Consider the following 72,089-nt stretch of genomic DNA (forward strand, 5'->3'; position numbering starts at 1 on the left):
ATGGCGAAAACTTCAAATATAAGGGGTCATCCATAAATGACGTCCCGCTTTTTTAACGATTTTTATCTCTCCCCTCCCCTCCGTCACACGTCATCACAAAAAGCCAGACCCCCCCTAAAATGACGTCACACCTCAGCCTACAAATCCCCTCGAAATTACTGTTGGGTTTTTCTAAAACATCGATATTTTGATCAATTCTTATTACAACTATTAAAACCGTTTTCTAAAACACGAAAATAACGGCTATAACTCGTTTTCTAACTTTGCTTTTTTATAATGCAAAAAAGTGACGTCACACCACCTGAACCCCCCTCCTCCCCCTCATCACACACCATCACAAAATTACGGACCCCCCCCCCTTCCCACTACGAGTGTGACGTCATTTATGGACGACCCCTAAGGGATCGTCCATAAATGAAGTCACACTCCCCGAAGAAAGTTTACCGACCCCCCCCCCCCCGAACTAAATGGAATTTATATAGAAAATATATACTTTTAACAGTGTCCGCCCACCCGGAAATTTTAGTCCGCCCCCTCCCCCGAAAATTTCAAGTGCCTCCCCCCCCCCCCCACCGGAGAAAAAAGTCTGGAAGAAACACTGCTCGTAGGAGATAGTTTTAAGAAGTTTTACGTAGTTTTCTTAAAGTAGGCTTTATGCCTACATTAGTTAGACGGCTTTGGCTGACTTTCAGGTTAAACATCCTCGTGTTAAATTGATTTTCCAGGATCGATAATATCTCTATTGATCCTTTTATAAAATCAGACACCTACTCCTTTTTGTAGTAACCTCAACGTTATATGAAAAATGTGCCTCTATGGTCTATAACTGATAAGAAGAGACTTAGTTTTCTTTGTTCCCATAGCGAGATCAAGCTTTAGTTTGCCTTGCATTTCCAGATCAATTTTTATAGCGCATTCATATCATTTCTAGAGAAGGGGTCGCCGTGGTCGAGTCGGTGAAGCTCATGGTTGCTAAACCGAAAAGTCTCGGGCAGATGAGGCTCTTTAGCTGGGGACAGCCACTCTTCTAGGAGAGACAACTCCAAAATTAAACAACTGCTGCCTTGTAGTTTGTTCTTGGTTGGACAAAGGCTATGGAAGCAAAATCCAAAAAGAAAAAACAGGCTGAAATCGGAGTCAATGGCCTCAATGGCGCATAACCACTTGACACGTACCGCTTAATTGTGTTGGAGGCGTCGTCGAGTCGGCAAAAAGCTCATGGTTGATAAATTCGAAAAAAGTCTCGAGTTCAAACCCACTGGCAGATAAATCTCGATCCCCTTCAACACTAATAATTAAGAACGAAGAAGAGGAAGAAGAATTTCTAGAGAAATCAATTTTCTTTTAAAAAATATAAACAAAACTTTCAACAAATTTGAAAAGCAGCGTGTATTTAAATAGAGGAAATAGAAAATGAATAAATATAACAAAAAATATACATTCATATCTCAAATTTGTTTACTGACTAAAATGACTACAGTAGTTGAGCCAAGATGATAATATAATGTAGGAGTTTTTGGGTTAGCCTGTCGCCCCTCCTGGGACATAGGACGCTGACAAGAGCTTTCCAGGCGTCTCTGTCCTGGGATAGTCTCTCCAACTGTCCCCAGGTGTATCCAATCTTTTGGTCTTTTCTTTCAAGTCACGTCTTCAGATATTGGTCCTTCTTTTCCTTTTGCCCTGTTGATTCCAGGTGAGGGCCTATCTTGTTATGCTGAATACTGGCTTCCTGAGTGTGTAGCCAATCCATCTCCATTTGCTCTGGAGGATCTCTTCTTAAGCTGTTAGTTGATTAGACCGTTGCCTTAGTACCTCATTTTAGATGGTTTTAGGCCAGCATATTGGAATGATCTATCTGAGGCATGAGTTTATAAATGGTTGTATTTTCTTCTTATTTGTAGCAGTTATTCTCCATGTTTCAGCTCCATAAAGTAAAACAGGTTTTACAAGTGCATAGGAGACTAACATTAACATCCATAACAAAGTTGTTAAAAATATATAGGCGAACTAATTTACATTGAAGATAAGGCATCTACATAGAGCTATTTGATGATGTGGGCTAAAGCATGATTTAAACATGTAAAAGATAGTCTATGTAGGAACTTATTTAAATGCTTCCAAAAAAATACAAAGATAGACCTGCCAATAATATTTGTTTAAAAGCTGCCTACTATTAGAAAATACAAAAAGTTGAGAAACAATGATAATTACAATGTACAATAAAATCTAGGTGTCAGCAGAGCATTTCTATTGTAGGGCAAACTGTGCTTCAATTTTTTTCTCTACTCTTTTAACTCAAAACTGTAATCAGTTAATTATGATAATTATAAAATAAAAAATGTGGTTTCATTTTGATAACCCTAACACAAACTTGGCACATTCATATGCAAGCCGCATCAAGTATTTATTGTATACATAAACAGCTGTGTTAAGAAAACTAGCAGAGTTTTTTTACATTCTAATTAATTAATTTAGAAGGTAATACAATTTATTTGAATGTATGAATTAAAGTTCTGTTAGGGATGACAACTGGATTAAAACAAACATATTCACAATAAAAAAATAATCCATACAAATAACAGTATATTAAAAAAATGATTTATATTTTCATTCTGTTTTGATTAATGAATTTATTCTTTGTTCAATTTTCAATATCATTATCACTATACTATACATGCTTAGTTTCAGAAGTAATTATTATTAATTGTCATTTTTTTATAGTAAGTGTAACCAAGTTTCATTGAAAAGTCTAGAAAATTAAAATTATAAAATAACATATTTATATATATTTTAAAAAAAAATTACAGACTCATTAGTTTTTATGAAAAGAATAAAAATTGTTCACAATTGTATTTTGACTGCATAGTTTAGATCACTGAATAACACTTTTACAATTCTTATGAGTTGGCATAAACATTGATATCATCCTTGTTGTCTTCAAAAGCTGCATTAACCAATCCATTATTTCTGGTCTCAAAGTTTGAATAAACAGAATCAGTCTCAACATACATTTTAAGTGAGTAGTATAGGGATTTATACTGCTCCTGTAAAAAAAAGTTATATATTCTTATTAAAAAATTGACATTATGAAAGTTCATTTCAATGATAAGCATATTTTATAACAATCACTTTTTTCCACAATTAAATTTAATGTGTTATTACAGTTTTGAAATAGTTGTCAAATTATTATTACAATACAAATAACTTACTAATGTTGGAATAACTTGTGGTCTGATAGATTTTATTGTGCCAACAACGATTGGAACTGTTAACAAATTATCGTGGTCCATTCTGTCTATCAGTAGAGACAAAACACAGGCCAGCCCACTGTGGTCAGCACCATTCCTACAGTAAAAAAAAAATCTACCATTTTTAGATGTAATCAAATAGAGATTGTTAAATCAACCTTATTCTAATACTTTATTTTACCATTGTAACCTATCCTCGGTGTGAAAACAATTTAACCTTCCAAAACGTATTATGTGGAACTAAATTAACCATCTAGCACTTGTTATTAATATTATATGTAAACAGCTTTACCACCCAAAACTTTACAATAAAAACTTGTCATTATATGTTAACAACTTTACAATAAAAAATGTGCCATTATGTGTAAACAAATTTACCAACTAAAACTTGCTGCATGTGTAATCAATTTTACTATCTAAAACTTGTTACATGTATAATCAACTTAACTATCTAAAACTTGCCTGCATATAATCAAATTTACTATCTAAAACTTGCCTGCATGTGTAAACAACTTTGCCATCTTGAGTCTTCTTTGACCTAGCATGTAAGACAAAAGGTAAAATGTTCTGTGGTTTATAATCAGTGGCTGTGTATTTTAGATGAGTTACAGTTTCTGGAGTACTCTGTCAATATAAACAATAAAAAAGGTTGGATAAGAATAAAAATCTAATTTTTCTAAAAAAAAATGTAGGTATTTTGTTAGCCTATGTTTGATTTTATGTCGCTTTGAAGACAATTTAATAGTATAGACATTTTGAGTATAGTACATAACTGTAAATAAAAGTAGATTGTTGGAAACACTATTTGATTTTCAGAGTAACTAAAATTACATTAAAAAAATTTGAAATTTGTAAATTTATAGATGTAGAATACAGATTATAACTTTAGAATAGGAAATATATGTTTACTGACAATAATTTCTAACACCCAGACTTGTAACTAGCCAAAAACATTAAATAAAAACATTGAAAATAATCAATTATCTTTGTTTATTGTTTATGTAGGCTATACATTTGACAACTAACAAAAGAAATATATTATCAGTTAATGTCTTAATCACTAGTTTTTAAATTGTTTAGCATTATTTTATGCATACAATAACTCACATATAAAGTATCAACATACATTTGAAGCTACAGGCTAACCTAACTAGTATACTAGACTACCAAACACTCACATATAAAGTATCAACATACATTTGAAGTTACAGGCTAACCTAACTAGTATACTAGACTAGACTACCCAACACTCACATATAAAGTATCAACATACATTTGAAGTTACAGGCTAACCTAACTAGTATACTAGACTACCCAACACTCACACTTGAAGGTATTGACGGCCTTGTCTTCCTCTTTTTGTGCAGTGTTACAGACAAAGTTTGCTCCTCCCAACACTGGCCCTCTGTCACCGAACATGTTTCTACCTCAGTGTTTCCACAGTTGACTGGTACACCTTTTGTGGTTGGTAGGTATTCACCTATTGTCTAACAAATATTGAACCTTATGTGTTAACTTTTGTGGTTGGTAAGTATTAACCTATTGTCTAACAAATATTGAAACCTTATGTGTTACCTTTTGTGGTTGGTAGGTATTCACCTATTGTCTAAAAAATATTGTAACCATATGATGTGTTACCTTTTGTGGTTGGTAGGTATTCACCTATTGTCTAACAGATATTGAAATCTTATGTGTTATCTTTTGTGGTTGGCAGGTATTCACCTATTGTCTAACAGGTATTGTAACCATATGATGTGTTACCTTTTGTGGTTGGTAGGTATTCACCTATTGTCTAACAGGTATTGTAACCATATGATGTGTTACATTTTGTGGTTGGTAGGTATTCACCTATTGTCTAACAAATATTGAACCTTATGTGTTACCTTTTGTTGTTGGTAGGTATTCATTTATTGTCTAACAAATATTCAACCTTATTATGTGTTACCTTTTGTGGTTGGTAGGTATTTACCTATTGTCTAACAAATATTCAACCTTATGTGTTACCTTTTGTGGTTGGTAGGTATTCACCTATTGTCTAACAGATATTGAACCTTATGTGTTACTTTTGTGGTTGGTAGGTATTCACCTATTGTCAAATATTGAACCTTATGTTACCTTTTGTGGTTGGTAGGTATTCACCTATTGTCTAACAAATATTCAACCTTATTATGTGTTACCTTTTGTGGTTGGTAGGTATTTACCTATTGTCTAACAAATATTCAACCTTATGTGTTACCTTATGTGGTTGGTAAGTATTCACCTATTGTCAAATATTGAACCTTATGTTACCTTTTGTAGTTGGTAGGTATTCACCAATGGCCTAAAAATTTTAAACTTTATTTTTGTACATCAGCTTTTGTGATTGCTAGATATAATCCTATTGTCGAACAATATGAGACATATTCAGTGTTGATAGTGGAGGTTACCATAAAAAACAAATTACATATTAAATTTTTCTTCAAAATAGTAAACAACTTACAGAATCCTTATCTTTAGGGTCCACTTCAAAAGCTACAATTAGTGAAACTTTAAAGTGAGTCACCAGTCTCCAGAAATCAACCACTGTTGTAGGTAAAGGAATTTGAGTGAGAAACTGTTGCTTCTGTTTGGTAAAGCTCTATAAACAAACAAAAAGATCAATGGAATTTTTTAAACCTTTGAAAGAAACTATCACATTATTTAAAAGACAATATTTAATGCTATAAAAATACTTCAGAATACATGTTTATACATTTTACTTAAATTAACTGTATTTTAACGTACAGGTATAGCAACAGCATTTATGTAGTCTCCCATATCTTTAGAATCACAGTATAAAAATGGACGGTGTTGCTCTTCTGCAATTGAAAGTTTTTGTTTGAAACACAGGAATTTCACAATAATCATTAACTAATCAATATTTCTACTAATATAACATAGTTAAAAAAATGGAGAGCCTCGATGTTCTTAAATTGAAGTATTTTTTTTAAACAACAAAAATGTAACATACCATTTACTAATTATTATTATTTACTATTGAAACAATTCTAATAATAAGGACAGATCTATGCTAGAATTACTGCTAGAATTACTTGGTAAAATATTGCTGAATCTGTTTTTGACTTTGTTCCCGATTGTTCGACTGTTTTGGTAGAGACTGCCAGCAGATCCCTCATCATCTCTTCCTTCATCCTTGTCAGAGCAAACTTCACAAACAGCCTGAAAAATTAAGTTATACAAGCTAATCAGAACACACCTCCAAATTAATCTGGAAAGTTGATTTTTTCTTCACCATCTGAATTGATTTTCAAATTTAAAATAAGAAAATAATATTTTCAATAATTAAGGATACATTCATGTAAAAAAAATAGATTTTTAAATTGGAATAATATTTTTTTTCTGAAAAATTACCTTAAACTCTTTTTCAAAATTATATTTGTCAGTGTTTTTCATCTCAAGTTCTAAAATCTTTTCACTGATGTCATGTCGCTGGATAGTGGTGCCAACACACAATATCCCAACTTGTGCAGCGTGGTGCAGAAAGATGTACTGCTCCTGTACAGAATATTTTCAAAAAGTTTTTACAATTTAATTATTTTGTATATAGGCCGTATATGTATATATATATATATATATATATATATATATATATATATATATATATATATATATATACACATATTTGCTATATGCTTTCTTGATTTCTACTAAAACTACAAGCACAGTAAGTGTAGTGACAGTTTGCCGTACCGCAGTCTGGATCATGTAGACCCTGTCTTCTCTTAAAGATTTTAATGTGGTGTAGAAATCCACAGTTTGTGTGGCCTCTGCTTGTTTGATTACATTGTGTAAACCAATGAATGTTCCAGTTCTTCCTACACCAGCACTAAATGTAAACATGAGTAACAATTAGAGGAATGCCAAATAGTTATTATGTGCTAGAATTATATGTGCATACTTATTCTACATTTGTTTGATATGGGATGTGTTTTTTTTTAAATCAGAAAAAAAGAAATCACAAAGAATTAATACAGGTCCTTCCTCACAATCGCATTAATAATTTTGCATAATATTTAGTTTCCATGAGTTATTTAATTATAAAAAAGCAAAGAATATTTAATAAGGTTCAAGATATTACAATACAAGTCTGAGAATTAATTGCTACCTGCAGTGCACAACTATAGCTTTACTGGCAGGAGTAGAGAAAACACGTTGATGGAAGTCCACCAAACTCCACGGAGTTGATGGCACAGTTTTGTCAGGCCATGAAGTGAAGTGAAAATGTGTTAATGGGTGTGAGGCTTCGCCAACCTGTAAATAAAAGCACAGTATGTACATCTGCAACACAAGTAGTGTGCTTTTAATTATTTTCTTATAAAGTTTAATCTTGACAAATTCAGATTTAATCTTTAAAACTGTTAAATGTAGATGCTAATAGTTATTATAAACAACATCGTATTTTCATCACAACATTAAAACAGTATATTTTAATGATATATACATATATCTATATCTATATCTATATATATATATATTTATATATATATATCTATCTATCTATGTATCTCTCTCTCTATTTATATATATATGTATATATATATATATATATATATATATATATATATATATAAAACAAATCTTTGAAAGAATAGTTTTTGCGTGTATGTTAACAACACCATGTAGGTGCCAACCACACATTGCACACACAGCTGAGCTTACCATCCAAAGTTCAAGTTTCCTAACTGTGTAGTCAGCAAACACCTGTTTGTTGATCAGCCTCACCTCAATCTCACCAAACTTTGCTGCATTCTCATCTGGCCAGTATTGTTCACATTTTTGCTGAAAGGAAAAACAATCTTTACAAATGACACAAATATAAGGAAATATTTCCCTGCATTGGATTTCTAGTGCTAAAACTTGCTAATAAAGACCTGTTAGTTTTTACCTAGTGAACAGATTGCTTTGGAAATATAAGTTACAGCTTACAGTATTTTTGACAGTAAAATTATGTTTGGCTTTGTCCTTCATTTTGATGTTTGTTATCATTTTATGTCTTATTTAATAAAATCTATTCCTTTATATGGTGAGGTTACAAAAATACGAACTCTATTTCATCTACTTAACTTTTGTACACTATTCAGCACAAAACCCACTGACTAACTCAATTTAATTTCATTTAGCCAATAAGCCTATACCACTCCATACTTTGCCTTCTTCTATCAGGTTGGTGAGCATAACAACTTTTTCAGACTTTTGTTCCCATATCATTCTCAAGAAATCTTCAAGGATGATTTTGTTTGGACCTGAAAATAAGGTTGAAATATTGTTTCATTAAAACTTTATCAACTAAGCTGACTTTAATTAGCAAATGCTTACTGTGCTAAAACTTTAAGTTTAAAAATAATTATACCTTAAAATAATCACATTAAAATAAACTTTTGCTAAATCTGAAAAGAGCCACAATGAATACTCAAAATTCAGGTTATGGCTTAAATTGAGATTTATTTTCTAAAATAGCAATCATTATAAAATTGAGATATATGTAATTTAAACAAGCTGTTACATAGCAGTTAATTAATCTAGAGAACTACTCTAATCAAAGATTGGATCATGTTAAAAGTTTTAACTTTAAGCGGAGGGACAATTGACCCACATGGGATGTACATGTTTATCTCACCTTGTGATGCAATAAATATCTCATTATTTTTGTAACTCTGTAAAAAATAATGTTCACAAGTAAGAATTAAACCATCAAACCTATGGATGTCTTTAAATATCACTAGAGCTGTGAACTTAATTTTCAAATGTAGACACATGTTTTGTGTTTTTTTTAAAAAATGAAATGTTCTATATAAAACTGTTAACTCTCATACACAGTAACTTAATACACATAATAACTTTAGCCTAATTACATTGTCCACCACACTGTAAAATCAAGTTGTAATATATTTACCTTAACAAATGAGGCATTTATGTAGTCTCCTTGTTTTTTCTCAGGGCAAGACATGAGATGGACTCTGGAATGGTCATCTGTTGAAAGGTCATTTGTGAAACACAAATTATACTAAATGTTAGGGAAAATGGAACCTATCAACAGTAACACTTACATCAATCAGTTAACAAAACTATTGCTTATTGAAGATTACACCATTTGAAATATACACTAGAAAATATTTATGATGACCTAACAAATTAAATAGGATTTCAAATATAAACAACTTCAACTAATAACAATAGACACATCACATAAAATTACAATAAAACTTACATGCACTTATATTTTTGTATCGATTTTTAGCTTTGTTTTCTGTATTCAAACCCACAGACATGGATGCATTGCAATTGATTGGGATTTTCTGTTAGGATAATAAGTGTCATACAAATTAGAAGCCAAAAAAAAAACATAACAATTCTCAATATTTTCTATACAAATTTCAACCTTAACAACAGAGAGATCTCATCATTAGGTGCTGTTCAAAGATCATTATTTATTATTTTGCACATTTTATTAGAAAGCAATACACTGACAGTTTTGGCACCAGTGTTCCTTCCAGACTTTTTATCTGAGGAGGGGGGGGGGGGCGGACACTGGTAAAAGTATATATTTTCAATATAAATTCCATTTTGTTCAGGGGGTGGTAAACTTTCTTTGGGGGGATGCCTGGAAGAAACTCTGGCACACAGAAACTGGTTATTACCTTAAAACTGTTCCTCAAAAATATTCCTTCTTGTGGCACAACATGAAGTTGTTCAAATCATCAACTGCTATTGTTGTATTTTCTTCTCTTCCTGGTGTATTACTATAAATTGCCATTTGATCTATGTCAATTTGATTATCTGTACTTATATCTTTTCCTTTAGTAACTGAAAATTTAATATATTTCCTAATTACACTGTACAAACACAGAAAGACTGTTCAAAACTACTGTAATACAGTACACCATTTTAGTAACAATTTATAACAAAATTATCACTGAGGTAGAAAGCAATCACAGTAAATAAAGTAAGGTAAGAACGTGGACCACTGGTTAAAACACAAAATGGCCTATCAGAGGCGTAGCGAGATGGGGGGGGGGGGGGGGTGGGGGGGGGGCGGGGGTGCGGACCGCACCGGGTGACACCATTTAGGGGGGTGACACCAAGGCAAAAAATAGCAAAATATATAGAGAAAAAACTTGAGGGGGGGGCGGTGCAAATCGAAAACTTGAGGGGGGGGGGATGCAAATCGAAAACTTGAGGGGGGGGGGGGGTGGTGCAAATCGAAAGTTTTGACCGGGGGGGGGGGGGGGTGCAAATCGAAAATTTGTCCCCGGGAAGGGTCGCTACGCCTCTGGGGGGTGACACCATTAAGTGCCGCACCGGGTGACACCCGACCTCGCTACGCCACTGATGCCTATAGATTTAAAAGTTCAGTTCATTAGTCATTTAGTAAACCCAGTCCTAATGTTTTAACTGCAGATGGAGGGGGGGGGGGGGGGGAGGATACATTTGACACAGACTATTCATAGTTCACACGTAGAGATAACTTTTCAATTGCCAAAAAATAATGTCAGCACCGAGCAGCAGTACTGAACAGGCTGGTGCTTATTTTCTATAATAAAACATTCCTTCATAAAACAAACTTAACTATTTCTTTAAGAACCATGTAGTAGGCCTACCTATATTACACAGAGAAATATTATTTTTAATTACATTAAGAATTAAGAATTTCGTTTATAACACACACCGTGAAAATCCAAGCCATTTTTATCTGGGTCTGCTATTTGGGCTTCGATCGTGCTAATCCTCTCTCTGTCCTGACTTGATGATTTGGTTTTTTGTTTCTTGTTTCTGAAATAAAGGGACGTAACTAGATAAATTGTCCTTAGTAATGGACAACCCCGTGGTGTGATATCTGAGAGTTGTCATGGCTAAAATTTTAAATAATAATTTAATAAAAAGAACGATATTTTAATCGATACCAAAGGGTATTAGTTCACATTGATAAAATAATATTATCAAGTAAATGCAAGATAGTTAAAAACAGGGTTTTACACCATTCAACACATGGAATTTTAAAAACAGTGCATGCAAAAAAGCATTTTACTTTGCAAAATTGTTTTCCTTAGCAACTTTTTATTTTCATCACTATCTAAAGTGATATTGCTTAACATTGTAATAACATAACTTTTCCGATTGCTTAAAATCTGCATCATTTTAATTCTCTGTTCTCCCTAATTTATTTCAGCTCTACTTAAAAACCCAAATTCCACCCCGTCCCGTCCCCCCCCCCCCCCCCCCCTCAGCCCACCACGCCGAGGAAAAAAAATCACTGGAAACATCATTTAATTACACATTTGTATTTTCAGGTTTTTATTTTATTTTATTTATTTTCTTTTTTTTATATTAAGACGTTTTGTATTAGATCTATGTATAAGTAAACCATCTTAATTGAATGAAAGTAGGCTACAAGTAAGAAAAAAAAAATTACTTAACAACGAATTGAATAGCTGTAAAGCTTTCTAGTGTTAATTTATTACATTTTGATGTAAGTGTTTTAGAACAGATTTTTTTTTCAAATTTAGACACATTATAATTTTAGCTGTTTTAGTTCTCTAGGCGACTTACATATTTTGTGTATTTAATTAATTACTACTAAACTAAACCAGTGTCAGATAATTAAGTCATACGAAGCCAGTGTCAGATAACTAAGTCCTACTAAACCAATGTTAGTTAATTATTAATTAAGTCGTACCGCCAAATAAAAATTCCAACTACAGCTCCTATGAGAATCAGAAGTACAACAACAATCGGTACCGCAATAGCAGCATCACTAGACGTATCACTCGGTGAATAAGCTAAACAATAAAATATCAACAATAAAAAAATAAATGATAATATTAATCAAAATTTATTACTGTAAAAAAGTATGATTTAAATGATAATATCAGCAATATAAATTATTGTACACTAAAAGTATGAACATTATTTAATAAAAATGTATTGGAAGCTTAGCTATACCAAATAATGAATTAAAATATAATAAAATTAATTGAAACTTTTTTAAACGGCGGAAAAAATGCAGACACTGAGTCCCACCATACCCACTTTGACATTTTAAAACAGCGATAAAATCAGCCTTACCTGCCAGACACTGAGCCCCACCATACCCATTTTGACACCCGTGGAGGCAGTTGCCAGTCACGTGATGGCAGGTGGTCAGAATTGGCCAGATTGGCTTAAACAGGTGGCACTGCAGTTTTGGGAGCAGTTTTCTCCAAATGTGTTCGTTAAACATTCTGTGGAAATAGTTGTAGGCCTCTAGTTAATATTACATGACACCAGACGCGTCGCGAGGCGGGGTGTGTGTTTGTGTGTGTGTGGGGGGGGGGGGGGAGTGATGTGGACGCACGGGGTGACACCATGGCGAAAACTTTCAAAATTTATAGAAAAAATATGCTTTTTGTGTGTTGAATTTAGGGTTAATCCAAATTGGTTAATAACTGATTATATATAAAATTCTTTTTACTATGAACTGTACACACTTTAAAATTTAAAAACTATCACCCGGTGTGTAATGTATTTCGGGGGCCACTGCATGACACTCATTATTTGCTGAGCGTGCATTCTATATAACTTGTATTCAAAACAAATTTTAAAAAACGAGAAAAATGGCCCGTTGAGGAAGGGTACAACGGGCGCTAGGCTGATAGTGCTGTCTCTTTTCTCTAAACTAAAACCAACCCACCCCCCCCCCACACACCACCCCCACCCCACCCCACCCCACCCCCACACACCACCCCCACCCCCACCCCCCACCACACACCACCCCCAACCCAACCCCTCAACCCCACACACCACCCCCACCCCCCACCACACACCACCCCCACCCCCACCCCTCACCCCCACACACCACCCCCTCCACACACCGCCCCCCCCACCCCCCACCCCCCCCCCCAAAAAAACATGTCTACCGTCCCATTCAACGAAATATAATTATATACTTTTTCCAGTGTCCGCCCCCTCCCAGAAAATTCTACCCCCGCCCCCGAAAATTTCAAGTACCCCCACCCCTCTCCGGGGAGGAAAAAAGTCTGAAAGAAACACTGAAACCAACCCACCCCCCCCACACCCACCCCTCCACCCCCCCCCCCCCCCCCCCCCCCAAAAAAAAAACATGTCTACCGTCCCATTGCAAGAAAACCACTTTTTAGATTAGACACATTAATTAGGCGGTAATTTTATTATAGAGTATCGATGAGGAAATTTCTTTTGAGTTGTGGAGGGGGGGGGGGGCTCAGACGTTCTTACGCGGGGGGTGGGGCTTCCCTACCCGAAGAATTGTATGCAAGAAACTCTTCACGCAAACCATTTAGATTAGACAACATTTCCTTTTTCTCAATGTTTACGCGATAATCAATGACGTCATTTTACTGTGTGCACTCTCTGGTTTGAGATTATGTTCTACTCTACGCTAAATGTGTCGACGTCATATTTCGTTTCGTTTTTCGAATTACTGTGCATGTTTTTATTTTGCTTGTGTTTTCTCTAGAGCGTTCTTGTCAGACAAAGCGTTCTTGTCAGACAGAGCGTTCTTGTCAGATAGACAGACAGCGAAACTATTAGTATTAACTAGAAAAATGGCCCGTTGAGGAAGGATACAACGGGCGCTAGGCTGATGGTGCTGTCTCTTTTCTCTAAACTAAAACCAACCCCCCCCCCACCATCCCCCACCCCCTCCCACCCCCACCCCCCACACACCCCACCCCCACCCCCCACACACCACCCCCCCGCCCCCACCCCCCAAAAAACATGTCTACCGTCCCATTCAACGAAATATAATTATATACTTTTTCCAGTGTCCGCCCCCTCCCCGAAAATTCTACCCCCGCCCCTCTCCGGTGAGGAAAAAGTCTAAACTAAAACCACCCCACCCCCCCCCCCCCCACACACACCACCCCCCCACCCCCCCCAAACACACCCCCCCACCCCCCACCCCCCCCCCCCCCCCTAAAAAAACATGTCTACCGTCCCATTCAACGAAATATAATTATATACTTTTTCCAGTGTCCGCCCCCTCCCCGAAAATTCTACCCCCGCCACCGAAAATTTCAAGTACCCCCACCCCTCTCCGGGGAGGAAAAAGTCTAAACTAAAACCACCCCCCCCCCCACACACACCCCCCCCCCACACACACACCACCCCCCCACCCCCCACCCCCCCCTAAAAAAACATGTCTACCGTCCCATTCAACGAAATGTAATTATATACTTTTTCCAGTGTCCGCCCCCTCCCCGAAAATTCTACCCCCGCCACCGAAAATTTCAAGTACCCCCCACCCCTCTCCGGGGAGGAAAAAGTCTAAACTAAAACCACCCCACCCCCCCCACACACACACCACCCCCCCCCCCCCCCCCACACACCCCCCCCCTTAAAACATGTCTACCGTCCCATTCAACGAAATATAATTATATACTTTTTCCAGTGTCCGCCCCCTCCCCGAAAATTCTACCCCCGCCCCCGAAAATTTCAAGTACCCCCACCCCTCTCCGGGGAGGAAAAAGTCTGAAAGAAACACTGGTGTCGCGCTTAGCCACTACCCGAAGAATTGCATTAAAGACATTGCAAGAAAACCACTTTTTAGATTAGACACATTAATTAGGCGGTAATTTTATTATAGAGTATCGATGAGGAAACCCCCCCACCCCACCCCACCCCCCCACACACACCACCCCCACCCCCTACCCCCCACCCCCCACTCCCAAAAAAATCATGTCTACCGTCCCATTCAACGAAATATAATTATATACTTTTTCCAGTGTCCGCCCCCCTTCCCGAAAATTCTACCCCAGCCCCCGAAAATTTCAATTACCCCCATCCCTCTCCGGGGAGGAAAAAGTCTGAAAGAAACACTGGTGTCGCGCTTAGCCACTACCCGAAGAATTGCATTAAAGAAATTGCAAGAAAACCACTTTTTAGATTAGACACATTAATTAGGCGGTAATTTTATTATAGAGTATCGATGAAGAAATTTCTTTTGAGTTGGGGAGGGGGGGGGGGGGCTCAGACGTTCTTACGCGTGGGGTGGGGCTTCGCCCCTACCCGAAGAATTGTATGCAAGAAACTCTTCACGCAAACCATTTAGATTAGACAACATTTCCTTTTTTTTCAATGTTTACGCGATAATCAATGACGTCAGTGCACTAAATGTGGCGACGTCATACTTCGTCTTTCGTTTCACTGTGAGAGTTTTTATTTTCCTTATGTTTTCTCTAGAGCGTTCTTGTCAGAATTTTTGCTTATGTTTTCTCTAGAGCGTTCCTTTTTTGCTTATGTTTTCTCTAGAGCGTTCCAGAGCGTTCTTGTCAGATAGATAGATACACAGACAGCGAAACTATTATTATAGATGACTCGATAACACACGGTATGTTTAAAACAAAAGTTCTAATTGTATGCTGAAGTATTTAACGTAAAATCTAAAATTATATTCTTACCGTCTCGACACAGTTCTCCTCTGTATCCATCATCACAGCCAAGTAAACAAGTTCCATTCTCTGGCCTACAGTCATTATTTGCTCCTTTACAAGTTGACTCACATTTGCTGGCGCATTTTGGGCCATATAATCCTGGTTCACAGTCTAAGAATTCCGCGTTAATAAATGTTGTAGAATCAAGCTCATATCAGAATATTTGTGATCATGTTATATTATGTTTAGTTCCTAGTGATATTTGTTTTAATGAATAGATGTCTATTAGATTGGATGCCCTACACGTGTTTTGAGACCATTGTCTCGGAGTACGTTGTGAATGTAATTTTCTTTAGATCCATTGACAACATGAGTGGCTGACTGCATGAAGCTCAGTCTATACTTTGGTTGATATGTCGTCTCCGTGCTATGATAGCTATAGCTTAGGCCTACTCATGTGCAGAGTTTCTTTCAAGCCCTTCTTCAGAGGTGTCCCTTCCTCCCACCCCTTTCCCCGAAACACATCTATCTCCTACCCCTGAACGAAATGAAGTCATATTGCAAAAATATAGACCTGCCATTATTTTTACGATTGAGCTAAAAGAACAGACATGGTAATTTTAGAATATTAACTTTTCATCTGACATAGAACGCAACAATATGCCTTTTCCAGAACACGCTCAAACCACAGTAACATTGTGACAACACGACATCATGGACAATTTAACATTGTGACAACACAACATCATGGACAATTTAACTTTGTGACAACACCACATCAAGGACAATTTAACATTGTGACAACACGACAATTTAACATTGTGACAACACGACATCATGGACAATTTAACATTGTGACAACACAACATCATGGACAATTTAACTTTGTGACAACACCACATCAAGGACAATTTAACATTGTGACACCGCGACATCATGGACAATTTAACATTGTGACAACACCACATCAAGGACAATTTAACATTGTGACACCGCGACATCATGGACAATTTAACATTGTGACAACACCACATCAAGGACAATTTAACATTGTGACAACACGACAATTTAACATTGTGACAACACCACATCAAGGACAATTTAACATTGTGACAACACGACATTATGGACAATTTAACATTGTGACAACAGGACAGAATTTTGTTTTAAAACAGATGACTAGAAACTGATAAACACGATAGTATTCAACACAAATATTGCTAAAACGTGTTTTTTTCACACATGTGAAATTAAAAGAAAACGTACCTTTTTCACAGAAGTCTCCAGTTTTGCCAGGAATACACTCCTTACATCTACCATCAACATTGTCACAAGACTGATTCAAGCAGTTCATGCTACAGCTGGCCTTACAATCTACACCGTAGAATGTTTCTCTACATGCTGGCGACATAGATTTCAATACGTTTTTAAACTGTTAAAACATAGGCTACAGGTTGACAATAAATGACAATTTTAAAAAAAAATTGGCTACATAGGCCTACTTGGTTTGTGCCTATTGGCGGTACTAAGTAGGACATAAATTCTGAGGTAGTAGGTACATGGTACGAAGGTAAAAACATGATAATTGATCAATTGTGAAACAGCATAGACAGTCAGGTTACACACAGGTTTAATGAAAGTGTGAAAATATTACACAAAAATATAATCGTGTTCAAATCAGCAAAAATACCGTGTGTAAATAAAACGAGGAAACCTCTCACATAATTATAAAGTTTATTGTAAACTTAGTGAAAGATATCAGCAATCTCGATGACTCTACCGTTTGTACAAGTTGCTCCTTCATATCCTGGTTTACATTGACAAGTTCCATCTGTTGCCTTACAAGTCGTGTTGCAATGACTGGAGCAGGTACTGGAACAGTTCATTCCGTAAAAGCCAGCCTTACATTCTGTTTTAAATAACCAAAGTTGCATTAGCACAAAAGTATTTTTACTGTTAAGTTAAGATAAAAATAATTTACATAAAAAATGAATATAAAAGTAAAGACTATTGACTATTTTAGGATTACCCTCTTGGCAGTTTGGAGGCATGTACCCAGCTTCACACCCATTGGTGCAGACACCAGTCACGTGATCACACTGTGTACCATAACATCTCAGATCACAGTAGTTGGCGCAATCTTTACCATACTTGCCAGATGGGCAGGCTGAAACATGTAAAGTGATACAGGTCAAGTGAGATTGTTTTAAATTTAGATTTTAATAAATAATATTGAATTCATAAAACTAAACGATGCACCTACATGCAAACCCATACACACTCACACAAACATGAACACACGCTGACAATAGATATATTTATCTCTCTCTTCTCTCGCTCTCTCCTTATAATAATGTATGCATGTATATATTTATATTGATTTTTAAATATGTAGTTGATTTAAATAATAAAACATATGGTTACAATAATTTAAACTTCATTTATTTATATTGAAAAGATGTCATATATATATATATATATATATATATATATATATATATATATATATATATATATATATATATATATATATATAACCTATATATATATATATATATACATATACATATACAACAAAAAATATATATCTATATATATGTATGTATATATAAATATATATATATATATATATATATATATATATATATATATATATATATATATATATATTTATATATACATACATATATATATATATATATATATATATATATATATATATATATATATATATATATATATATATATACATACATATATATATATATATATATATATATATATATATATATATATATATATATATATATATATATATATAATGTTTGCATTTATTTATCGAAAACAATAATTTTAAGTAAACAAAAAAGTGTGTCATTAAATTTAACATCATTTCACACATTACAAATATAATCTTTGGATATATAATGTTAAAACATAAAAATTAAGCGACAGATATAGCAATCTATGAATTTGAGTAAATAAATAATGTTAGTTTATTTTAGCATACAATGTAACTGAATCAAATATTAAGTTCACGAAATATAGTACAAAGAAACCAGCGTTAAAATTACATGTTTGGTAAGCTAGATCTGTTCGTGTTAAATAAGATATAATATAAGAAGAAGAAGATATAGTATAAAAAGTATAAGAAGCAAACACTGTGATAATGTTAACACTATTTTGCATACCTAATTATTATTGTTAGCAAATAAACAAATTATATTTTTATTATATTTTAGTTTCTAAAAATTTAAATTACATGGCATTATATTAACGATGAATATATTATAGTGTTAAATAATGAACAATGAAGCTGTGTAAAAACAACAGACATAATTGTGACAAATCTTTGTCACACAGACTATCCAGTGACAGCACCAATTTCCTGACCTTGGTCACACTTTAGGCCCGTCCAGCCCGGCTTGCAGCCCATACAAAACCCGAACGTGCACACGTCGTCATGGCAATGTTCTGGACATTTGCTTGTACACTGCGAACCCCATAAACCCGCGGGACATCCTGAAATACAAATTCACTAAGTCAGTGGAGCTTAAACAGGTAGACTACCAATTTTATTCAATGAATTAAAGTAAAATAAATTTCTAAGAAGTGCTTATTCAATTACTGCATAAATTCTATCGTTTATAAATACAAAGCTTAGTGTTTTAGTTAATACTTGCTTGATACAGAATGTTAGTAAGATAAGAGTAAAGCTGTTTTTTATTTATAATTTTTAAAATTTAAATGACCAGCCGATACCTCTTTACATTATCTTATTCTTTTGATTGGTGTCATGGGACTTAATTCTTGATTGGTGTGATTTCAGATGTATTTTTTTTTTACAGAACTAATGTTTGTAGTACGACATGTAGTATAACTATTAATGGTTATTGTGTCAGAAGATTTTTACCCATGAAAACTGACTTGAACGTTAGATGACTATACGTCATACTATTGATGTGTGTGGTGGTAGAGGAAATACAGCTAGGCAGAATACAAAATATGTCGTATGGTTGTGCTGTTTAACTTTGTGTGAGCACTTGATAATTATATTGACAATTATAGTTATCCGGAAAACTACGAAATTGAATACACACATTTCGGCTGTTATATAAAAGCTTAGAAAACGAAAGTAATATGGCATTCGTTTTATGAAACAAATAAATAAATATATGCAACATTTTACAATATATAATTTTACGTGTAGGCCTATATAATTGAAGTATGTTGCCGACCACTGTTTAACATAAATATTCATTTCTATTTCAAACGTATGTATTACTCCGATAGACTTGTAACTCATATCAAAACATGTTATTTGAAAATTCAGAAAACAAATACAAGAAATTACCTGGTGCTGGGGTGGTCGACATTCTCCTTGCTCAGCTTAAACTAGAAAACTCGTTGTTTAGTCTTCTCGTTAAACAATCCAGAGAAGGCGAAGAAAGTCACGTAATCACATAGTAAAGAACAAAATATCCATTAGAAAAAAACACGTGCTAATTTCGTTCATTTATGGCCTGCACATAGCGTGTACCATCGAATGAAATAAAAAACGATCTGAATATTGACACGTGACACACACTTTGAAAAGTTGAGGCTGAAAGTGTTCAGCACTTTAATGGCTACATTTCTCTACACAACATTAGGCTACATTTCTCTACACAACATTAGGCCAGCCAACAGCTCTGGCCATAGGGCTGTTTGCTGTACATGATGTATGGGGGCGCCGTGAGCCCCAGGTGAACGAGGGGATGTGTCACTCGGCCTGACCTCAGGATTGATGAATTAGCGCGGTGGGCTCGGAGATTTATCTACCTACTTTGGGGGGGGGGGGGGGGGGGGGACTAGGTCGTTTTGTAGAGGGTTTAGTATTTCACTTAAAACTGTTAATGGGGAAAACAAACAGAAATATGTTATGAATTACCGATTTCAAAAGCCGAAATGGAAAAACAAATATACCTACACAAACATTACCACACACATAGGCGCAAAAATATATATATAGCTTACGTATATATACATATATATATATATATATATATATATATATATATATATATATATATATATATATATATATATATATATATATATATATATGCAATTTTTTAACTACTATAATAATTCTGTAGTGAGGAATATGATTGCATTGCTTTAATTTTAATAGCCTGTATACCTAATATTTTAATGTTCATAAAAACAATTTAAAACTTCGGATTTCTTACATTCGTTAATTTGTCTTGGCGTCAGCCAGTGCAAAAATTACCAAATAACCTCAGGCGATAATCAGGCAACTGGGAGGGTCAGGTAATGTAATTACAGACACATCAAACATCGGTGTTTAAAGTTAATGATTTGTTTTTTAAATCATCACTAAATATGTTTTTTTTTGTTGTTTCTTAGTCTGATCTAAATTCAATAGAGTAGTTTTAGGCTTGCAGGGTAAACACTCGTTCTCCCTCCTTTGATGCAACACATTTGTTCTGTCCTTAGGGTCAACACCTTAGCTCCATCATTAGGGTCAACACGTTAGCTCTATCCGTAGGGTCCGTAGCTTAACTCCATTCTTAGAAACACCTTAGCTCCATCCTTTGGATCAACAACTTTGCTCCATCCATAGAGTCAACCCATAGCTCCAACATTAGGGTCAACACCTTAGCTCCGACATTAGAGCCAACATCTTGGCTCCAACATTAGAGCCAACACCTTAGCTCCATCATTAGAGCCAACACCTAAGCTCCATCCAAAAGGCCAACAACGTAACTCCAACATTAGGGTCAACACCTTAGCTCCATCATTAGGGCCAACACCTAAGCTCCATCCAAAAGGCCAACAACTTAACTCCAACATTAGGATCAACACCTTAGCTTTATCATTAGGGTCAATACCTTAGCCCATTATTAGGGCAAACAACTTAGCTCCATCCATAGGGCCAACAACTTAGCTCCATTCATAGGGCCAACAACTTCCTTTAGATCAACACCTAAATTCTATCCTTGGGGTCAATACCCTAGCCCCATCCTATAGGTCAATAGCTTTTTCAATCTAATCGGTCAACGCCCTTGTTCCATGAATAAAGTCATTAAATTAGCTCCATCTTGTGGGTCAACACCATTGTTCCATGATTAGAGTCATTACCTTAAATCTATCCTTTGTTTAATGTCAGCTGGCAGCATGAAAACGTGTTAACAGTTTTTCTTTCTATTTGCCTTCAACACCTGGAAATGGCAGTAACGTTTGTGTTGTAGAGATAGTTGATCCAAGCGTAGTCTAGAAAAACTTTGTTTTTAAACAGCTCAAGACAACCCACACTCGTCAATTGTATGTATCCTCACGTCGTGATTCCATGGGTACATCTGATGCTGGTTCAACGGTTCAGGAGAATTTTTGAGTCGTTTTTAAAACCTTGCATTTTTTCGCGTGGTGAAAGTTGCAAGGAGATAATCGATTGCTGTAAACCACGACCGACAGGGTTTTAAAGACCACAATATTTACTCCTGCGAGATTAATTACAGGTAGGCCTATGAATCAAATAAACTGGACTTAAAGTATTGTTACCCTACCAAACCTAACGATCTATTGGGCAAGTGAAGTAGAGTTCACCTGTTTCTGTGAACTCTGCATTTGAAGGTATGTTGTGGTCAGCACTATGCCCAGCCGCCTTTACTTCCCAAACGTGAGTTAGGTACCCATCAGAGTTGGGTGGACTCAGGGACGGTCTGGTGACGAACCCCGATTCGAACACGAGACCTACGGATTAGCAGTCTAGCTTTCTATGGGGCGGCGTGGCCTAGCGGTTCACGGAATTAAAACCTTTGATGTTACGGATTTTAATTTTCACATTATTTTTTTTACAAACTTGTGTAAGTTAAAGCGTATTGAAACTTAAAACAACATATAAAATTCAAAATGAAAAAAAAAACTTACTGGCAATACATCCTTCACCATAGAAACCAGCTCTACAACCAGACGGACATCCGCCTGTACTGACCAAGCATGTCTCAGATGTGACGTCACAGTTACACGAGTACTCACAGTCTCGGCCAAACTTGCCGTGCTCACAGATGGAGTCTGGTGGGATACAGATGTAGGGAAATATGTTCACAAAATATGCTTTAACAAAACATAGCCTTAGCCTACGAGTCAGCCAATTAGACAATTGGTAGAGCTCTTTATGCTAAAAACCTAAAACTCTTGTCTTAAAAGTTAAACAATAAGTTAATTGTAAAAAAGAATAGCCGGCACGTGCAATGCCCATTAATCCAGTCAGACAGTCGAGGATAAGAAGCCAAGCTTTGTTCACACCTATCTCGAGTGGTGACCCTGTGACCCGATGGAGCAGTTGACCGTTCTGGTGCTAGACAAGAACTGTCCGTTTACTTAACACATGCAGCCTGCTTTATCTGATGGTTTCAACATTACACAACACATTGTTTCTCACCTCCGTAAATTTCAACCTCACATAAAGTAAGAATCTTGGATGAGTTGACAATACTAATTTCAACGGAATTAATGTCTCTGTTTGTGTTGTTGTGAAGGACAGTATAGACTGGCTGTATGGTGTTTGGATCCTGGTAAGAAAACACTTCTCCTTTGCTGTTGCTTGATTTTAATGTAAAGTTCCTTAGCCGATCAGCGTTGTCTGTTAAATATATATAAAAAAATTCATTTTTAGAAACATTATTGATTATAGCCACCGTTGTTGAGAAATCAGAACTAGAGTTAAGTACTACTTCCAGTCACTGGAAACCACTCAAATTTGACAGAAAGCAGCGAATAAGATCACATCACCATGTATGAAAGTTTTTCCCATGCTTTTGTGAGATCGCTCACTGACGTAAGTGAAGAGAATGTAAGGTATAAAAGGGGAGCGCAAGGTAAACTAAGGGTGCTTGCCTATGTCTGTGTAGTAAGATGTAAGATGTCACCACGTCAATTTGTTTCTAGATTGTAATATGATAGTAGTTTCTACTACTGTGGATTATTGTCATTATTCTTGTGGATCTATGTAAATAAAGTTGAAACTTAAAAGTATTTTTTATCGTGTTCCTGAATAAAAGAACCCACAATAACGACCGTATTGTCATATCATACAGAATACGAGCTGTTACATTCAAGAGAAGTAAAATGGTACTCAAGTTATGGTTTGCAGGCCCATACACACACACGTACACAAACACACACACACAGATAGGCATGATTGCAAAACTACATTTTCCTACACCGGAAGGTTGTAAAATGTCATATTTTTCAACATCACAATTGAGATTTTTTCAACATTTACAATACATTCTTTACATTTCGTATTCGATAAAGTAGGAAGGTGAACCACATCGAAAACTGTCAAAATTTAATTTAATTTTTATGCCGGAATACATTGTTCTCTATACCCTTTATACAACAAAATATAAACAAAGTCCCCACATGTGGAGTATAAACTAATACCTTTTCTGTTATAGATGACATATTTGTAAACTGGAAATGTTTTACTCAAAGTTAGGTTCCATTTCGGTATGTCTGTTGTATCTGTATGTGTGCAGCTCTTGACATTTTTAAAGTCTCCACTAGTGTTACCGTCGACAGCGTTCTCGGCATGGGTATCTTTATACTGATAGTTGAGGTCAGTATAAGTTCCTGTCTGTTTTGCCAGTTGTTTTATGGCAACGTTACGTCCTGCGTCAGACAAATTAAACAGTGTAAATATCATAGTATGGGGGCATTATAGTTCTATCATATTCAGTTAATGTATACTAATTAAACACAGCCGCATCTTAATCACTATTATGTTCTTATAGGCAATATATTTACATATGTTATTATGTATATATATATATATATATATATATATATATATATATATATATATATATATATATATATATATATATATATATATATATATATATATATATATTTATTTATTTATTTATAAAACTGACCTCCACTTATAAATAAGGAACATAGACTTGAATTTGAAGACATCTCTATCTTAACTTCCTTCATGTAGATTAAATGGTTACAATGGAAATCTAAAGTTGTTTCGTTAATTACAGTAATAGTGTGGTTGATACACTTTATGGATTCACCTTTGCTGCTGTTTGCTGTAACAGATATATTTGTTTCTGCTTCTGTTAAAAAAACATAGGGTTGTATTAATATTTTATTAATATAAAATATAACTTGAGTTGATTGTTATATTTGGAAAAAAAAGTAAATAATTCATAATTAAGATAAATAAATACATGCGGAGTTAATATATATATATGCTTTAAATTGATTTTAAATATAATGATGCACTTAAATTGGTGACCATAAAACATTACGATGGTCTCGGTCGCAAACTGTCTAACTCAAAAAAATGTAAACTTTTCAGGAGAGACAAAAATCTGATTATTTCTTTGTTGATCGCTCTAATACAAATTTTTTTTTAATAATAGGTGCGAAGAAACTCTCTACCGACTATACTGTAGCATTTTAAAATGAGTTTTGTTAATATTTACAAAATTATAGCAGATTTCAAAGATAGTCGGTTTTGCTCGGTCTAAAACTCTAGCTGCCATAACGTCTATCTGTGCGCGCGCAGACTTAGCTGTTTTGAACCGAGATTTCCGGTCTAAGCAGCGTTCGTTCGTTTTGTCCAATGAACGTGATTTAGTTATGTTTATGTTTTTAAGTTATAATTAACACTTCACAATATTTAGATGATAGTTTTGGGCTCATATTTTAATTGAGTTTATTCTACTTTATGGGGTCAGTTTAATTTTAGTAGATATGTTTTAGTATGGCTTTATCGCTTTCGACTGTTCATTCATTATGGCTGTATTTAGCACTAGACTTGTTAACTGTTGAAGGTTATGCTTTATTTATTACATCTTTCTATTCTCACAGTTTATTTTACTAAATCTGGTGGGTGCTGGGTTTGTAGAATGATAATAGTAAAAATATAAACCTTATTGTCAGATATATTATGAAAGAGACATAACACATTAATCACATTAACAATGACTTAATGTTCACTTATTTTACAAAATTTAACAAAAAATGTGTTTATTTTTTAAATTTATTCTTTAAATAAACGTCACACGAAGAAACATTAAAATGGCAACCTATTTTTAAATGACTTGCTTTTAGGTGCTCATAAATGACAGCTTTTTTTTCTGCTCTTGTACAACTTGTCATAGGCTACAGATGAGATCATAATCTTACGACCCAGCTTAGCAATTGTCAGCTATCTGCTAATTCACTTTAAAAAAGATAGTAGCATCAGGGTTGTACTGCAGTGCACGAATATCTGTCGCATTGAATTCTTGATAGGCCTGACTGGTCTTTTGAGAGCGGCTGGTCTCTTGTATGGTAAGGGGTCATCCTTTTATGACGTCCACATTTTTTTTGGATTTTGGGACCCCCCCCACCCCCCGTCCACAAAAATCCACTTTTTTTTTCTTATACAAGTCCATATGCGTCCACAAAAGTCAGTTTTTTTCGGACCCCCCCCCCCCCCCCTCGCGTGTGGACGTCATAAATGGATGACCCCTAAGAAAGGTCTTTTTGAGAGAGGCTGGTGTCTATTGTCTGTTAGTGAGGCTGGTCTATTGTATGTTACGAATGGTCTGTAGAGAAAGGCTGGTGACAGGTATGGTAAGACTGGTGTGTTGAGAGAGGCTTGTCTATTGTAGGATAAGACTAACCTTTTGAGAGAGGCTGATTTCTTTTATAATAAGAATGGTCTGTGGAGAGAGGCTGGTGACAGGTATGGTAAGACTGGTGTGTTGAGAGAGGCTTGTCTATTGTAGGATAAGACTAACCTTTTGAGAGAGGCTGATTTCTTTTATAATAAGAATGGTCTGTGGAGAGAGGCTGGTGACAGGTATGGTAAGACTGGTGTGTTGAGAGAGGCGTGCCTATTGTATGATAAGACTAACCTTTTGAGAGAGGCTGATTTCTTTTATAATAAGAATGGTCTGTGGAGAGAGGCTGGTCTGTTGATAGAGGCTGGTGTCTTAGAGGGTTATGCTAGTTTGTTGAGATATTCTGCTGTCCTGTATGGCAAGATTGGTCATTTAAGAGTTTGGTCTTTTGTATGTTATGAGTGGTCTGTTGTGAAAGGCTGGTCTGTTGAGAGAGGCTGGTCTGTTGAGAGAGGCTGGTCTGTTGAGAGAGGCTTGTATGTTGAGAGAGGCTGGTCTGTTGAGAGAGGCTGGTCTGTTGAGAGAGGCTGGTCTGTTGTGTTGAGAGAGGCTGGTCTGTTGAGAGAGGCTGGTCTGTTGAGAGAGGCTGGTCTGTTGAGAGAGGCTGGTCTGTTGAGAGAGGCTGGTATGTTGAGAGAGGCTGGTATGTTGAGAGAGGGAGGCTGGTATGTTGAGAGAGGCTGGTCTGTTGAGAGAGACTGATATGTTGAGAGAGACTGATATGTTGAGAGAGGCTAGTCTGTTGAGAGAGGCTGGTATGTTGAGAGAATCTGGTGTGTTGAGAGAGGCTTGTCTTTTGAAAAATTAATAATAAAAGCATTTAGTAAAGACAACTAACCATGTACGCCAAACATTTTTTAACCTACCATAAAAACATTTCTTAACACGTAGATAAACCCTCAATCTAAAGCTAATAGTGAGTCAAAAAAAATTAAATTTATTACACAATCTTATGGAAATATAATTCGAATATTTTGTTTTGATTGATATTTAGATTCTAGAATGAAGACTATTTCAAGGAATTGTGTTAGCCTAAAAAAAATGTAAACAAATCAGTTTGGTTATTGAAAATCTAGAAATAGGCTATATTAAACATATACTATTTGTTTATGATTCTTTAAAATGATAAAACTTAATGGAATAGCTAAACATAATTAATCAAATATCCTTACCTATAAGTACTGTGACTGCTGTGGTGTAAAATTGTGTGATTGCGTTTCCGATGAAAAGTGTACTGACAAATATAGCGATATTCGTTTTGCGCAGAGATTTTTAGCGCTTGAAATAATAGGCGGCTTGTTTAAATGATTATATCTCGATAATCATTCTACAGATTTCTATAATACTTTCAGGCATTATGGGTAATCATACTGGAATTTGATTTATGTAAAAAAAAAGAAAATCGATTTTTTTTAGATAGACGGTTTGCGACCGAGACCATTCGATACGCTAAGTATGACGCTTATTGTTTGACTACTGGTACACTGTTACAGATACAGATATGTTACAGACAAATAAACATGCAGACAGACAAACGGAAATATGAACCGATGAATGGGGAGATGGACGGACGGACGCATGAAGGGATGGATGGACAGATAGACACAAATTGCAACAAAACTCAGTATTTTTTAATGCTAGTAATCTGTTGGTCATGTAGCATATGTTTTATCTAAGGCTATACATTACATACGAATTTACTTTTTTTTTTAATTTTACATTATTTAAAACCGAATATTTCACGGTTTAGTTACATCTCTAATAAAGTTAAAGAGCCACTCACTGTGACTAAACACTAATCTCATCCATGTAAGTATATACTCTCTATTCCACTTGATCTCAACAGGTAAACCTCTTTTTACACAGTTGTCATTATTTTTAAAGGGTGAACTAATTGTGTTTATGTCAGCAATATTCTCTGTGGAAATAAAAGTATTTAAGTAAATGTTTTTAATGTATCATACTTCAGATTATTATTACTATTTTAAAATTTAATTGAATTACAAATCAGAAATATTTATATCAGGTCATACTAATCCTTTACAAAAGTACCGAATTGACAGCTGGGTCCAAACCATTTAGGATCACATCCACTCGTGCACCTTCCGCTATCGTCACATTGTTGGTTATTGCTGCAGTGACATTTATACTGACAGTTGGTACCAAACCAGCCAACATTACATGCTGTAGATAGATATAACACAGATCGACTAAAAAAACACCCTCACATTCCCGCTAAAACCCCAACCACACATTAAACCCAATCCTCTGTCTCACCCCATACACCTAAGTATAGCGACATGTTGGTCAAAATATTATCATGTATACTGAATGCGGGGTGGGGGGGGGGGGGGCAGTGGGAGCATTTTAACGATAAAGGCACCTTTTTTGAATATTAATTAAATACAAATTTAAAAGTTCTGCAACACACAGACACACACAGACACACACACACACACACATACTCTTAGACATACACAAATAACAACAACAACAACAGTTAACACATTACTGAAACTACGGTTTATAGACTATGTTATATACCATAAATATCACATTTTTAACTAATCGCAACTAGATCCATAGCCTTTCTCTTGGCTTTCTTATCGGCGCTTAGCTCAGCGTCAGACATGTGTGTGGTACTTTTTTTGTCACAAGATCTGTCCACTTTAGCGCCTGTACATCTGCTGTTATTTCCGATGCATATAGATCGTCAACCACCTACAGATCAATCTCAAAGTTATTAAACATTTTGGAACCAATTAAAATTAAGTCATTAAAAAAATTACCTTGAGTCGTGACATGCGTCAGTGACAGCATTATAGTGGCGAATATAATCTTGAGTCTAGTTGACATCCTTTACTTGTGATGGTCTTCGCGATAGAGATGTTTTTATGACATAACTGTGATAGTGGTAAGTAATTGTCAGAAGAATGTTAGAAGAAATAGAAGATACGGGTTGTTGGTTTGAGTTGCCAATGATTTTACGTTTTTACGAACCAATACATGAAATTGTGTTTTGATCTGTATTCTTGTTTGAATTTCACACAAGGTCATGAGTTAAATAAGTGAGTTTAATCAGGTTTGAAAATATGCACATTTTTAAGCGGCGAAGAAGAATCGATTTTAAAACATTATCTAAATCAGTCTCTTAATGAATGATCTTAATGTAGGAGCAGTAACTGCAGTTATTTATGAAGTCTTGCTAGTACTTATGTTTAAAAAAGGGAAGACAGTTAACTGCTACTTACAAATCAGCCACTTTGTGGGACTAGTTACAAATAATACGGTTTCTGTTATCAACTAAGTGGTATTGCTTAAAGCAGGGTTAACTTTAAGTACTGTTAAAATCAACAGTAACTCAACTATTCAAAGTGGTGTTAGCAGAAAGACCCCAATGATGATAAAACCTTTGCAATAATTACATTATTTATCGTTTTCTTTTCATAAGTAATGCACAAAGAAATACTCAAGCTGATGTATGTCTTCTTCTTCTTCTTCTTCGTTCTTAATTATTAGTGTTGAAGGGGATCGAGATTTATCTGCCAGTGGGTTTGAACTCGAGACTGTTTCGAATTTATCAACCATGAGCTTTTTGCCGACTCGACCACGCCTCCAACACAATTAAGCGTTACGTGTCAACTGGTTATGCGCCATTGAGGCCATTGACTCCGATTTCAGCCTGCTTTTCTTTTTTGGATTTGCTTCCATAGCCTTTGTCCAACCAAGAACAAACTACAAGGCAGCAGTTGTTTAATTTTGGAGTTGTCTCTCCTAGAAGAGTGGCTGTCCCCAGCTAACGAGCCTCATCTGCCCGAGGGTTCGAACTCGAGACTTTTCGGTTTAGCAACCATGAGCTTTACCGACTCGACCAAGCCGACCCCGCTGATGTATGTAGAAGTCTTTATAAGAAAAATAAAGCGATAGTGATCTCAACTAAACTTTCTCAAATCTATCTATCTATCTATCTATATATATATAATCCTCTTCTTGGAGACGTTAGAAAACAAGCTGTAAGCGCGCCTTGCAATCCCCTCTCTTCCTCTCTAGGAAGTCTGGTGAGCTGTGGTTCAAGCTAAATGTTTACAATCGTAGAGCCGGGTTTAGTGACGGCTATTAGAGGCAGATAATTAGTTTGAAACGATTTTAAACTTAGGGGAGGTAGCTAAGAGGAGGCTGCTTTCACCGGGGGGGGGGGGGGGCTAGGGGGTCGGGGGAAGGAGGGGGGGGGGGGGTTATCGTCCTTAACGACTTACTGATAGTGTTTTAAAGCAAATATTTTCAGTGGCAGCATTGGTACTGTCGAATTCACACATTATGAATGAATAAAAAGTAGAAAATAAAACAACTAAATAGCGGCATATGATACGCCGCGGGTCGGCTCGTGTATATAATTCTCTAAGTTGGACCATGCGGGACACCACCACCACCACGTAAGTACGTCTACCCGACCCCTCCCTCGTTCTCCAGGCATGTGCAGCAGACCATATCACTATCGACCCCACATCCCATCAGTCTGCTGTGCTGTGGCTCACGCCGAATGTTTAAAATCGTAGAGCCGGGTCGAATTAGTGCACAGCTATTAGGGGCAGATAATTTAGTTTTTAAACGATTTGAAACCAAGGGGAGGGGAATATTTTCAGTCGCAGCATTGGTAGTGTCGAATTCACACATAATAAATTGCTGAAAAGTTGAAAAATAAAACAATAAAATAGCGGAGTATGCTACGATGCGGGTCGTACATAACACTACGGGGGATGGAACTCGGGATTTTGACATGATTTTTAATTACTTAAACTTTTTAAAATAAAATAGAATCTCGTAGAAAAATAATCAATTTGCGCACCAAGGGAATAGCAAACAATGTGTGTATACTTGTTAGGAATATTAGTACTTAATATGCGTTTTATTTAAGGAATAGGAAAAAGCTTAAAATATTACTTCCGATCAACGGAAATTACTCAAAATTTGATAGATGGCGGAGAATTAGATCTTTTACTTATTTAAGAAATTTCGTTTATCTACCTCAAACAGTAGGCCTACTCAAGTTAAAAGCTTTTTTTTTAAAAAAAACCAAAGAAGAATAAGTTCTACTTCCGTTTATCGGAAATCGCTGAAAAGTTTATACAGAACTACACATATGATATAAATACTTATATATGAAATTTCATGAACCTAGCTGTAACGGTATTCAAGTTATCTTGTTCACAAACACACACTCACTCTCACACACACATACGCACACAAACATAGTAAAAAAAATTGTAAACCTATGTTTTTCCGATTCAGGGTGTTGTAAAATATCGATATTTGTGTAAATTTCGATTTATATTGTTTGCACGATTACGATGCTTCCTCCATACTTCCTATATAAGAAAGTAAAACCAGTAAAAATAATATTAAATTAAATAAAAATCTGTAGTAAAATATGCCTGAATAAGTTTTATTTAAAAAAATACGTGTCTGCCTTTAATACTATCTAGATAAACTGTGTAGTCGGCGTGCTTGAAGTGGCCAGTTGAACAACAGGCTGCATGCCTGGCAAATGAGTCAAGCACCACTTAGAGAAGACAAGCAGTACAAGCACAAAAACACGCCCTGCTGATGTCTCCATAGATCAGTACTCACATTCTCAGGGGCTTATCTACCATACAAGACATAACTGCTGGGTTAGTTTTTTTATAGAGAGGATGATTTACTTTAAAATTTTCATTACTTGGTCATACTAGTGTTTTCGCGAGATAAAGAGTTTTTTATTTTTTAAAGGGGAGTGATCTCCCCTTATCGAAAAATCTTATATAACACTAAGGGGGATTGTAACTCGAGATTTAGACATAATTTTTACAAGCTTTTATTAAACTGGCTTCCTCTGTCTGTCTTTTGACAGTCTGTCTGTCGTCAGTCTGTCGTCATAGATCGAAACGCCGTTGAGAAATCTCGGGCACTTCTAACTGACATATTTCATTCAAAGTTGGCAAGTGGGTCAAGACCTGAAGGCATTGCAACCCAAAGGCGTAGCGAGGGGGGGGGGGGCGGGGGAGGACATATGTCCCCGGGCGCCGACCTTGGGGGGGGGGGGGGGGGTGCAAATCGAAAGTTTGAGGGGGGCGCAAATTGAAAGTTTGTCCCCAGGCGCCGGGAAGGGTCGCTACGCCTCTGTTGCAACCTGACATTAAATTTGACTTAATTGGTTGCCTAATTAATTTTTTATGAATTAATTAAAAATATGTCCAAATTAGTAGGCTCCCTTGTCCAACTATCATACGGGCATGTAGTAAATAAAAAAAAATTAAAATACTGAAAAGAAAATATAAATAAACCGTGAGTGATCTCCCCTAAACTTTCTCGAATATTCTTATATAAAATAACAGGGGATGGGAACTCGGGCTATAGACATGATTTTTAATCCATTTTAAATACTTAAAGTTTTAAAAATAGAATAAAATCTCGTAGACAAATTAATTGCACACCAAGTGAACGCCAAATAAAAAAGCGCATAATAGTGCGCAATATTATTAGTACTTTTATAATTTACATTCGTTTTTTGAGACTTCGGAAGTAGCGTAAAGTACTACTTCCATTCAACGGAAATTACTCAAAATTTAACAGAAGGTAGAGAATTAGATCTTTTACTTACATGTGAAATTTCATTTATCTATCTGAAATAGTACTCAAGTTATAGGCTTTTGAAAAATTCAAAGTAGGAAAAGTACCACTTCCGATTATCGGAAATCGCTCAAAAGTTGATACGGATCTACGATTTTGATAAAATACTAATATATGAAATTTCATCAACCTAGCTGTAACGGTACTCAAGTTATCGTGTTTACACACGGACAGACAGACAGACACACAGACAGACACACAGACAGACACACAGACATACGGACAAGATTGCAAAATTATGTTTTTCCGTATCAGTGAGGTGTAAAACGTCGAGATTTGTAAAAATCTCGATTTTTTTTTTGCACGATTACAAGACTTTCTCTATACTTCGTATATACGAGAAAGTAAAAACGATTCAATAACAAGCTTTAATGTAATAATGCACTAAAAAGTTTTATTGTTTGGTAATCTATCAAGGAAAGTAAATGGTACTAGAGGAATAAAGGGAAGTTAGTTATAGACAATTTACGTTTTGGTGAAGGGTGATACATTTTCTTTGATTTTGTTTATTTCACATGACGTTAATTAAAATGATAAGTTTGAAAAATGAAACTTGTTTTACAAAACCATCAATGTAATTTTTTTTATTAATTGAAATAATAATCTCTTTAAGAATTTTACACTGGCGATCAAATCGATTTTTTAAAATTATATGAATTTCTACAAAGGGTCCGCTACATACATACAGAAACACAGATTCTATTTCAACTTAATATATTAGATATTATATATATATATATATATATATATATATATATATATATATATATATATATATATATATATATATATATATATATATACACATATTATTATTCACAGTGTCTAAGAGATGTTGACCATTAAAGATGAAACCCGACTATATATTGTGATATTTAAACTTAGTGACTGCGACACGTAGAGAATTGTGTATAACGAATAAGACATGGCATATAGTTTGTTACTTTGTATGAACAACTCGTAGGTAACTTGTGGGCATACCCGACCCTAACAAAATTATAACTCACTCAAGATTTACCTCCAATACTCTGTCAATGTAATAACATGTTTGATGTAAGTGTAATATATAATGCTTAATATGTAATTTTTTTTTCTTTTTCGAATTTCAAAATTTGAATCTAGAATATGTTGAATAATTATAAAGACAAAAGTGTTAAAAGCATAAATATATGATGAGCAGCAATAGTTTCATTGTGGCTGATGATCTAAGGTTTTCGACAAATAACGGATGCAAAGATTTACACTTGTTATTTTTATGTGGGAAGTAGTGGGCATCATTATAATGAATCAGTTGTCAGCCTTTATTTAGTTAAACAAATATATTTCTGTGTCCTTCATCAATCACCGCTTAGAAATGAGGTTCGAACTTTGTATATATGCTTCGATTTAATTGTTCGCTGAGCTGTTTTTTAGAGTATACTTTATATGCTCGTTAATGTTATGTGTTTCTTCAAATAGCTTAGCATACTATTAAACATTGTTTAACATAGAATTCATAAAGTATTCAGATGAGATATATTTAAGCTTTTCTTTTTTAACTCTATTATCGAACGTTTACAATTATCGATAGCATTAATCATGTATTCTAAGGGAGCTATTTGGAATTGATTAAATAAATTAGAGATATTAATTTTAAATGTTACTTGTTTAACAATTACTATACACATAAGTATATAACACAATAGTTGTAAATGTAGACTCTAAATTCATAACAATGATGTACAGTTGATTAAAAATCTATATTAAGACCTAGTTGAATGTATGTCAGAGGGGAGGGGGTGTGGTTATTAAAAAAGGACTTCTGCGAGGAAAACAACATTAATTTCGGCTTTAGAAAACTTAGACTGTACGTTTAATAGAATTCTTTTAAATCCTTAACACAATAGCAAGTATATGCTGCTAATTTAAACTAGCCGGCTAATTTGGTGCTTACTAAATATACTAAATGGCGAGTCTCTGATTCAATTGATCTCTCATGTAACCTTCTTAGCGAGTAGATTTGTAGTTAAGTTTCTTATTTTATATAGGCTTTCGAATAAATTTGGTAACTGTTACATAAAAGATTGGATGAAACAGCTTAATTAAGGAGATAAAATAACTCAATCATTGACCTTATTAACTCTAAATTGGGCTCTGTGTTTACCTGTGTTAGCCAATGCTTCAAGAATCACACGTGTGTAGCAACACACACTCTCTCGCTCTATAAATGATAGCTGCCAAAGCTGACCTGACCTATCACATTACATTACAGGAAAACCAGGAACTAAACACGATTCCCTCCCCCTACCTCTGTACTTATAATTTGTTAGTTTACTGTCGAAGTTATACACGCCCCACCAAAAAAAAAAAGTTTTCCCACACGTCAAAATTTGATGTTTAGTTTTGTTAAATTATCAAGTATACGATACTTTGTGGCGGAATGATGTTTCTGACACACTTATTTGTGAGGTGCTAACCTATTTTATTCGTTGTTTGTATTTTAACCCAGGAAGCTATATCGTCTACATTCAAAGCAGCCAATTATACTTCACAGCTTCCTCTCTCTATGACAATCTAAACTGTCTGAATAGAGCTATCTACAAGATGTTTAAATAGCTCTTACCGTTAATGATCCAACATATTAGAGCACACTTCCAAAGAATTATCAACTTCTTTTGGCATACAAATATACCTGCATCCACGTCATACCAATGTGGGTCACTGTAATCCCAGATCCACTTTCAGTTGTGTCCTGGTGTTGAGGGGGGGGGGTAATTGTTGTAGACGCGGGCGGGGCGGTCCACGAGGATATTCGCGAGCAATTAAGTGTTAACGTCAGCCCGTGGGAATGTCACCGACAGCCCTCACGTCGACTTGTCAAGGTTTGCGACTCTGTCATGTGATTACGCCAGGACACATCTAGATCTACGTCTGTGTTAGTGCTGACCCAAGAGGTTAGGGGTTGGCTTAGTATTTGCACTAATCACTTTCTTTAGTCGTTTGATTCAGCTAGGTAATGTTGACAACAGGGTCTGATGTAGGTCTACACAAACAGAATCGGCTGTATCATATACTTATGACTACTGATAATATATATATATATATATATATATATATATATATATATATATATATATATATATATATATATATATATATATATATATATGTATGTATGTATATTGAAATCGACCGTCCAAAGGCCTAATAAGAAGCCATTGAACAGATTGCTGGTGTTTGTATAAAGTTACAAATTATGAAATAATCTAAATTTGTTTTAAATCAAAAAGAAAGTTTAAAATCAGTCAAATGTAGTATTATCACTGACGTTTATTGTAAAGACTAAGCATGCTGCCCAGCTTCGCTTAGGCTTTCGGAAACATTGAGAATTTGAATGCTTAATTAATTCGACCATATAAGGCGCCGATCAGTCGAGGTCAGTTTTGACCCCCTCATCGTAGACTTTTCGGCCAACCGGCCAACGTGTTCTGACGCCCCAAGGCAAGATCCTGCCAAATTTGAAGCGCCTGCGGCGCCGGGAAGTGCCCTATCGGGCACCCGACAACTTAGCTTTATAGATCATCTAGATCTAGATCTAGAAACTCTAGATCTATATGATCTAGAATCTCTAGATCTATATGATCTAGAATCTCTAGATCTAGATGATCTAGAATATCTAGATCTAGATCAATATCTAGATCTAGAATCTCTAGATCTAGAATCCAAATAGATAAAATAATTTGTTTAAGTTTAGGCCGAGAAAATCGTATTGTATACATTTCATAGCGTACATAGCTCTAAATCATATTTGAATGAAATAGTTCATTTCTTTTTATTCTAAACTCGGAAGATGACGTCATCAGTTTCGTGCTCTTTTTTAGTGTAAACAATAAGCGACGTCATTGTTAAATGCGTTCTTGTCCCAAGTTTAAACACTTTTCCGGTTGCATAAATAATACTGTTTCTCTACATTCGAATACGCCTTTATTTTTCATTTTTCTTCTTTAAATAACATTGTGGTTATACATTTAAAACATCTAACATATTATTTTCAACAAAAGTCCGTATAAAGGTATCCATATATAGCTGCCGATTCTGACGTGATGTCCGGCGAAAATATTTTGCGGACAGACAGAGAGAGAGAGAGAGAGAAGAGCGCACATGGCCTTTTATATATTAGGATATGCAAGCACTAGGAACATGGCGTCTGTTTATTAAATGGTCTAATACAATAAACCTGTAGTTAGGGTGTTTGTTTTTCATGTTATTATTCTCTTGCTCGTGTTTATTAATATTTTGATTGCATGCTATGATTCAACTGTAAATTCTGGTATATTCGACATATAAACTGTTATATTTTCATCTTTAACCTTAATGTCAAAATGTATAGGCCTACCTGTCAAATACGTTTACCGTTTACAGCCCTACTGTTTACATGTAATATCTGCCTGTTCTGTTTCCGTGTCTGAATGTACCTGTGTATCCAATACATCTCCTTCTATCCTGTTTTTATTTTTCTCTTCTTTGTTTTTAGAATTGCTGTCAGCTTTTACCTTGATATGAGAGCCTATAAATCCTTTTTGTTTTCTAGTTCTGCCCTAAAAGTGTGCCTAGTACATGTCTATGTCATCAGTTGTACTCTCTAATTAGCCCTTACATCTGCCATGTTTGTTTGTTTCAGTTATTTCTCTCCCCTCCCCCCCCCCCCCCTCCCATGTTGGTGTGTCACCTTTAACCTTAAATTCGTCATACATTCTCTCCCTTTCACACTGCGGTGCAGGCCAGGCAATCTTACGTTGCACAAGCACAGGCCTACATCCGCAGTTAGTCAGGATGTGGGTTGTGTGAGGGTAAACCACCCTTTGTTTGGTTATGCTTCCTTTTGTCACACAAGACACATTATGTTTTGTTATAGTTACAACGTCAACTCTTTACTGATATATTAAACAGTAACACATATATTCTACTTATAAAATAAAGAATTGCATTATGGCTGACCTTAGTGTACTGAGGCGGACATAATAATTGGAATTTGATACATTCTGATACCACTCGCATGCTCTACCGCTTTATGCCACCATCATTCTAACCATTTCTTACACAGTGAGTTTCCTGAGTAATTACTTTCAGCAGAAATTATACTCACAATGAAAAACGATTTCACTAAAAAAATTTTATTAAAGACAACCTTCATCTAATAACATGAACAATACTAATTAGGAGATCGCAATTGAAAATCGAAATTTAAGCATTTATCACATACATACCCGGCCTCAATGTTAATAAACAACCTTGCAAAGTGTTATACTTGAGTGTGTAAAATACTTTTTATGATGTTAGTTTAGCTCATGAATCATAGATTTTCACCTTTAGACTATTAGACCGGAATGAGACTTGAACTTTGCTTTTGATTACAGTAAAATTTGTAGTTGTTTAAAATGTGCTCACAAATATACACTGACTCCATAATTGAACCAGCCATGTTTTATAATATTAAAAGAAAGTCATAGAGTCTTAAAACTTCATAATCTAAAAATGTAATAAAAGCCAGACAACGATTTGCAACAAATAGTTACTATTAGGACTGGTAAAATAAGTATTTAATAGCCCTTTTTGTCACAAACAGTTCCTCTTCAAGTACCCAATCTAATTCAGTGTGGAGGTAAAAAAAAAACAACCACCACTTGCTTATTTAGATTATAGGTTCATAGATAATGTAACAACCATCATACAGTATTACTATTTTGTTGTTCGCTTTTAGGTTGAGACAGAGCTACATACTGTAACATATAAAGTAAAATAAACCACAAATGTTCTCATTATGAACAGCGTGAAACGACATAATTATTTGTAATTAACCTTTCACATCCTATTTAAAACATCCTATTTGAAGTATTGTTGACACAGCCCTAATGACTATGACGAAGGATCTGCCTATAAAAGCCTCAAGGTGTTGTCGTCATTAAATCAAGCGTTGTTTTTACTTCCTGGTAGCAGTCGGGCACGTTGAAGAAAAGTGGACGCTTGTTGTAAACAGCTTCGGCTACTGGACGGGCTATTTTTAGGCTCATTAGATCTTGATAAGGTTGGCCTGATAATTAGGTCATCTTGTGACGCGGACTGTGTTGTGTTTTATTGTCAGACAGACAACTGTATGTGTCACGTAGTAAAGTGTGTAGTACTCCACTGTATGTGTCACAAATTAGTGCGTGTAGTACTCCACTGTATGTGTCACGTAGTAAAGTGTGTAGTACTCCACTGTATGTGTCACAAATTAGTGCGTGTAGTACTCAACAGTATGTATCACATATTAGTGTGTGCAGTACTCGATTGCATGTGCCATATAGTAGTGTGTGTAGTACTCAACTGTATGTGTCACAAATTAGTGTGTACAGTACTCAACTGTATGTGTCACACAGTAGTGTGTGTAGTACTCAACTGTATGTGTCACAAATTAGTGTGTGTAGTACTCAACTGTATGTGTCACACAGTAGTGTGTGTAGTACTCCACTGTATGTGTTACACAGTAGTGTGTGTAGTACTCAACTGTATGTTTCACACAGTAGTGTGTGTAGTACTTAACTGTATGTGTTACACAGTAGTGTGTGTAGTACTCAACTGTATGTTTCACACAGTAGTGTGTGTAGTACTCAACTGTATGTTTCACACAGTAGTGTGTGCAGTACTCAACAACTGAATGTGTCAGGCAGTAGTGTTTGTAGTACTCAACAACTGAGTGTGTAACACAGTAGTGTGTGTACTACTCAACCAGTGTGTGTGACCACTTCAGGGAGTTGTGTGTCACACACTAATGTGTGTTGTACTCAGAGTATTGTGCATTACACCCAGCGTACTATGTAGTTCGCACAGAGTTATTTTCGTATTTTAACCATATTAATTTTCCTACTTTATTTATCGTAATTCGCACTACATCTACATTCTATTAATACATTAGTACTATTAATACTATAAAAACAGTATAGTGTACTGCACCATTGGTTAAGGTGTGTATTTCAACTGGAGTTAAATGTATACTTCATACATAGTACTTTACACAGTATATACTTCATTAAGAATAATGCACTTCACTTGAATTTCGCTTCATCTCAGCACTGATTTAATATTGTCGGTTTAAAATTATTCATAAAGATATTCTCTACTGTTTACTGTCGTATTGTGTATTCAAATACATACCTAGCTCATTTGTTTAAAAATACATTCGTAATGTAAAATAGTTTTTTCATCTTCGTCTACCTAACTTTAATGGCATATTGATGTATAAATATAAGAGCAAAACTGATTAAATAGATCAGTTCGAGTTAAATATCTCAAAAGAAAACAATTCCCTGGCGTAACGGATCATACTACAAACAAATAAATAAACGAGAAAAAATACGGTGCTTTACCAAGTTTAATAAAAAGTGAGAAAACAATATGTTTTAAATGAATTAGATAAGATGAACTATTTGATCATGTACCAGTAGTCAGAGGGGTAGCGAGGAGGGGGCGGGGTGTGCGGACCGCACCGGATGACACCATTAGGGGCGGGGGGGGGTGACACCAAGGCAAAAACAAAGTAAAATATATAGAGAAAAAATTGAGGGGGGGGGGGGGTGCAAATCGAAAATTTGTCCCTGGGAAGAGTCGCTACGCCTCTGAGGGGGTGACACCATTAAGTGCCGCACCGGGTGATACCCGACCTCGCTACGGCACTGCCAGTAGTTATAGTAATTATGTTTAGGATTAGTGATATCTATTCATTTCAAATAGTCACAACATGTTTATTGTATAGCTAAAAAATAATTGGTGAAACTAAATTATCCATTCTCTCTTTAAAAAAAAAAACCTAACATTAAGTTCGACACTTTGAGATAAAAGCTTTGAACTACACAGCTTAGTTTTAACAAGCTACTAGAAACAAAACATATAACACAATTATTATTGTTAAAAAACGTGAAATCAGATCTTGTCATAGATACATTATCGAAGCTATGCAAGAAACGAAGAAAAATGTGTAATCGTCACGCAAAAAGCGGGAGTGACCTCCCCTTAACTTTCTGGTCTATTACATTTTTTAAACAGAATAGAATCGCGTAGTAAAAGAAATTGAGCACCAAATGAACATAAAATAATGTGTGTATAATAGAGAGGAAAATTAGTGTTTTATAAAGGCAACGTTCATTATTTTTTTTTTAAATAGGTAATTAAACATCTAATTCAAATAAATTTAATGTCACAATGCATTGTCTTCGACTAGAGATAAGTAAAATTTTTGAAGAGTTTTTTTTAGAAATCGTAAATAACATAAAGTACTACTTCCATTCACGAAAATCAATCAAAACTTGTCAGAATCAAGAGAATTAGATTCTTAATTATAAAATTTCAATTACCGAACTAAAATGGCACTCAAGTTATAAGAATTTTAGAAACCAGTAATATAAAAAAAGTACATGTTCAGGTTAAATAACATATTAATTATAAGTAAGTGTGAGATCTTATGTTTAAAATTTCGTCTAGCTAACTTAAATAAAGCTAAAGTTATAGTGTTCACACGGAAGTATAGTAAAGTACCACTTACGGTTTGTGAAAATCGCTCAAAAATGAAACGAAACATTCGCGTATTATAATGTGGTACTTAAATGTGACCTAAAATAAACGGTACTCAAGTTTTTGGCTTTTGAGAAACCGGAAGTAAAGTAAGTACCACTTTCAGTTACCAAAAAATCACTCAAAAGCTGATACGTAACTAAAAACCTAATATTATACCCATATATAAAATCTGAAAAGTTCTTATTATATGTCGCTTTGAAAAGCATGATAGAAGATAATCAATTTTTTGGGGCTTTTTGAGAAATGGGAAATAGCATAAATCACTATTTTCGATCGCTGGAAATAACTCAAAATATAAAAAAACCACAAAGCATTAGATCATACATATAAGTATTTTTCATCTCCCTGACTGAAACGTTTCTCAATTTATTTGTATTTCAGAAAAAGGAAGAAACACTTCCAGATATCGGGTCACTTAAAATTTCAAACGTATCCTAGCAAAACTTTATCAGACTAACTGAAACACATCCGAAGTTATAGTGTTTACGCGGAAGTAAATAACACTTTCAGTTACCAAAAACAGTTCAAAAGCTAAAACAAAACCTGCGTATATAATATAATTTTTATTAATTTCGGCCAACTCAACTAAACGGTACCCAAGTTATCGCAAATGAAAAACTGAAGTAAAAGAAAAATACTTCTTATGATAACCAGAAACCACTTTTAAAATGTCGACAACATAACTGAAACGGTACTCAAGTTATTGTGTCACAGACATACAGACAAATTGCAAAACTAAGTTTTTAAGACTCATGGAGGTGTAAAACGTCAAAATTAGTCAAAATATCGATTTCATTTTTTTTGACAGGATTACAATATCTCATCTATACTTCGTGAATGAAAAAAAAATCAATTAGTGAATTCTGTATTCTGTAACATTTAATAAAAAATGATACAAATAGTGACTATTTAACTAACACTGCCTTGTTGTAACAGCGTTTTAAAATGAATTCCTGAATTCAAATACACTCCAAATAAAATGTTCTTTTTTTCAAAATAAATAGATTGTATAGTGCATGCATAAAAGGTAGTGTATTCTTCTAGAATGTCATGAAATAAAAGTTATTTTTTCATCTGTTTCAAACTGTAGGCTTCACATACATGTGTTCATCTGTTATCAAAAGAAGAATGATCATTACTGATACAGGTGAGGTAAGTGCTTATTTATGTGAATAAAATATTTGAAAACAATACAAATTTTAAAACAGAATATTCAACGAAAAAGATAATTAATTTGTCTATTTCAAGTGCTTATGTTTTATGCAGTATTTTCCTCAACCAGACAGCACAAAGTTTTAAAGCATTGACGATTCAATTAAGAGAGCTTAGATTCAATGTAAACAGTCGTTTAAAATGATATAAATAAAAAGTAGTTTACAATACCGGATTCTGTTTCATTATAAACATTCGTCATTTCTATATCATCTGTAATATCAAAATGAATATTATAAGATTCAAAACTTTTAGAATTTTATCAGAAAGTAAATTAAACATTTAAAGACTATTAAAATGCATTTGCATGTAAAAAAATTTGTTTTTCATTTTGTTTAGTCAAAAGAAATGGTTGAAGAAAATATTTATAGAATATTTATATAAATAAATATGCAGTATATTATATTAATAATTTAAATATAAATAAAAATAACAGTACCTGTACGTGCATCGAACACTGTGTTTAAGTTTGGTTGCTTACTCTTGCATTGAAGAAAAAACCTTAAAATATTAATTTTAAAATCTTAATAAACAAACTTAATTTGATAAAAAACATAATAAATCAGCAATGTGATTTTAATTTTCATCAAAATTAATTTCAAAATGCATTTTTACTAGCTAAAATGTATTGTTCAACTTAAAAATAAAACACCTACAGTAAAATATCTACAATGAACCTTTTTATAAAGATCCCAACTACAACTCCAAAAACAAATGTGAGAAAACTTGTTTACGACGTGATGACAGCGGGATTGATGGGTTGGGTGGTAACTGTAAGATTTATCAAAAACAGTATAAAATATGGTAAACAAAAATTAGAATGCCCAAACATAATATTACCCCATTTCACCGTTTGATCGGTTCATGTTTTGTTAAGTTTATATAGGTTTATATAGGTTTATATAGGTTTGTATATGTTGATATAGGTTTACAAAGGTTTATATAGATTTGGTCAATGGCACAAGGCATTGCACAATGAACGCTAAATGTATCCAATGTAACGTCATTAGTGTTTGCAATTGCATCAGATATATAAAAATAGTGTTCACTTTTGTTGGTATGTAATTTTCCCGTATGATTTAGTTGCACATTGTTTTGTCTAAGATATTTCAGCTTTTGGCATAACATGTATAAAATAACTTTTGTATGAAACGGGTGGTGAGAGTAGGACAACTTATTATTTCGGTAATTTCGGACGAAATTTTAGGTACCTACATCAAACAAAACCACATCTAGTACGTAAGAAGGAATTTTTCTTCTGGGTCACCGTTCATTTTTTTTTATATGTACATAAAATTATTTCAAACAGAATGTTTCTGTACATCCACTCTCCTTTGAATAACGTCGACAGTTCCTTGATCCCGACTATCATTTTTTACGGTAAGTTTCGTTATACATTTTATGGTGTGGTTTAAAAATGTATAAATTTTTGTCACAGTTAAATAGAAGATTTGAAAAAAATAAACTAATTAGGTTTGGGTTAGTAGTGAAACAAGTTGTTGCACTTCTAACTACGTGTTAAGGTTTTGTTCTTAATAAAAATCGTTTAATCTTTAACATAAGATAGTATATACTTATCTGTATAATTATCTTTGTATTTTAAGTAATTTTATATATATATATATATATATATATATATATATATATATATATATATATATATATATATATATATATATATATATATATAAAATACTTAACAACAATAATTCACTTTTTTTCTTTTAAAAAAAGGCTCCCATGTACAGTGGAAAAAATAATCAAACATTACGCATTAGCGTTAATGCTCTAGGATTTTGTTCTAATGGTCATGTGTGGGACATTCCAATTATAAGCTACAAAGATTTTTCGCTAAACATAAAAAAAATGTAGGAACACCCAATTTTTCTCAAGCTAGCTTGTATGTGACAGAAAGTTCAACTATTTTTTTATGGTCTAACCTCTGAAACGGCAAGTAGCTTTGTTTACCGTAGGCAGTTTCCAAATATATACATTTTGTTCTGGCAAGGGAGACAAAACCAAAAAGACTAGAATTATTTAATTCATTTCTAACGAGTTTAGGGAGATACGTTTCGGTAAGCAAATGCTCAACGACTATATAAACAGTGACTAAGTTATCATACACTTAATTATATATCAATCATTTCTATGACACTACCGTTTGTACAAGTTGCTCCTTCATATCCTGGTTCACATTGACAAGTTCCATCCGTTGCGTTACAAATCGTGTTGCAATGAGTGGAACAGATACTAGAACAGTTCATTCCGTAAAAACCAGCCTTACATTCTGTTTTAAATAACCAAAGTTGCATTAGCACAAAAGTATTTTTACTCTTAATTTAAGATAAAAATTATTTACATAAAAAAATGAATATAAAAGTGAAGACTATTGACTATTTTAGGATTACCTTCTTGGCAGGATGGAGCCATGTACCCAGCGTCACACCCATTGGTGCAGACACCAGTCACGTGATCACACTGTGTACCATAACATCTCAGATCACAGTAGTTGGCGCAATCTTTACCATACTTGCCAGATGGGCAGGCTGAAACAAGTTACGTTGTCATAGAGCATAGTAGCTAGTGTTTGTTTTTCTATTTTACTATTTTAGTTTTAAGACGTAAAGAATCCTCTTTAAACCTAGCGACCCATTATGCATTAGAGTTTATATGTTTATTGACTTCGGCATATGTAGGAAAGGTGTGGTAAGCACTTTTCTCTCATATACTTTCCCTAACATGTGTTAGATAAGCTACCGGGACGTTCTACTGACTTAAACCTGGATTCAAACTCAAGACTGGGGTTAGCAGCCTAGCGCTCTACGGCTAAGGCCACACTGTCACATACTATTTTATTTTAGTCAAATAAAAAGCATATTGTTTGATTCAAGCAAAGCATGATAAACGTGCACACACCCCATCCTACACTATTAACCATATTTACATATATGTTTTACACCTTTCTTCATATAACTGATGATTTGTTTTCTTCTATACCAAATTCACAAATTTTAAATTTTATAATATGTTGTTTCGATTACTACTTTTTAAAAATAAATTGATTCTATGCCCTGTTAAAGTGTATTAAAATCAAATACAATTTTAAAAATTCAAAATGAAAAAAAAAAACCTACTGACAATACATCCTTCACCATAGAAACCAGCTCTACAACCAGACGGACATCCGCCTGTACTGACCAAGCATGTCTCAGATGTGACGTCACAGTTACACAAGTACTCACAGTCTCGGCCAAACTTGCCGTGCTCACAGATCGAGTCTGAGAAGTTTCAATACACATACAAATATACAGGCCTTAAACTTTTGTAGCACCATTAGGGAATAAGTAATGCTATTTTTGATACGCTGTTGTCTTAATAGTAAAATATGAAATAAATTGTATTTTAATGATAAGCTAATGGCCAGCTCGTGCGACGCTGATTAATCCAGTCAGACTAAAAGAGTATGAGAAACCAAACATTTCTCACAGATTTTGTCCGGAACCCGACCGGTTAACTTCCGGTTAGCAAGAGACCGTCTTGTCGCGTCCGGTTAATCAATTGATGTGCTTAAAGTGGTGGTTTTAACATTTTACAATTGAATGCTTCTCACCTCCGTAAATTTCCACCTCACATAAAGTAAGAATCTTGGCTGAGTTAAGAGAACTAATTTCAACGGAAGTAATGTCTCTGTGTGTGGTGTTGTGAAGGACAGTATAGACTGGTTGTCTGGTGTTTGGATCTCGGTAAAAAAACACTTCTTTCTTAGTGTTGCTTGATTTTAATGTAAAGTTCCTTAGCCGATCTTCATTGCTTTTTAAATCTAAGAAAGTATTGATATTAAGAAAAGCATTTGATGATTAGAAATATGTTTTAATATTGAGATTATGACAACAAATATCTGTCGTATTCGATAAATTATGCCGACCAATTACTTTTTCAATAAAGATATGAATATTAGTCTTCTGTCAATATAAAAAAAAACAGTGCATGTGTGTTTGTTTGTCTTTTATGCATTACTACACCTTTCATCCGATCGCCATAAACATTCGGGGACTTGTTGAGAATACTCCGGGGAAGGAGTATACACACCTTTTAAATTAGCAGGGGTGGCGGCGGTGCGATTCGATTTTTTCTTAATATACGGTATATAAAAAAGTCGATTGCGGCTTGACATAGTAAAACCGATTGCCATAAAACTTTTGGGATTTGATACAAATACTCCTGAGAAAATTTCTGAGGAAAATAACATTAAAATTTCTTATGGGCGGCGCCCAGGTCGACGCGATTTTTATCAATACCTGGTTTATCGCCCAGAGTTCCAGAGCCGTTATTTTTAGCACATGCTATCCGTTTATATATATATATATATATATATATATATATATATATATATATATATATATATATATATATATATATATAAAGTGTAGATGGCATATTTTACAACTGGGTGATTTTCATCCAATGGAAAATTCTATTTAGATCTATCTAAATTTATTGTAACACAGTTAACACGTGGAGAAACTAATACCTTGTCTGTTATAAATGACGTATTTGTAAACGGAACGTATTTTATCTAAGTACAGATTCCATTTTGGTATTCTATCTACTGATGTATGTGTACAGCTTTTGTTCTCCAAATCTGGACTCCTGTTACCGTCCACGGCATTCTCTGCACGAGTGTCGTTTGCCGTTAGGCCCCAGCCAACATAGGCGCCAGTTTGTGTTGCTCTCTGTCTTAAAGCAACGTTACGTCCTGCATAAGATAAATTCAACTTAATTATAAGAATAGAATGCACCAATTAGACGCTGTAAAGCATGATGTAAATGTATAGCGATATTATACTTCCTAGACGGACATACATATGTAATTATTTCTAGTTAATAAAATCTAAAAACCTGTCAAATTTTTTTTTAAAATAAATATGTTTATGTAGGTATGCATATATGTATACTAACCTCCACTTATGTATAGATTGCAGAGTTTTGATTTTAATGGCATCTCTATCTTTAATTCCTTCATGTACATGATGTCTTTACAGTGGAAATCTAAAGTTGTTTCGTTAACTAAAACTGTAGTGTAGTTGTTGCAACTTGTGGAAACATCCTTCATGTTTTTAACAAATACAGATATATTTTTGTCTGTTTCTGTGAATAAAAGCACGAATCATGATATATTATTAAAAACACTTAATTAGAATTGTTGCATATTTCGAAATTTTAAACGTTTTATAATTTACAATGTAGAGATACATTTACAGATGGAATGCCTTTAGTTGATATAATCCACATCATCTGTTCGTAAGATACATGAGGCATCTGTAACTACTACATCGGCATTATGCCCAGCCGTCTTTGTATTCGTAACGTGAGTCAGGTACTCGTTACTGCTAAGTGGACTCAGCAACACCCTACAGACTCGAACTATTTAAAATTTCAAACGATATAGAACTTTGTTAAATACGGAAAAGTTTCGACTATTAATAAATTTTTTTCAGATTTCGGTAAACAAAAAAAAAGCTTTATACGCATGACACCAATTGCTTTATAATTGACGATTTAAATGTGTGCGAGCCTTGTTTTATAGGTTGTTACTTTTTTGCATTAAAAATTAAATTATCATTTTCAAAAAGCAGGCAATCAATAATTGATAGCTTAGGGAAAAAATTAATTTGTTTAAATTTGTTACTATGACTTAGGTTAGGTCATATATCTTATACTTACACCATAAGCTACTTATTACATAATACTATAATTATTTATGTTGGCTTGCATTTATGAACACACTGGATTCAATATTTTTGTTAAATCTGTAAGAAAATCAACGAGCCACTTACTGTGATAAAACACTAATCTCATCCAAGTAAAGATGTACTCTCTATTCCACTGGATCTCAATAGGTGAGCCGGTCTCTACACAGGGGGTACCAGTTTTAAAGGGAGAGCAAACAGTATTTATTACAGCAATATTTTCTGCGAAAAAAAAACACGTAAATAACTGCATTATTTCCTGAGTGTCTTTACTTACGGGTGAAAACTGCGCCATATCGGAGCAAATTACAATTATTTTGAATTAGATTGTAAATGAGAAATATTTATATCAGGTCACACTCATCCTTTTCAAAAATACCGTATTGACAGCTGGGTCCAAACCATTTAGGATCACATCCACTCGTGCACCTTCCGCTGTCGTCACATTGTTGGTTATTGCTGCAGTGGCATTTATACTGGCAGTTGGTACCAAACCAGCCAACTTCACATGCTGTAGATAGATGCAATATATATACAATTGGATGAACTCAGGGACGGTGTACTGACTTGAACCCGGATTCGAACTCGAGACTTACGGATTAGCAGTCCAGCCTCAACTTAAACCATACCGAGATAATTACATAAAAACAGATACATTAAAGCAATCAGTTATTTAGTATGTCATGTCTCATTGACGTGCTTATGAAGATTTAGTATATCCTACTGCTCTGATTCTGTCCTACACAACCAAATCATTAACATATTTACATAATCACAAGTTTGACATACCAGTAACGGTGTGGAATGAGGGAGAGGGGGGGGGGGTGTTAAAATGGTGTGACGTCACACTTTTGCATTATAAAAAGCAATGTTAGAAAACGAGTTTTAGCCGTTATTTCACGTTTTAGAAAACTGTTTTAATAAATTGTAATAGGAATTGTTTAAAATACTTAAAGAGAGTTCAGACAATATTTTGGAAAAATATCGATGTTTAAAAGAAAATCAACTGCTTTTTTGAGGTAGAAAGGGGTGGGGTGGGGGGGGGGGGGGGTTGAAGGGGCAGGGATTCTGGCTTTTTGTGACGATATGTGACGGAGGGGAGCGGAGGTACAAATCGTCCAAAAATACTTTGACGTCATTTATGGATGGCCCCAAATTGTTTACAAAGATAGTTTTGAAAAATGTTTTAATATTGAATCTTTTGCTTCAAATTACCTTTTCCCTGTATTGACGTCAATGAAAGCAATACAATTGCTAACACAATCTTCAGCAAGGTCGACATTCTTCGGATTTGATGTTTTTTTTTTGCAATGGAAATGTAGTTATTCCAAAACTGAGAACAAAAGTAAATATTTTAAAGATAAATATACTAATAAATTTATATCAGAAATTAAGACGAAATAGAAATCAGACGGATCTACATATTATCACATTTCAATTTTTAAAAATTTGTTATTTGTATTAACAGGGTCAAATACAGCAAACATTTTCCATCATAAACAGGTTACATGTGGAGTGATTGACTTGAGTGACAGTGTAATTAGGAGAATTGGGAAGCTTTGATACGTATGATACATGGTATCTATTTTAGTGACAGTATACCTAGTAGTAGCCTTATAGCGTAGTATACATGGTATATATTTTATTATCGTTAAGACGACGAAATTTGAAAAGTTCTGGATACGTTTTAGGGCGTCCTATTATGCCATCTTATAAATAGGCACATTCTTTCATTAAGTAATGTGTATGACGACTGGGCTAAATAGTTGCCGCTCAGCTATCACTCAGCAATCTTTTGTATTGACGACGAGTTCAACGTGTCACTGTTAGCTTATTCTAGTGATTTTGTTCTAGACGGGCTAGTTAAGGCGCCACGTTACGTCGTGGACGTCAGCAAAAATGTATTAACTCATTCAAGATTTACTTTCAATAAATTATATTAATGAAATTACATATTTGATGTATAACTTAACATTACCAGAGTGTGACCTACTTAGATCTTCTTTTTTAATAAGTCTAATTGAATTAACATTTTAAATGGCCTTGAGCAAACTGTTGTTCAAACTAAAGAAATTTTCCATCACGCTCAAGTGATAGTATTCACCACTGAGATCGTGTGGCTCGTGCTTTGGCTCTAACCCCCCAATCGTTATTAACATAGAGGTGTACATCCCATATTTCAGAGTGGTATATAAAGCAGGAATATTCCACACACTAGGCCTTCCACTAGATATCAACAGGAGAGAGAGCCACGCACGACGCCATGTTGTATCTTCTAGATTAAGCAGTAATTATCCCTTAGCTCCAGTTTATTCGGTATTTTTCTGTGTCTCCATTTGATAACGTGTAGGCTGTGTTGATTACTTAGGTATCCTATCCAGTGTTAGTAGTTTCAATGTGTTATTCTTTAAATCGTAAGTTGGGTCATTCATTTGTATATTTCTATTATTTTTACATAGCTATTTATTATTTAAACTTGTATGCATTTTAGAAGGTTCTAGATGGATTAAAATTATTATTAATCGCAGAAGGTCTTCGTGTGTGTTTTTATCCTAGACATTAGTTTCGAGTCCACGAAGAGTTTTTGTTTTCTGGTAGTCTTTTTAGTTTCATAAGTCATCAGTCTAAGACCAAAAAGAATTCGGGTATTGCGTAATCTTTACCAGTGGTAGAGGTACGTAATAAGAGACATAGTAATATAAAAATAAAAAATATAACAGACCACCATTGTTCTTAAACTACGGAAAATTAAATAATTTGTAATTATGCACGCTACACCGAATTCAAAACATTCTCTTTAGTGTACTGTTGACATCTCCTAATTATTTTTTTAGAAAATGCCCCCAAAATAGTCTTAAAGAGCGAGTGTCTTAAATAGAAGCATTGTGTTTACTTCTGTTTACATTTGAATTAATTTAGTGCATTTTTCAATTTGGGGGTTTAACCTACCCTTACAATTTTTAGAAAATGCCCCCAAAATAGTCTTAAAGAGCGAGTGTCTTAAATAGAAGCATTGTGTTTACTTCTGTTTACATTTGAATTAATTTAGTGCATTTTTCAATTTGGGGGTTTAACCTACCCTTACAATTCTGCGTCCAAACAGTGGACGCGGCGGTCGCTGTGTTATGTGATAAAGTGACAGTTAGTGCTGGTAAGGCGAATAACCAAATAAATACCAAACACAAAAAACAGCTTGGACTTGCTTGCGTGGTATAATTTAAAACTTATGTAGTTATTTTACAATATAGGTTATTTTTCTAATTAATGTATATTTGAACGATTGCTAGAATTGCCCAAAATATGAAGTACAATTTGCCTTAGTTAGAAGTTTCTTAATTTAGTAGTTTTAAAATTGGTTTTCATAGAAAAGGTGGGCAAAAAATATAAAATAATTTTAAAAATCATTATTAAAACTGTTGGTTAAAATAACGAGTTAGGTAATCTTTATTAAATACATTACTTACTTTATCCTGTAGCTGTTGGTACCTTAACAGAACATTGTTTGGTTACAATTTATTAACAATATAGTTATGAACAAACAAAGCACAAAACCTACATTTCGACTATCCTAAAAAACATGGGATATTAAACCAGTTTTTATTTTGGACCGACGTCCAAGAGTACTGATATCGTGCGTCTAGAAGTGGCAATGATGCATACACTTGGACCCTTGGGCTTTACCTACCGTCCTTATATAATTAACTTCCTACTTTAGCCAGTAAGCTTTAACAATAGAAACAACTGTTATTTTTAGGGTTATTAGCAACAATCAGGACAAAAATAAAAGATCTACTTCATTGTACATTTTATGTAGGCGTAGTATTTTTATTTTTAAAATACGTCATCTATTGCTAAACATTTTTATCGGCACTATAATCTATTTAAAACTTTTAGCTTAAATATTATATTCGTTGTTGAGCGTGTTTTATGGATACTAATAGGAATAATCCCAGTATCACGCAGTTTCTTTAGTAAATACAATTCTTCTATCTGGATTAGAAATTACATTATCGCACTCAAAAAGGTGCAATTTAGCAGATGAAAGTAAAGAGGGAGTGATCTCCCCGAACATTTTCGTATAGAACGTTTTTTAAATATAAGAGAATCGCGTAGAAAAAAAGGTTGCGCACCGAATGAACATAAACATCGTGAGTGTAACAGAAGGGAAAGTTAGCGCTTTATAAAAAAAAAAGACAGAAGAAATCATGTATCAAATATATTTAAAACATATTTTTATTCACTATGCAATTAATACTAAAAGTTGCGGAATTTTATTCTGAATTGAAATAAATAGGCATTAAGATCAAGGAAGTGAAAACGATAAATTTACAACACTTACGAATTACATAAAAAGTGTTTTGTTTTGCTGAATCTGTACATATAGGCAATAACTTTGGAGTTACAATTTAGAAACGGAACAATAGCTTGTGTGTGCAAAAATAATATACTTATTTTTTTATAAATTGGAAAAAATTTTTTTATACATTCTATGTTTTGTACTATATGTTCATTCTTCCCTTTGAAGATTCTGCATCATTGTAAATACATAGGTCAAGAAGAGGAAGTTTTATCTACATAAGCGAGTTCCTAACATTTTGTTGCAATAAACACATTTTTTGTTGCATTAAATTATTCTGATTGTGCTCACTTCAGTGTGGGCGCTGGACATATAACATACAGTGGGGCCCATTTAAGTGTGGGAGCAGGACATTACACCTATAGTAGGGCCCATTTCAGTATGGGGGGCAGGACATTACAGTGGGGCCCATTTCAGTTTGGGAGCAGGACATTACAGTGGTGCCCATTTCAGTGTGGGACCAGGACACTACATCTATAGTGGGCCCATTTTAGTTTGGGGGCTATACATTACACAGAAAATAGGGATCACCGGTTACCTTTTTTGAGAAATCGGAAAGAGTGGGTCCCATTTCCTTTTGCGAACAGGACATTATATCTACAGTGGGCCCATTTAAGTGTTGGAGCAGGACATTACATATATAGTGGGGCCCATTTCAGTGTGGGGGCTATACATTAGACACCGAATAGTAAACATTGATTTCCTTCATTGAGAAATCAGAAATATTGTAAAATACTAATTCTGATACAAGAAATGCCTTCACCTCCCCCCCCAACCCCTGAAGAGAAGCCTGGAAGAAACACTGCGCACACGCTTAATCATTCAAACCCAGATCTCCCCAACCCCACCCCCAACCATACACACCCAAAGACATACACACACGCATCCACACCGACCAACACACACCCATCCACTGCCACTCCAAACAACCACAACCAAACACGTAAAAACACACTTACACACACCCACACAACCACACCAACACACATAGAAACACAACCACCCCCATACACACTTACCCATATCAACTTCTACCCCAACCCCAGTTGGTTGCTTCTTAATTCTAGTGAAGGTATTCTATATACACGATAGCGACCCAAGCTTTTATTTTTTAAATTTTAATTAGTAGTTCAATATTGCTTTAAAGAAAATCATTTATTTTCTCCCTTGTAGTGCATTATTACAAAAAAAGCGTGTTATTAAAAAGTTTTTCTGTATTGTTTAACTTCCTGGTATCAGTTAAGCAAAGTGGATGTTCGTGTAAACAGCTTAGGCTACTGAGCTCACTTTTTAGCCTAATTAGATGATTTAGTTGGTCTTAAAATGAGGTCACTGTATGACCGTTGTCATCAGACTGACGCCAGTGAGTAGCGGCCATTGTCGAGAGTTCGGTGTCACTTGACACAGGGATGTGTACAGATCCTGTATTGTCTACCACACACTGTGTAGCGTTTGCTTAACATAGAGTACTAATGTAATTTACCCACAGAAATGTAGGTGTTACACATATGTACTGTGCACTTCGCCTAAAATCCATAGTGGTTGTTGTTACAATAACCTGTGTTGTACTCATCAACAGGGACATTATTCTAAAAATAAATTAGTAACAGAAAAGTTAATTATTTAAAAAACAAGAACACTTGATTCCCTGACTTAGCCTTAACTACTATCAACCAATACATGCATTACTTTATATTGAAACGGGGAAAAAGCCTGAAACCTTCATAAAGCTAGGTTACAAGGTCCCATCTGCACCTTTAGTGAAAAAGAGGAAATCGATTTTTAAAATTTACTTTTTGTTTATCTCAAGCAATCAATTAAAATATTGTTTCTAATTTATTTAGTAGTATTGAACTAATTCTAATAAACCAATTAACCATCACATAAATACCCTACATTTTAGAAATAAAAAATTGGAAACATAAATTGAAAGTAATTCAAAAATCAAATTGTTTTTTTTTTACATGAAATTATAGGTGGCAGTAAAAATAATATATTTCAAATTATTCATTTGTAATGCAATATGATAACGTATTTTTCATAAAATTGACTTTTTTTATTCAGTTGTAATTTCAGTTTTATAATGGTTGGTTCTAAACAAGCTCATAACAAATGTATTCTGTAGCTCATTTATTTGCCTTTCTTGCCATTAGTGCGTCGCTTTCGTACACAAATGTAAGGTGTACACTCTATGTATTTAACAAGCTAAACCGCAAAAAATATGATTTTTGAACACAGTAATGCAACTATAATCGTGTATCGTTATATTAACACTTTTAATATTGTGTTACAAATACATAGTAATAAAAAATTATTTACACATAATAAATGGAATATTATTATAAAAACTATAAGAGTATATTGTCCTACACTTTAGTTTATTTACCGGCAGGAATCGTTTTAAATGTTTAATACTTTATGTATCGAAAGCTATTAAAATAATGTAATACATTACTTGTGCTGTAACACTTAAGTTCAATGTATAAAAACTATTTTACTTATTCACTTGTATGTATTTAATTAATATAAAAAAGTAAAGAATTCTCTTTAGACCTAGTTATCCATTTGGCAGATAAAGCAGACTTCATATGTTTCTTGACTTCAACACTTTCCCAGCCGCCTCCACTTTCCCTAACATTAGTTAGGTACCCATTAGAGCTGGCTTGACTTAGGGACGCTATGCTGACTCGGACTCGAACTCGTGACTTTAAGTTCGCAAGGTGATTTTGTGTAGGTCTACCTATTTTTACTCTGTTCACAAAATATTTATTTACAATTTGTGCTCATGCTGAACTTCCATACATAAAATTCAATTGATGAAAAAGTTTTTTTTTAGTATTTTCTTATTACAGTCAAATACGAAGGATCGATGTCGGAGAATTCTACAAACACATGAACAAGTGAGAAAAAGTAAGGTTATTTAATGAATAAAATCCTTAGCAAAACAAAAAATATATATTAAATGAATAAAATATAATGCACTAATTGATCATGTACTAATAATTTTAGCAATTGTGTTTAGGTTAATTAATTTCTATTTGTTCCAAGTTACCTAAAAAAATCCACTGTACAACTAAAATATTTGGTGAAATTAAATAATTCGTTCTCTTTAAAAAAAATCAATCAAACTTGAGTTTGTCGCTTTCAGACCTAAAGCTATAAAGAACGTAGCGTTCTTTTAACAAACTATCAAAAACAAAACATACAATATAACAATTTTTTTATTAAACTTTGAATAAGATCTTGTTACACACATATAATAAATAAGAAGAAAATATCAATGTGTAATTGTTATGATAGAAAAGAGGGAGTGATCTACATTAAACGTTCTCGTATAGTACTTTTTTTTTGTAAAGGATAGAATCGCGTAGAAAAAAAATGTGCACCAAATGAAAATAAACGTGTGTATAATATAAATTAAAATGTGTGCTTTAATTGAAAAAGTTAATTAAACATTTAATTCAGCCAAATTCAATGTCACAATGCATTGTCTTCGAGTATAGACCTAGGTAAAACAGTTTTAAAGAAAGCGGATAGCTAGAAGTGATCTTTTTTTCAGAAATCGGAAATAACGTTAAGTAATACTTCAATTCACACACAAATAAAACCACTCAAAATTTGTTAGAATCAAGAGAATAAGACTTTATACTTCAGTATAAAACTTTATTTACTTAACTAAAACGACACTTAAGTTATCGTTATTTTAGATATCAGAAATATAGTAAAAGTACCACTTACGTATAGTAAGTATAGTAAAGTACCACTTTCGGTTTCTAAATATCGAACAAAACATACACATAAAATGTGATACTTAATATGTAAAGTAGCATAAACGTTATGGGCTTTTGAGAAATTGTAAGTAGAGTAAGTACCACTTTTGGTTACCAAAAATCTCTCAAAAGTTGATACATAACTAAACACTGTGACTTTATAAATAATATTGCCTTGTTGCAACAGCGTTTTAAAATTCGAAAATTCAAAAAACATTAAGGTAAAAAAACAAAAATTATTAAAATATGTGATATTGTTTTTAAAACTAGCTAGGCAATGTGGCTCTTTTAAAAAAAAAATAAAAGAATAAAATAAATGAACGTGTTTGCATATGACTATGGTATTCGTTTTGAATGTCATAAAAACAGTTCTTGTTTCAGCCGTTTCAATTTATAGGCTTCTCATAAATGTGGTAATCTGTTATCAAAAGAAGCATGATAATGGTGAGTTGTGTGCTTAAATACAGGGTATGTGAAAAAGTTATTTGAAAAAAAAAGCAATTCTAAAACAGAAAATTCAACTAAAAATATAAATAATTTGTCTAAGTGCTACATTTCCTGTATCGCTGAGCCGGCACTAGTCTTTAACAGAAATGTTGCTGCCGTTGATCCAGCTTAGATTTAATGTAAACTAATTAGTTTAAAATTATATAAAATAAAATGAAATTTAAAATACCCGATTCTGCTTGATTATAAACGTGTGTCATTTCGGCAGCATCTGTATTATAATATTTACTTAGAATAATATTTTATCAGAACATGAATTAAAATATTTTTAAATTTTATAAAAGAAAATATTTATATAATTAGATATGCATTATATATTTTTAAGTGTAAATGTAATTTAAAATAGAAGTACCTGTACGTGCATATATTTCTGTCTTTTCTTTTCGTTGCTTATTTTTGCATCGTAGAAAGCACCTTAAAATTGAAGATTGAATATCAGTTTCTAATGAGAAATGCATTTTATTGAATCCAGCTTTATTTGATTACAAATATAATAATTCAGCGTGGTAAATAATCAAATAATTGAACTTAATTATCTGCTAATTATGCGTGACTGCATTTTTATTTGCGATAAATGTTTTATCAACGTAAAAAGCATAGAAAGTATAATATCTACAATGAACCTTTTTATAAAGATCCCAACTACAACTCCAACAACAAATGCGAGAAAACTTGTTAACGACGTGATGACAGCAGAAGTGATGGGTTGGTTGGCTACTGTACTATCTATACAAATGGTCAAAATCAGTTTAAAATATTCAAAACACAAATAAAAATGCCCAAACATATAATATGCCGCAGTTCCATCGTTTGATCGGGCCATTTTTCTGTTAGGTTTATATAGGTTAGGACAATGACAAAATGCACTTCACACAGAATTAATGGACTCTAGATATATCATATGTATCATTTTTAGTGTTATAGTGTCAACTTTTCTTTATTGGTAATTTTCCTTAATGATGAGTTGCAGATTGGTTTATCTATTGAAGATATTTTAGCTTTTAGCATAAATTGTATAAAATAACTGACGTCTGAAACGGGTGGTGAGAGTTGGGACACGAACGTGTGGGGCAGCGAATTATTTCAAATATTGTGGACCAAATCGGAAGTTATCTACATAAAAACCTACTTTAAGCCAGCAGTTCATCAAATTCATTTGTATAAAATAGTTTAAAAAGCAGGCTCATTTATATTCATTTGAATAATGCTGAAAGTTCGTCAAAATGCTAGAGAGGTAATATTTTTTGAAAAAGCCACACGGAAATTCTACCTATCCAAAGTGTATCTGAAGAACAGATGATAGCATTTTTGGAGCCACCTGGAATATAAGAAACTACTAAGTAAACAGCGAGAAGTATATTGTTTGAATGTTAATTTTGGAATGTTAAAACGAAAAACAAAGCGATATAAACCCCCTGGACAAAAACCCCCAAATTGAGGTTTATATAAGGAAAAACCAAAGATTATGAGAACCAAAATTAATTAAATACAAAACAAACATTAGAAAAAAAAACTTTTTTTATTTTTATTATAGCTTCAAAAAGACAGCTATGCCTCGCAAATACTAAATAACGGTGGAGTCATTAATTATATCATCAACATTCCTTGGATCAGACAGTGGGTGTTTTAACGTTTGACGTTGACGCCTGATGTTACGCCGTATGTGTGGAACCGAGGGCAACTTGGCCTTGGCCTTATTTCCGCTAATCGTATTAATGGACTGAGTGATGATCTGCTGGGGTGTTGCTTCCGTTTCTTCTGCCAGTTGTTTCATCTGCTGCACTACTTTACACAATTCAAGTTGAGATGTATCTGGTCCGTGCGAATGTTCATTACAACGTCCAACAAGCTGTTCACCATGAATCTTTATCTTAACTTTGCATTCTGTCTTTTTGCGTCTTTTGGAACACTCAAATGACACAACGCCGTTCGCCAGATCTTTTTGCTTGACATTAAACATAGCCTTCAAAAGTCAAATTTAAATTGCCTTTATTGGATTGTACGAAATTCATTCCAGAAATTATACGATTTGTGGAGAAATAAATTTGACGTCGTATTTATACCATGCTTCTGTGTGCCAAGGTGGATATGAACCAAGCTTCCGCCGGTGAATCTCTCACATCTTTTGTATTGTTAAAACTGTGTTGCTTTGATCCGCACGACTCCCACATGTGGATGACCTATGTCTAAGGTGTTGTCGGTGCCCGATCTTTGATCAAATACAACTATTTTTTTAGTCTTAAAAAATTACATTAATTTATTGTATTTTTTTTATTTTTCGGTCCACATCATCGTTATTATTTCTTTATATAAACCTCAGTCCGGGGGTTATTATCCGGGGGGTTTATGTCAAGGGTTTTTTTTGTCCAGGGGGTTTATGTCGCGAGGGGGGGGGGGGGGTGTCCAGGGGGTTTATGTCGGGGGGTTTATGTCCAGGGGGGTTATGTCCAGGGGGTTTTTGACCGGGAGCCATTTCTAAATAAATTCAATGATTAACCAAAGGTTTTTTTTCTAATTCTTTGTATCCAACATTGTGTGATATCCATAACTTATCCTCTTCCATGTCTATCCCACTTCTCCATTTTTCCAGTTTCACTTCTTCTTACACCTGTCTCGCTTCTCGGAAATATGATGACTTTTTAATTATGTGTCATTTAAGTCTATATTCTCTAAATTAAAAACAATTGTGAAATCAGTCAATTGTTTTAATTAAAGTAAAATGTTTACATAAAAAATATGAAAATAAATTAAAAACATCTTCAAATTAAGCCAGTTGTAATAGATCTATATAAAAGAGACATTATATGTGTAAATAATAAAGGAAGAAGTAAAACATTTATATACACTATTTTTCTTTTACCGGCGCATATACTTATATCGCATGTAAAATCTTCTGGATTCTAATAGTGTCTAAACATACCTTCGTGTATTGTGTTACAGTGTCGTTATTAATTTAAACAAGTATAAAATTGTTATACTTTGACCCAAGATTCATCTTAAACTTTCTTTGGATTCTTGCGGAGTCTGGATTCTACGGCAATGCTATGATAATAACATTCTAGAATGTAGAGAAAAATTAAATGTAGAGAAAATTAAATTTGACACAACTAATTTATTAAAAAGAGCGCCCATGCCAGAAAATAAGGATTTGTGGTTTTTTAATTCTAGAGTTAAAAGATAGGTTAAGATAATCCATTGATAAGCGACAATATCCACTGTGACTACATGACATTTATTTTTATAAGTTATTAAATACTGTGCAGTAAATACAAAGCGAATAAAAACATTTTTTTCTCGTAGACGTAAATATAATGAAACTTACTTTTTTCACAGAAGTCTCCAGTTTTGCAAGGAGGGCACTCATTACATTTACCATCAACATTATCACAAGACTGATTCACGCAGTTCATGCTACAGCTGGCCTTACAGTCTACACCGTAGAATCTTTCTCTACATGCTGGCAACATAGACATCAATAAGTTTTTAAACTGTTAAAACAAACAGGTTGACGATAAATGATGATTTCGAAAAACTTGGCTACGGGGGACTACTTGGCTTGTACCTATTTGCGGTACTAAATAAGACATAACTACTGACGTAATATGTGCATGGTACGAAGGTATATACATGATAATTGTGAAATTGTGAAATAGCATAGACAGTCATGTTACACACAGGTTTAATGAAAGTGTGAAAATGTACCAAAAATATAATCGTGTTCAAATCAGCAAAAATACACGTGTGTAAATAAAACGAGGAAACCCCTCACAGAATGATAATGTTTATTGTAAACTTATTAAAGGACATATCAACCATCTCCATGACTCTACCGTTTGTACAAGTTGCTCCTTCATATCCGGGTTCACATTGACAAGTTCCATCAGTTGCCTTACAAATCGTGTTGCAATGAGTGGAGCAGGTAGTGGAACAGTTCATTCCGTAAAAGCCAGCCTTACATTCTGTTTTAAATAACCACTGTAGCATTAGTACAAAAGTATTTTTACTCTTAATTTAAGATAAAAATAATTTACATAAAAAACGAATATAAAAGTAAAGACTATTGACTATTTTAGGATTACCATCTTGGCAGGTTGGAGGCATGTACCCAGCTTCACACCCATTGGTGCAGACACCAGTCACGTGATCACACTGTGTATCATAACATCTCAGATCACAGTAGTTGGCGCAATCTTTACCATACTTGCCAGATGGGCAGGCTGAAACAAGTTACATGGTCATAGCAGTCAAGTTAGGTTTTCTTATTTTCAATCTAAATCTAGGTAAATAAAAAGTGTATTCGAATATCAAAAGAAACATGACGAACACACACATGCAAACACCGCCCGAGGATAATACTGCACGCTGCTATATATATATATATATATATATATATATATATATATATATATATATATATATATATATATATAATATATATCTATAAACATGTGATTCATCTGTATGTCTAACACTTTTGCACAAGCAACTGACTAGTATAGACCAGTTATATTTTTAATATGTTTGATTAACAAATTTAAAATTAAAAGAGGTGTTTCGATTTTTATTTTTTATTTTAATTTTTAATTTCTCGTACACAGAGTGCAGACGAAGCAATGTAATCGTGCTGAATAATTAACACATATTTTGATAGTTTTCGTCGTTTACACCTCCCTACAGTATCATATACAGAACATAAGGGATGCACACACAACAATTTAATCGTGCGAAAAATCTAAATAAAGCAGCTTTGAAGTTTATATCCTTTCGAAACGTAATAAAGCGGTTTAGAAATTTGTTCTTTGTGTCTGTGTGTCTGTAAATACAATAACTTGAGTACCGTTTAAGTTATGTTGACGAAATTACAAATATAAGTATAACTATTATTTCAAATGTGTGTACCTATAACAACTTTTAAGAGATTTCTCGATTAAAATAAGTCCCTTATACTCCGTATATGATGGAGTACTGAGGTGTAAAACGATGAAACTTTCAACATTTCATGTGATTTTTTTGCACGATTACATTACTTCCTTTATACTCGGTTTTCGAGAAAGAAATAACATTTCTATTTGACGATTGCACTGAAGTGCCATCCCCTTTACTATTTTTTTTTACGAATATACGTAAAAGCTAAGGACAGATCACTACCGTTTGTTTGTATTATCCACTGTTAAAACGTATTAAATTAAATACAATTTAAAAAATAAATTCAAAATGAAAGAAAACATTACTGGCAATGCATCCTTCACCATAGAAACCAGCTTTACAACCAGACAGACATCCGCCTGTACTGACCAAGCATGTCTCTGATGTGACGTCACAGTTACACGAGTACTCACAGTCTCGGCCAAACTTGCCGGGATCACAGATGGAGTCTGGTGGAATACAGATGGAACATTATGCAGGTCATAGACTCTCATAACACGTTTATTAAGGTTATAACAAAATATATCATGTATTTAATAGCTTTAATCAGCTAATAAGAAAATTGGATATGTTATTTGTGCTAAGAAATCGATTGTTTTTGTCTTAAAAGTTATACAAGAAGTTAAATGTAATATTAAAAAATATACAGGAATAGCCTGCACGTGCTATGTTCATTAACAGTCAGACAGACGAGGATGAGAAACCAAGCTTTGATCACACCTATCTCGAGTGGTGAATCTGTGACCAGTTAGAACAGTCGCCCGTTCTTGTGCTAGACAAGAACAGAACAGTCCAATTACTTAACACATGTAGCCTACTTTATCTAATGGTCTCAACATTACACAACTTATTGTTTCTCACCTCCGTAAATTTCAACCTCACATAAAGTAAGAATTTTGAATAGGTTGACGACACTAATTTCAACAAAATTAATGTCTCTCAGTGTGGTGTTGTGGAGGATAGTATACACTGGCTGTATGTTGTTTGGATCCTGGTAAGAAAAAACTTCTCCTTTGCTGTTGCTTGATTTTAATGTAAAGTTCATTAGCCGATCAGCGTTGGCTGTTAAATATATACAAAGTTTTTCATTTTAAGACAACAATACGCGATTAGAAAATAATTATGCTATTAAGATTTCGATAAAAAAGAACAATTATTAGTCTGGGGTAAATTAATTCTGTCGTTAAATTTCTGAGTAAAAATATGAAAACGGGTGTATTACAATTAACCTCTTATAACTGTACGATCATTATTTTGGAAGTTTTAAGTGATATTTAACAATCGAGTTGTAGGTTCCTGGACAATAACCCCTTGGACATTAATACTCCCCCCCCTCCATTCCCTGACATACAACCTCTGGAAGTTATCTCCCGCTACGTATGCCCACCTACTCAGATCGCCCACCCCATCCTATATTTGAATACAAATTTCATTTGTAAGATTCTTAAGCTGAGCCAGAAGATGGGAAATTTATTTTGAAAAATATGTCAAACCGCCAGGTTGAAGATCATCAACTAAACACCTGTTGTATTATGGAAACATATTATTGCATGAATGTTGAGGGTGACATGCAGAAAAGGAACAATTCAGCAGAAGGCAAGTACCCAATATTCTCTCAAATATGCGATGATGCCATCCAAATATAGGAAATTCATCGTCTTTATAAGTAAATAACAATAGCCAAATGATGCATACAATATTGGAAAAACAAAAAAATTTCGGTTTTTCCATAAATAAACCTACAACTAACGAGGGGTAATATCATTGTCTAAGGGTATGTGTTGTGTGAGGAAATGTGAGGTTAATGAAGAGATATCATTTCTGGGGATGTAATGCCCAGAGATTACTTATGTTACACCCAGTTTGCAGGTGGAACAGAATTTGGTTAGGACAAAGTCGACTTTTTGTTGACCAGGCCGGAAAACACTAAAAACAGCTTGATATTTATTATTAAGTTTTCTTTTTCATTATTTAGCACGTATTGTATGTGAAGCATAGAGTTAACCCATGTTATACTTTTTACTTATGTCTTGTGAATAAGCGTCCAACTTGATAAAAAGAATTGCAAAAATGTACTAACAATTAATACAAACCCAACTTATGTTGATTTATTTGGAAAGTGCACCCCACACCTGGAGAGAAAAGTCTATAAGAAACATTATCTGCATGATTGAGATTTAGTGGCCAAAAGTAGGAAACGGGTTTAGATTACAGACATTACAGACAATTTTAATCAGTATGACTTACAAATGTGACCAGTTTTCTACATATTTTCTACCCGGAAGAGTGAAGGGCATTTGAGATTTTCGAGGGGGGGGAGATGGACTAAATTTCAGGGGAGGGGGGGGGCGGACACAGGTAACAGTATATTTTCTATATACATTTTATTTTGTAACAGGAGGCGGTAGACATTCGTCCGGAGCGCCCTACCACCTAACAAGAGTTGCCTGAAAGAAACTATGAATGCGACTTTTGTCAAGTTTGAGCTTAGATGCAATTTTTGGGAACATGACTACGACAATGTTTAGTATGAATGCGCAGTAACTACGTCTAGATCAAGGTTAAAAAAGTTTAAAATGAATTCTGGATAAAAATCCGTTTCCAACCACTTTCATTTCCGGTTAAATTTGAAGTGAAGTTGAGATGGTGATTGTGGGTTTGGTTTCAGTTTAGAGAAAAAGACAACACTATCAACCTAGCGCCTGTTTTATTTCTCCCTCAACGTGCCATTTATTTAATACTAGGGTACCCGTCCCCGCGCGTTGCCGCGGGAATAGAAGAAAGTCAGACAAAATATATAAGAAGGTTTTCATCCATGCGTTACCAATAATATTTTCTTAGACGCGTCACCTTGTTTTCTAAAAGTGAGTTATTTGAATGTAGACAATGCCTGCGCTTGGATCATAAATATGGGGACACGGGTTAACCTACACTACGGCATGAAAACTTTGAGTGTTAGTTAATCACTCACCGAAATAATGAGGAAGAACACACTTCGGTGACCGCCCATGAGTCAGGACTTAGAGGGGCGCTCTTGGAAGCCCCCCCCCCCCCGATTACACTACCGCAGACGCGCAGCGCACGGCCTCTGGCTCCTTAAAACTAGCATAGGTGCCATAGTGCTCACAGGATGACCCAGAGCGCCACATAGCATCCGGAAACAATTATACAGATTGCGTCATTCACTAAAGTGACACAAATCAACAAGATTTTTTTCTTCAACACGTAGACAAAAATATTTAACGTGTTATAAACATCAGTGTGACTGATGCAATTTGTAAGCATTACTAATGGTGTATTATCAGAAGCTTGATCTCAATTTCTGAATGGATTGTCTAAAAATAGATGCTAATGGCATCATTCGCAAAGTGAAGAAACTGTTTGGTTTTTTTTTTACGGACTCAAGGAAACAACCCAGTTAATAACCTAACCTTGGTTAATATTTGTGATTATAAAAAAAATATATCACAGAGCCTTCTGGGGCCCATGTGAGCGTATGGGGGGCGAAACTGAAATTTTTGTTCTCAGCCAAATCGTACCCTACCATGGCGTTTGCGAACACGCCTTATTTAATTAAGTGAGCGACTATAGCGCACCATATTATCCATTATCTATCACACTGTTTAAAACGAACGTAGTCGCCATAGCACTCACGGGAAAGACCAGGGCGCCAAATTTCATCCTTCCGGTGGCCGCCTGCGCGAAGTTAAATCCCCCCCCTCAGAAACCTTATCTGGAGTATTCATCAACTCCCTAAAGTTTTATGGCACTCGGATAAATGGTGTCGAACCGCAACCGACTTTTATTTTTGTATACCGTATATACAGAAAAATCGCACCATCCCGGGGCGCTGCCCTTGCGAAATTAAAACAAATGTTGTTCCACAAACCTCTCATGGAGTGTCCTAATCAACTCTCCAAAGTTTGATGGCGATCAGAAGAGAGACAAGCAAACAGACACACGCACATTGCTTTTTTATATATAGATACGAATATTCGAGAATATTTAGGGGAGATTACTTGCGCTGTATTTAAATTGTTTTGATGTTGGGAACAAATATTTTCTAACGAGTCGACCCGCGGCGTATCATTCGCCGCTATTTAGTTGTTTTATTTTCTACTTTTCAGTAATTCATAATTTGTGAATTCAACAGTACCAATGCTGCCACTTAATATATTTGCTTTAAAACACTATCAGTAGCTCGTTAGGGACGAAAACCTCCCCCCCCCCTAATTTCCCCAGCCCCCCCCCCCCCCCTCCGTGAGAGCAGCCTCCTCATAGTTACATCCCCTAAGTTTAAAATCGTTTCAAACTAAATTATCTGCCCCTAATAGCCGTCACTAAACCCTGCTCTACGATTGTAAACATTTAGCGTGAACCACAGCTCATCAGACCATGTAAGGGGATATGCGCGACAAAAAAAACACAAAATTTCTTGTTTTTCGTCATGATGGGTTTCTTGCACTTTTGCATACTTTGTCCATTTTTGTATTAGGAAAATAATAACTTTAAAGAGAAAAAAACTTTTTTAGGTGTTTAAATTACCATTTTTATGACCCTGTTAATTAAAAATAATCAATTTTTCTCAATCTTACACGCTCTCTATAAAAAGTTGTATATCTCTCATCATATTGTATTTGGCATCATTGGAAAGCTGGATTTCTCCTTTATTTGATAATCTTAATTTCCATCATCTCGGAAACACCCAAAGCTTACAATCGGCTTTGCAGTTTACCCAGATATGGTATTTTCGTGACCTACTTTTCGTTACTTTTGGCTGCTTTTCTCAGTTTGAATGTTTTTAACACTACAAAGCCTACTACTTTTTAAGTTATTAAACAATCGCAACCATATTTTCAGTAATTGTTCTTCGTGCAAAAATACAACTTTTGTCACGAAGGAATTGTGATGGCTTATATAGAAAAAAAGTATTTGGTAATTAATATGCAAATTTTGAAAATTTTAAACACTAAAAATGGTACGATTTTGTAGACTTTGTAAAATTCTTACTAGTAGCTATTTCAAAAAGTTTCCTTGACAAAAGTTTTAATATATCCTGAAATATAAGCAGTTAAAATTTGATTGCTCTAGGTGCATAAATAAAAAAGCCTTAGCATTTTTAAAAGTACCAAAAAATTCAAAATTGCGGAGGTTTTTTCAGGTTTCCATGACAACCAAAATTGTTTTCAACCCTTTTTTAGCTGTTTAATACTTACTTTTATATGCCAAACATGATAAAAGTATTCAAAATGCTTTAGATATTAGATTGTAAAAAATAGGAAAAAACATAGCATATCCCATGCGGGTGGTAGGGAGCGAGCTTACAGCTTGGAGTTTTCTAGGGTCTCCAAGAAGAGAATTATATATATATATATATAGATAAGAATGGTTTGATATAGTGCATTGTGGTAGGTAAAACACAGATATTTTAAATACTACTTTTTTAATTCATTTTATACAATGAATGTACTATTAGTAATTCTTGTTTTTGATAAATAACAGTTTAGAAGCTGTTCCTAAATGTCCTCTATGTTTACGTTTGTGTTTCCAATGGCGTTATTGTTTGCGCTTGTGCTTGCGTTTGCGTTTGTCTTTGTGTTTGCGTTACGTTTGCGTTAGTGGTTTGATTTTGGTTTTGGTTGTTTGCGGTTAGGGTTAAGTTTAGAGTTAGGTTTAGGCTCATGTGTTATTTTCTCACACATTCATATTTTCATATTACCATAAAAACATTTAATTCGAAAATTAAACTATTTTTTAAACACGGCCATGACGGGCATATACTGCTTAATAAACACACAAGTCACAGTCTTTTACGGATAGGTTTTTCACAGGCCAGTGCAATGCCTGGCCGGGACGACAAATGAAAAATAAATACACAAATTATTAAATCAAACGTCAATCAAATAGCAATGATTTAGACCCAATCGCAAGCTTTGAAAATATCCTTTGTCTACTTTTTGGGTGGGAATATTTTTAAAAACATCCGTACCTATGCCACCTGAATAATTAGTTAAAGCAATATTATCTTTAAAAACTCTCATATCAATTGGTCAAAATATTTTGTAGTATTTAGTATACTATCCGGTAATCATGACATAAAATCTTGTTTAAATTAAATTGTATCCTAAGTTAAACCATTCGAATGTCACCTAATAGAAACAACAAACAGTTATATCATTAAATCTATAGTCGCAAGCTAATAATTCATTAAAACTCATTAATCTATTGTGTTTTTATAGGCGTAGAATCGAGTTGTTCCGAAAGACCTACTCAAAAGCTAAATAATTTCCAAGAATTACAGAAAAATTAAGGACGGGATGGAATGGGATTGAAATTATATAGTCTATATTATATTTAACGCTTGTTTAGTTCCATAAACTTTGTGGTGTGCAGCGATCAGTTGACACTTTTTTACTAGAGGGGTCTTTGTAAGCACACAGTAAAAACATGCAAAAAACAAATAGAGCCAGTACCTTTTCTGTTAAAGATGTCATATCTGTAAACTGGACGAATTTTATCCAAAGTAAGATTCCATTTTGGTTGATGTTTTGTATCTGTATGTGTGCAGCTTTTTCCATCCAAAACTGGGTTAGTATTACCATCAACAGCATTCTCAGCTCGGGTGTCAATTGACGTGTAGCCATAGCCAACTAATGTTCCAGTTTGTGTTGCTTTTTGTCTTAAAGCAACGTTACGTCCTGCGTAAAACCAATTAAACAAAGTTATACGAATAGAAATCACGCATGAGACATTGAAAAGCATGCTTATATGCATAACAATTAAGAACTGTCTTGCAATATATACAAAGATGGAAAGTTCCTAATTCTAAAAACTAAAATACATTGGCCTCATAGATTATGCGTGCTTCAGTTAACACTCCATTTTACCAACATAGTGGGATGTGTTTAATTATCTAGAAAATTTCTTGTATCTGTTAAGTTACATGTATACATATACATACACACACACACACACACACATATATATATATATATATATATATATATATATATATATATATATATATATATATATATATATATATATATATATATATATATAGTTTATGAAAACTCACCTCCGCTTATATATAAAGAACATAGTTTTGATGGTGAAGACATCTCTATCTTTATTTCCTTCATGTACAAAACATCTTTGCAATGGAAATCTAAAGTTGTCTCGTTAATAAGAACAACAGTGTTGTTGTTGCACTTTGTGAGCACATCATTCCTATTTTTAACAGTAACAGATATATTGTTGTCTGCTTCTGTAAAAAAAACGGAAAGCGTTTAGTATTATAAAAACAATAATTTGGGTAGTTTGTTATAGTTAGAAATTGTGCAAATTAATAATTTAATATAAATGAATATATGCTGCGTTAGATTGCATATTTTAAATTTTGCAATCCCCTCAAAATACGCGTCTTTGAAAAACACACTGAAGTTTTGTTAATTGTAAGGGAATATTTTTTAAAATCTTTGTAAACAGAAAATGTTGATACGTATGACGCTAAATTTGCCAAAATTTTCAATATAACAGTTCAAAGTCTACGAGACTAGTTTTGTAAGATACTACTTTTTCTAGCAAAAATTAAGTGATTTAGAACTGTTTGAAAAAAAGAGACGTAATTTCCTTCAGCGACAGAATCGGGAAAAATTGATTTCGTATACAGGTTTACAACTAAATTTAAAGTTGACCCTAAATGTTAGTAATTTCTAGTTAAAAATTGTTCTTGTCTTATAACAAATTATATGTTATCTCATGGTATGGTGACCCGTCAAAAGAGCGCACGACAAAAGAGCGCCGACATAAGAGCGCAGACAAAAGAGCGCCGACATAAGAGCGCTGACATAAGAGCGCATCAATTTGCCGACAAAAGAGCGCCGACATAAGAGCGCAAACTAAAGATCGAAAAACCATATTTAATAAATAGGAACAAGAAAATTAACTCAGATCAGACGTCATCCTTTGAAGCAAACTCTTTATTGTTTCATTAAAAAACTAATTGTTCAGTTTCTTTAACTAAAAAACTGATATAATCAACATGAAGTCAAATTATTCAAAACGCAACATAGTAACACATACACAGATTTTAAAAGTTAGGCCTAAAGTGAGAATATAAACTGAAATAAAATGTAAAATAATGAAAATGAAATGAAAATAAGTTCAGATTAATAAAATGTTTCTTTATAGTTGCATTTATAATGCTAAGTTGTGGGCTATACCCCGTAGGTAGTCCATCATTGAATCATTAGCATAGGTTGAAACAATCGCCTGCAATCTTCGGTTCAGCTGAACATATTTGTTCTTTGAAGCTTCTGGTTGATTAACTCCAGCCAGATGACGTTCCAGTTCAATTTCGATGTGATCTTGTTCCAGACGAAACTGGTTGATCAACTTAAAAACGGAAGGATGGTTGCAATCTACCGTTTGTTGGAATGCGCGATGCCATGCCTCGACTGAGTTGTTTGTACGTGGTAGATTTTCAGAGACACGATTATGGACATTCCAAATAGCAAGAGCGAAGCGTGGGTCACCTCGACGGTTTCTCCTTCGCCTCCCTATGTAACTATCCTCCCAATAATCTACCAGTGGCATAATTTCTGCAGGACTAGCTTCTACTAAATGCTCAAATGCAGTACAGACATCATTTACAGGAACAAAACTTAAGGCAAGCAGCATCTTCACTGCCATTCGACATTCCTCGTTGTCGTGATACAGTTGTGATAAGCCTAAATCTTGCACTTTTCGCCAGAGGCATTGGCCTAGGTGAAATAGACAACCAACAAGACGTGCATTGGGAAACACGCGCTGAATTGCATTCTGTGTGGCTTTCTCAAAATCAGACATGATGCTCGCTGGTTTCACGGTTGGTAGAAGTTCCAGAACAATAAACCAACGGCACTGCCTTGTTATCTATCAAAGCATGAATTGTAAATACCTGATAGAAGATTACTGGTGCAACTCTGAATGTTCCATCCACAAACCAATGTTCATTTTGCTGTAGACGATTGATATTATCCATTGTTCCGAACATCATCATTCTGTAAACGTCAGTAGGTCCGGAATCCCACAAGATGAAATTTTGCCGTCTTGTTGTCGTTTGAAGAGGATCAGGAATTGTTATCTCAGCAACGTTCTGTGGATTTGGGTATGGCAGCTGCTTGCGTTTTCTCTGTCTTTCTATTGCACGTTGTGAAGCGACGTATGCCGGCAAATGAGGTGCTACTTCCATCGAAATTCCTCCTCTGGCTTGTTGAATAATCTGCCTTGGTTTTTCCACCCCTTCCACTGCCCGTGTTCGTATAGCCGAAACGACTTTCGCTGCTTCGTTTTTAGCCGGATCTGGAGCGTGATTGTGTTCTGATGATGACAGAACAACATCGTTCAGCATTTTCATCCGTCCTCGGCAGCCATCTTTCTTGCAGCATCTCCATGTCGTACTTCCATCAGCATTTGCTCTGTCCTGTCTATATCTGTAGCCTTCGACCAAAATAATTACCTTCCCTTTCTGTGATACGATCTTCTCCATGTTATCTGGACTAGAAATATTTTCAATTTGCATTTATACCATATCAACCACAATATATAAATAAACACATGTCTTTTTATCGTACCGCCGATTGTTTAATGCCATATTTGTTTAGCTTACCACATGTGTTTTTATAATTGACTGCGCTCTTTTGTCGGCGCTCTTATGTCGGCGCTCTTTTGTCTGCGCTCTTATGTCTGCGCTCTTTTGTCTGCGCTCTTATGTCTGCGCTCTTTTGTCGGCGCTCTTTTGTCTGCGCTCTTATGTCGGCGCTCTTTTGTCGTGCGCTCTTTTGACGGGGTGCCCTCATGGTATATATCACATAACAGTTGATTCATTTAAGTTTTATAATTTCACGTTTTATTCGATGATAAAAATCTATAAGAGACAAATAACCACTCACTGTAGCTAAA

The 72,089-nt window shown here is 34.4% G+C and overlaps 2 protein-coding genes across 2 annotated transcripts in view; both read right to left on the bottom strand.

The window, feature by feature from the left end:
• Positions 1–1,370: 1,370 nt before the first annotated feature.
• On the bottom strand, positions 1,371–35,786 carry LOC131950689 (uncharacterized). The gene is made up of 28 exons (XM_059312915.1): positions 35,636–35,786; positions 29,157–29,270; positions 28,420–28,551; positions 28,151–28,285; positions 24,619–24,807; positions 24,125–24,352; positions 23,121–23,321; positions 22,607–22,750; positions 17,703–17,840; positions 17,454–17,582; positions 16,940–17,074; positions 15,701–15,844; positions 10,039–10,091; positions 9,496–9,583; positions 9,181–9,257; positions 8,905–8,941; positions 8,433–8,530; positions 7,947–8,066; positions 7,393–7,538; positions 6,978–7,113; positions 6,639–6,782; positions 6,320–6,446; positions 6,012–6,085; positions 5,728–5,865; positions 4,574–4,735; positions 3,745–3,872; positions 3,210–3,345; positions 1,371–3,044 (listed from the first exon to the last, which is right to left on the bottom strand). Exons 2-28 carry the CDS (start codon positions 29,221–29,223, stop codon positions 2,898–2,900), a joined length of 3,453 nt encoding a protein of 1,150 aa, XP_059168898.1. The 5' UTR covers positions 29,224–29,270; positions 35,636–35,786; the 3' UTR covers positions 1,371–2,897.
• A 19,528-nt stretch (positions 35,787–55,314) lies between these two features.
• The window catches only part of LOC131950690 (uncharacterized), a 20,094-nt gene continuing 3,319 nt past the window's right edge, over positions 55,315–72,089 (bottom strand). Inside the window, exons 4-15 of the mRNA XM_059312916.1 lie at positions 72,080–72,089; positions 69,223–69,411; positions 68,618–68,842; positions 63,006–63,206; positions 62,450–62,593; positions 61,298–61,435; positions 61,049–61,177; positions 60,541–60,675; positions 57,842–57,944; positions 57,571–57,632; positions 57,388–57,429; positions 55,315–57,129 (exon numbers count right to left, since the gene is read on the bottom strand). The exon at positions 72,080–72,089 is cut by the window's right edge and continues 125 nt beyond it. Coding sequence (XP_059168899.1) covers positions 57,098–57,129; positions 57,388–57,429; positions 57,571–57,632; positions 57,842–57,944; positions 60,541–60,675; positions 61,049–61,177; positions 61,298–61,435; positions 62,450–62,593; positions 63,006–63,206; positions 68,618–68,842; positions 69,223–69,411; positions 72,080–72,089 — 1,410 coding nt within the window. The 3' untranslated portion in view covers positions 55,315–57,097. The remainder of the gene's footprint in view (positions 57,130–57,387; positions 57,430–57,570; positions 57,633–57,841; positions 57,945–60,540; positions 60,676–61,048; positions 61,178–61,297; positions 61,436–62,449; positions 62,594–63,005; positions 63,207–68,617; positions 68,843–69,222; positions 69,412–72,079) is intronic.

The sequence above is a fragment of the Physella acuta genome, unplaced genomic scaffold, assembly GCF_028476545.2.
Source record: "Physella acuta isolate Inbredline_101_S28 unplaced genomic scaffold, ASM2847654v3 ptg000777l, whole genome shotgun sequence".
NCBI classification, from domain to species: Eukaryota; Metazoa; Mollusca; class Gastropoda; family Physidae; genus Physella; species Physella acuta.

Coding starts and splice junctions, on each gene's coding strand:
- LOC131950689 (XM_059312915.1), bottom strand. CDS start 29,223: ATGTCAACTAGACTCAAGATTATATTCGCCACTATAATGCTGTCACTG. Junction 15,845..16,939: donor TGGAGACTTCTGTGAAAAAG/GTACGTTTTCTT, acceptor CGGAATTCTTAG/ACTGTGAACCAGGATTATAT. Junction 4,736..5,727: donor ACCCTAAAGATAAGGATTCT/GTAAGTTGTTTA, acceptor AATATTTGTTAG/ACAATAGGTGAATACCTACC.